The sequence below is a fragment of the Zosterops lateralis genome (assembly GCF_965231275.1).
Source record: "Zosterops lateralis genome assembly, chromosome: 8".
Classification (NCBI taxonomy): domain Eukaryota; kingdom Metazoa; phylum Chordata; class Aves; order Passeriformes; family Zosteropidae; genus Zosterops; species Zosterops lateralis.
Genome location: NC_139768.1, coordinates 4,188,225 through 4,249,172, shown reverse-complemented (window position 1 = coordinate 4,249,172; position 60,948 = coordinate 4,188,225). Strand labels below are relative to the sequence as shown.

The following is a 60,948-nucleotide window of genomic DNA, read 5'->3' as shown; positions in this document are numbered from 1 at the left end:
TGGGTCAGACATGAAATGGGGAGTGGGTTCACTTGCCTGATGGAAAACGAGGGTGATTTTTTTTTTTTTTTCTCAATTGACGGTGTTGTCTGAAGTGGCTAGAGGTTTTGCAGGTCTAAGTGCAGAGTGTTTGCTCTCAGTTTTGTGCCCTGTCTGGGAGGGAAAGGAAGCTAAGCCGTGTTAGCAAGGGCTGTGTGCTGAGTCTGAGCGGCCTCCCCACCCTAAGTGATCTTTCACAGCTGTTTGCAGTTTTCCTGCACATGTTTGGTTATGGGCAGCCTGACATTAACCTGCATGCACAGATTTTCACCAGTATGTCAGCACTGAAGAGCTCTCTGGGTTCAGACTGTGCTGGGTTAATTCTGCCAGGAGGCTTAGCACTGTGGTGTTGTTTTGTGGCCTTACTGCACTGAGGTTTGTTTCTATTCTGGTCATAATTCACTTATTTTAACTTAAGGAATCTTAGATAATGGATTTATTTATAGCTTTTAGTTGAGAAAGCATTCACACAAGAGGGGTACAAGCATGGGAAATGCAGCCTTGGTGGTAGCAGGGGACATCTCACTGGGTGTATTTGCATTTTAGGTGTGTTCCTGATAAAGAACACTAGTGGTTTTTTCCTGGATACTCAATATATAGTGCTTTCATTTTAAAATTACCACAACCTTTTAAAAGGCAATATTTCTCTGATTTTCTTTTGTGTAACTAGTTTGCAAATTGTATTTTTTATTTTTATTTTTATTTTTTTAATTGTTATTGTCTATTTGCCAAATTAAGTTCTTTTACCTTCATGAAATTGTAGAATTGCACTCAGAGGAAAAATGTGTTTCATCTTTGCATTGCACATTGAGCCTATTTTTAGAATTCTCAAGATCCACAGATGTCCAGAAGGCCACAGTAATCATGGAAAGGTTCTTCATGTCTGCCTCTGGAGAGCTGCCATGGTTGTGTGTTAAAGCAGTATTAGGCCTAGGATGCTGAAAACTTAACATGAAATCTTTTTTGTTTGTTTGTTTTTAAAATGTGGCTCTGGAATATTTTTAAGTATGCTTTGATTGTAATAAATTTGTTATTAACTCAAGTATTTTTATAGAACACAAAGAGAAACAATGCAAATAAAACTTAATCACAGACCATTCTTTTATTAATAAAATTGATGTCCCTGAACAAACTGTCTATGGAGGTGTGTACAATAAGAAATTAGTCCTGACTTTTGTCAGTAATTTTTAGCTGTGGCTGTAGCTTTTCTGCCTTGACTTAAAGGATTGGAACGTTACAGAAGAGCTGCATGGCTTCAGACAAGGCACTTGGAACACAAGTTGTATTTGAGACTGAAGGACAAAGAGATGATTGTATTTATGATTGTACATACAACTCTTTCTTTCAGTAAATTTTGGGGAAAAAGTGCATTAAGAATTATTTGTTTACATATATCCTCTCCCTCATAATACCTTTTTAATGAGAAACTTATTCAACACATAGGAGGTACTTCCACAGTGATGGTATTGTAGCCTCCCCTGGACTTTGCATGCCAGCATCTCTTCTGTCACAGGAGGAGGTGATGCTGAGGAAGAGCTGGGGCAGGAACCAAATCTGTTCAGTAGTTGAACTGTAAAATGCTCCTGTTTATAAAAGAAGGGAGGATTTTGCATGTTAAATATTGAAAAAATGTATTCTACATAACTTGTCAAAGAGCTAGTGAGAACACAAATTCACCAGTGTCACTTATATTTAGCTTGGGCCTATTTCTCCGTGGGGTGTCTCGAGCTCCTCATTACAAATCACGTTCCTTTCGTCACATCCACCTCCTCCAGCAGCAGGACTCGTGTGCAGGTCCAGGTGGAAATCACCTCTCTGGGAGGCAGGACGGGCCAGCATCACAGATGGAGCAGTTCACGGCCCGGACACCTCCCTGGCCGCCCTGCCCCTCACTGGCTCAGGCCATAAATCACCCCAGACAAGAGGCCTCTTTAACCTTCATTAAGCAGGGTCTGCACCCACACCGCACCTCAGGGGGACTGACCTTGAGGCGTGGGCACAGAGCTGAGATAAAACAATGACCCACTTCACACCTGGGCTCCCCTGCCCTCTGCAGGCCTGGTCATGTCCCTGTGGGCGCGGAGCTTCATTCCTGCAAAACGCCCCCACCTAGGCTGGACTAGCGACAGGGGAAGAGAACATAGTGTTAAAATGCACCAGGGGAGGTTCAGGTTGGAAATTAGGAAGAATTTATTCACAGAAAACGTGATTAGACGCTGGGATGGGCTGCCGAGGCACTCAGCGCCAAGGCCGGGCTGTCACGGCTTGGGCTGGATAACCCCGGGGGAATTGAGCTGAAATCCCCCTTGTTTCTATGATTCTGTCCGAGTTCACTGCACTGACAAGCTCTTCATAGGTTTTTACCCTCTGACTCGTTCGTCCTCCCACTTGGCAAGCATTTATTTTTTATCTTTCTCACAGTGATAGCTGTGGCCTCATCTGTCAGTTCGTACCGGGCCTGCCCCGAGCCCGAGGTCCCCACGCCTCCTCCGCTCCGGGCGCTGTGGGGACTTCCCCTTCAGGCAGCTACCGCGGGCTCTCACAGAGCTCGCAGGAGAGTAATTTATCCCTAAACACGCTCAGAGGCGCCGGATCCCGGTTCCCGTTGCCGGTTCGGGCTGCGCGGAGCCACCGCCATCCTCCCGCTGAGGGACACCGTGTGCTCCGGCAATAGCGCTCCGCCGCGCTCGGAACTCCGCGAGCGGCCGCTGTTTCCGGGAGGGCGGCTCGGGAACGGACCGGTCTGTACGGGCACACGTGGGGCGGGCCGGGGGGACAGTGCCCGATTTGAGGGGAAAGCGCGGGGCCAGGGGGACAGTGCCTGACCCGGGGGGACAGCGAGGGGCCGAGGGGACAGTCCCCGACCCAGGGGGACAGCGCCCGACCCGGGGACACGGCGCAGGGCCAGAGGGACGGCAGGACCGGCAGGACCGAGGCCCACGGCACGGCACAGGTGTGTGGTGGGGAACGGCCCCGTGGCAGGACCCCTCGGTGAGCTGAGGGCCCGCGGTGTGCCCGGCAGCTCCCCGCTGCTCGGCTGCACCACCGGGACAATGCCGGGCCTGCCCTGGTGCCCTGGGCCGGGAGTGCAGGGCCCGGGGCCTGCCGTGCACCGGGCAGGGCGTGAATGAGCTCCGTGAGTTGTCTCTGGTGGTGCTCACACGGTGTTCTGCTGTTGTGATGGGTATACGTGCCCTGTGCTAACTGTGCTCTCTTCCCGTGGCAGCTGCGCCCCGTGTCACACGGAGGGACTGGGAATCTGACTGGTTGTAAACTGTTGAACGAGTAAGATGGAGGAAAAAGAGAAGAAAAAGCATCGTGCGAAGCATAGCGGGCCAAAGGCAGAGAAGAAAAGGAAACGTTATCTGAATGAGCTGGGAATAGGAGATGAGGAGAATGCACGGAAGAGAAACCCCAAAGCCTTCACAGTGCAGTCCGCCGTGCGGATGGCCAGGACTTTCCATCGGTGAGAAGTGGGAAATGGCTCTAGAGCCTGCAGAGGCCGCTGGAGGGGTGGGAGTTGCCTGGGCTTTTTTTGTTACTTTGTGTAGAAATACAGGGACTGTGATTTTCACTGGTGTGTCTGCCTAGAGTTCATCATTCATCCAGTCACTTTCTCATTGATGTGTGTAAGAAGTGGGGGGCTCTGTACATCTCTGTTACATTGTACACTGTGTTAATCAATAAGAAAACCGAACAGCTGCTCAGACTCAGTTGGAGTTCCTGCTATCTGTGCTTGTGCTCAACCTTTGTGTTCAAGCTTTTGCACATAGTTAAGACTTTCAAATAGTAAATGCCACTATCCATGATGTTCCTGTATTTATTTATTTATTACAAATTTCTCTTCAGAACTCAGGATCTGAAGACTAAAAAGCATCACATTCCCGTGGTTGACCGGACTCCTTTGGAGCCTCCTCCCGTGGTGGTGGTTGTGATGGGCCCTCCCAAGGTTGGGAAGAGCACTGTCATCAAGTGTCTCATTAAGAACTTCACCAGGCAAAAGCTGGTTGAAATCCGGGGTCCTGTTACAATTGTTTCAGGTGAGAACTAAGAAAGTTCTTTGTTTTTGAGAGCTGGGATGTGTTCATGTTCTCCTAATCTCTGGTCATTTTGAAGGAATCATTTGGATGTGTGATCTGGCATATGTACAGTAAACGAAAATCTGATAACTTTAAATTAAAAAATTACATTTAGCAGAATTATAAACAGGTAAAACCAGACACTTCTACACTGATGCATGTTGGGTGATTTACATGCTAGACCAGAATCTGGGTCCCAGATACCCTGGAGGAACTTCAGGGATGTGACCTGAAACAAAAACTGTACAAATTGGTTTGCTCCCTCTGTTTCAGTTTTTGATGCCCAATTCTGTTTTCAGGTAAAAAACGCCGGCTGACCATTATTGAATGTGGGTGTGACATTAACACAATGATTGACCTGGCTAAAGTGGCTGATTTGGTAAGTTAACAATGGAATGTGATTTCTACTATAATGTATATTGAAAATACTGCTTTTGATTGGACTCCACCAGTGTCTGATTTCTCTACACATTTTTTGCTATCGAAGGCAAAACTGTCTTTGGTTTCAAAGAGAACAAGACTTGAGCTCTTTGACAAACCTGATGTTCTGGAACAACCCTGGGACTTCCCTCATCTTGAGGATGGGGAAAAATAAAGTGTGTGTATGTGGTGGTGGGGAAGGTGTGAGAGAAGGGAAATGCTGCTGCATTCATTGCTAATGCAACTGGTAAACTTATAACAAGGCAAGGTGACACAGTGACTTCTCATTAAGGGGTTTGGTTAAATCCAAAAACTATATAAAATGTGAAAATTATTTTTGGTGAAGAAATTTTCAACTAATGTTCAAAATAGAAATATGTATTAGTTTATTGTTTTATTTTTTTAATGGACTCTGAAGTCTCCATCTGTGAAGAACATAATATAGTAATAGAACTTATTTCAGTGGAATGTGGTCACTGTTGTAATTTACCAGCAGCTTTTGGATCAAGAGATTACATTGACTGATCCTGGGGATCCAGCGCACGATCCCCATTTGTTTAGAATTTTACTTTACACGTGGATTTGGAGTATATTATTCACAGCTGACTAGGTATTGGGGTCCTTGTCAAGTATTAACTGTATAAATATCTAAATACTTGTGTACGCTGATCTAGATATTCTCCTACTTTTATGTTTTCTGCTGAATAAGGGAGATGTACCAAACAGTACAAATACATCTGCTAATATATTTGGTGGATGTTTCAGATTTTGTGTGCACATGGTGGTGCTGAGAATCTGTTTGGATTTATTGTTAGGGGGCTGAGACGATGTCAGCGCTTGAAGATCTGTTATTTCCTGTGTGCTTTGAGTTCTTTATCATTAAGACCCTAAACCAGCTTTGGTTCCATTTTCATGTGACTGTTGGCTGCTGTTTCCCTGGCTCAGTGCATTTTAGTGATGTGTAACAGCAACTGCAACAAGGGAAAAAAAAGTTGGTTTCATTTTACCAAAAGATTTGGCCTTAGTGGCATTAGTGTATCCAAGACACAGATATGCATTTTATTAATTTTCTAAGATGATCCTGAAAATCTTGGAAGATAATCAATTTTGCGTGTTTTAAATTCACCAGGTAAACACTTGTTCAAATCTTTTTATAATACTGAATGTTATTGTATTCCTAGAGCATCCAGAACATCTTTAGCAGCAAGTTCTGTACTCAAAAAGCCAAAGTTGGTTTTCAGGGTATATGAAAATACAGAATGTTCTGCAAAATTTGGGTTTATGAGAAGGTTAAGAGTTTAAAAGTGTGGTCTTTGAAGTTAGCTCTTGTGGGCACTGTGGTATTGCTGTAGTGAAATGTGAATATTGTGTTTACAGGTTCTAATGCTCATTGATGCCAGCTTTGGATTTGAGATGGAGACGTTTGAGTTCCTGAACATTTGCCAGGTACATGGCTTTCCCAAAATTATGGGAGTTCTAACCCACTTGGACACATTCAAAAACAACAAGCAATTAAAGAAGACTAAAAAGAAGTTAAAACACAGATTCTGGACTGAAGTGTATCCGGTATGACATTTAACTTTTTTTTTTTTTTCATATATTTTGCTTTGTGGGAGCTAAATTAAAAGTGGGTCAATACTTAAGTGTTTATTATGTTCTTACATCTTTTAAATAGATAAGTGAACAATGTTGATACTGTGTCAGATTGTTTTATCTTTCTTCTATTTGCTAAAATACTTGTGTGATAATTCTCTATCCCTGTGTGATAAGCTGCTAAATTTGCTACTGGGTCTGTTATGCAGGTGCTGCTTGTAGGTCTGTATGAGGTCTTGAGGATGTGAATCGTTTTGCATTGAGATTTAGGGGACAATTTTCATGTTGAAGTAAACTGGTTAGTTTGATCTTTCAGAACCAATTGTAATGGGAAAATTTCAATTAAAATTTACTAAGTAGAATTGCATAACTGTATATATATAAGTTTTATGGCTATTAAATTTATGTTTTTATGTCTTTTTAATGTTTTTAGGGTGCTAAGTTGTTCTATTTGTCTGGGATGGTTCACGGAGAATATCAAAAGCAGGAAATTCACAATTTGGGGCGTTTTATCTCGGTTATGAAATTCCGGCCTCTCACTTGGCAAACGTCTCACCCATATGTCCTTGCAGACAGGTGTGTGTTTTTCTCTCTTCTCTTCATTCTCAGCCCAGGTATCACCACGTTGTTTTTAGAAGCTGTGCTCTTAGCCCTCACCTCTGTGTGTGGTGGGTGTTTGGTGTTCCCCGAGTGGCTTTGGGAAAGGAAGGCACCTCGGCAGGTTTTTGTGCCATTCAGTTTTCACTCGTGTCAGATCACACCTCTGGTATATTGTAAACACTTTTGAAACACAGGATAGCTAAAAATAATCCTGCCTGTTGGTGATTATAGTGATTTTATGTGGGAAAGAAAAAAGTGATTAAACAACAGCTGGTGAATCAGTCCCGAGTTCCCTGGAATATCCCTTCTGCTCTGTCTCCTTGTATAGCATTTGATTCACAGTCTCCTTGGAACATGAAAGTAATTTTGATGGCAACTGTGCCTGCTTGAGAAATTACCTCAGCTTTCATATTTTATTGCCAGAGTGCTTACAGTTATGACTAAACTCCCACAACAATCCAAGGTGCCCTGAATGAGCCTCTTCTTTAGCTCTAATTCTTCAGGAAAAGCTGTCAGAGAGATGGATAAACAATGTGCAAAGTCCTGCAAAATACACCAAGCCAAGAGAGGGAAAATGCAAACCCCACATTCCATAGTTTTTCAGTAATATTGTTTTAGGTTGCTGTAAGTGTTGCAGTTTCATGCTTGTTGGGGGAGCTTTAAGCTGATCTGCAGTTGGGTTGTGTCTCATCCTTGCCTCCCCTGTGCAGTGTAGAAAGGAGTTTTCCCCTCCTCTGCCTGCAAACAGCCACTCGTTTTTTTCTGTGGTAGCTTTTGTGTTGCTCACCACCATTGATAGTGAAAAGAAGGTGTTGTGTGGCTGCAGGGAATGTGGCATTCAGCTGTTTGCCCTCTAATGGTGAAATAGATTAGAGGAGGGTTGTGTGTGCAAAGCCGATAAAATGTGCTAAGAAAGCAATACCTGGTCAGTGAAGTGTCAGTAAACCTTCTGGAAATTTGTTGAACATAATTATACAACTTCTAAAATATAATTCTAAAATACTTTTAGGAGGTCTTTTTTTCCATGATTTTTTTTCTTTACTATGATAATTCAGTTTTGATTATTAGAGTCTATAGATCATGCAGCGGCAGCAGTGATGTTCGCTTTTCTTAAATCATCTTTTCTCAAAAGTTACCATTGGGACTCTGGATATTTTAACTGTCATTTTAAATGTTGAGTAGAATGGAAGAGCTGACAAACCCAGAGGATGTTCGAGTCAATCCCAAATGTGACAGGAAGATATCACTGTATGGATACCTGAGAGGAGCACACCTGAAAAACAAAAGTCAAATTCATATGCCAGGTAATTTATCAGGGTGTTAGAACTCTTTCTGTACTGATCTGTGATAAACAACACAGCTGAAATTATTTGTATTCTTTAAGTATATTATACAACAGATTTTTCACCTTTATAATCTGTTATGTTTTTTGAAATTTTTTTCATAATGCACATTTTTCTGAAAATAAATCTTGCAATTAGCTTTGCTTTTAATTGTGCAGTTTTGTTGCACTGATAAACACATTATTCACACTATTTAAAGTTTTTCAAAGGCATATCACTTTAAAAGGTGCTTAAAATGTAAAACACAGCAGCCCTAATAATGAAAAGTAAATTTGAATTATGTAAATTAATAGATTATGATATATATTTCTTATGGTCAGAATTGAATAATATTTTAAGTGAATGATTAAAAAGTTTAAGAAATACTGTAATAATGAATTGACAAACCTACTCAAAACAGTGAATTGCTGTTTTTGTCATTTGAAAACAAGCAAAGAAACAGACGAAGCTTTGCAGGATTCTGGTGAATTTATGAATGCTTCTATAAGTTAGTGGTAAGGCAGAGGAATCAAATGTTTGGTGCAGAGCTGTTGATGAATCTTTGAATGTCTCAATATTTGGGTTTGGTTAACTTTGCTTCCTTTTATGTGTGCCCTCAGGTGTGGGAGACTTCACTGTAAGTGATGTGAGTTTCCTGCCAGACCCCTGTGCTCTCCCTGAGCAGCAGAAGAAGCGTTCCTTAAACGAGAAGGAGAAACTTGTCTATGCCCCTATGTCAGGAGTTGGGGGTATTGTGTATGATAAAGATGCTGTTTACATTGACCTTGGTGGAAGCCATGCTCATGAAAAAGAGGAGGTAAAAGAATGCTGGTGGTGGTGATTCAATTTCTCTTGGAAAATGTAGTTTTTATCCTTAAAGCCAAAAATAAGCTTCTTTAAAATAATCAATCCTTATCTATCCATAGTGGGTAATTAGTTCTTCTCTCCTTCAGGGATTTCAGAGAAGGGATGTTTCTATTATCTGTTATTGTACAAAACACATATTAAGTACCTAAAGTTTGTGTAGTAACTTCCCAAATATTGACCTGAGATTTATGAAATTTCCTGGTGCTGGACTATTACCACTTATTTTTCAGAGCATGGTGATTGCTGGGAGAAGACTTAGGATTCGACTGGTCAAAGGGAGAAAAAAGGATTTGCCTGCCAACAAATTGAATTCAGTTTTTCCCCTGAATTGTGCTAAATATTAAATACCTTTAGGTCTATGATAATGTATTTGCTGGTTGCTTGCATATTGAGATGGAGTCCCTCTTTAATTTTTCTTGGATTGGTATTATAGATATTCTTGAAATGGGAAGAGGGGAAGGGAGACCTTGCTGTTCTATTCTGAGAAAATGTTTCTTTAAAATGCTCTGTAATTTTTTTCTTGCATATGCATATTTCTTCTGGTTTTGACTGATAGCTGTCATTAGATATTTCTTTATTCAACTGAACTGAAAAGTTAAAAATCCTGTCTTTCCAGGAGGAAGTGAGGCCAAATCATGAGCTTGTTCAGAGCCTCATCTCCACACACTCAGCCATTGATGTTAAGATGGCATCAAGCAAGGTCTCTCTCTTCATGGACTCTGCACCCTTGGGTTCAGAAGATGTAGGACAAGAGTAAGTTTTGAATGCTAGGCAGTGTTAGAGCATGAATGAATCTCTAATTTCAGGCTTTAATTTAGGAAAAATTCTCAATAGAGCACAGCTAGTAAAATGACATGTTGTCTGATTCTTCCTCTTCTGAGATGACTCATATGCCACGCTCTATTTTGGGAGAGAAATAATTGGTACTAGAAGGTTTTGCAAGCAGTGTAGTCCTGCCTTCCAGGAATTTCTTGCTGATACAAGTAACATTTCTGTTTTAATTAATTCCATAGAAAATGAAGAAATTTCTTGGAATTATTTTTGGCTATAACATTGAATATTCTTGAATAAAGAGACATTAAAGAACGCCAGTGCCTTTCTCATATTCTACATAACTTAACTTTGTTTGAAAGAGAATTCATAGTGTTTCAAATGTTCCAACAGTTTTTCAAACTGTTTAAAAATATTAACACGATGCTTCAGTCTTTCATTAAAATTTTCTTGTGTTTATCATCTTACTCCAAATGTGTGTTGGGGAAAACAGGTTTGTGATGCCAAAAGAAGAGAGGCAAGTGGATTCCAAGACTGGAAGAGTTCGTCGGAAGGCTGTGTTTGAAGACGACGAGAAGGAAAATGATGATGTAGCAAGTGATGAGGAAGATGACCAAGAGGAAGAAGAAGATGATGAGGAAGAAGCAGTGTCTGAAGATGGAAGTGATGATGAAAATGATGCTGAGGAAGAGAATGAGAGAGTGCTCTTACGGGAAGGGGTGGCAGTGAGGAGAGCCAAGCGCCTGAGAACAGAGGCGGCTCAGGAAGAAGCTGTGAATGAGCTACCAGCGTTTGCAGACAGTGATGATGATCTGGAGATGAGCTCTGGAGAAGAAGGAGAAACTGCCCCTGAGGACAGTGAGATGGAGGAAGATGAGGAGGAGGCAGAGGAGGAGGGGGACATCAAAAGGACCAGTGAAGATGAAAGCTCAGATAGTGAATTTGAGACTGAAAATAAAAGAGCTGAATCTAAACAAAATGATGTGAATAATGAACAGAAATCACAGATCTCAGAGCACAGTCCCAAAAGAAAAGCAGTGCTCACTACAGATTCAGGAAACTGCACTGCAGAAGAGGCATCAGAATCTGAGGATGACAACTCTTCCCTTGAAGAGGGTGATGATGAAGGAGGATCACATGAGGAATTAGGAGCTGAAGAGTCAGATAGGAATGGATTTCAGCAGAGTCAAGCAAAGAAAACTGAGAGTGCTAGGCAGACTAAAGTTAAAACTGTAGATATTGAAGATGATGATGTGGAGAATCTGCTGAGAGAGGAAGAGGAGTATGAAGAAAAAATTGATCTTTCTGCTGACACAACAGGTAGACTATAACTGTTTAATTTTTACTGTCTACTTTAACTGTATTAATTGTTAAACAATATAATTAGTAAATACTCCATAATGTTGCCTGTCATATATATATATATATATATGTATTTATATATAATTCTTAAGTAGCAAAACTTCATGTTAGGAGAGTTTGAAATACTTGCTGTTAAGCCTTTCATTTACATTGTAGTATGCCATGTCAGGTTTCCTTCTTCTAAAACTGAGGTGATCTGTTATATAAACAAAACTTCATTGGTTTTGCATATGCTCCTTTAATCTTTATAGCTATGTGTGTAAGACAAATTATGGTGCTTAGAAAGAGTAAAACGTCTTTGGAGGAATGTTACTAAAACATACTGACTGCTCACTGAGCACTGGAAGAGGTGTCTCCATCTTTGGAGATGTCCAGAAGCCATCCTGACATGGTGCTGAGCAACCTGCCTTAGGTGAGGTCTCTTGAGCAGTGGGGCAGGACATGGAGACCTCCAGAAATCCCTCCCAACCTCAACCTTTCTGTGAGTCTGTGGGGAAGATATGTATCATCGTGAACATGATCGAATCTGTTACTGTGGTTGTAAGTTTTTAGAATTCTGTCCTAAAAAAAAAAATCAATGGTGTGATTTGTTATCCACAGTTTGTTTCTGTGTATATATGGAGTATGAGGAAAAGAAACTGTGGGTTGTGAAACTTCTTAAGCCTCTTGTCATGTCCTTACTTAAATTATTTTTATAATTTCTGATCCTTGCTCTTTTTTGGAGACAGCATGCAATTTTTTTTCCTTTTTCAGGTGCACTGAAATGGAAGGAGGACCTGACACAGAAGGCAGCTGAGGCCTTTCTGAGGCAGCAGCGATCAACCCCCAATCTCCGTAAACTTGTGTATGGAACAGGTACAGATCTCTTTGGAAACTTGTCTCAATACATGGTGGCTTTTAGCTGTTACCAAGTTTTCAAGTTCCAATATTTGAGCATTGTCTTTTGGTGGGAGGCTTGAGGAGAGTTAATTGAATTTTTAATTGCTGATGCTCATTTTCGCTAATAATTGCGATAAGAAGACAGCTTTTACTTTTCCCATAAAAAGCATTTTGAGTTCATTTTCCAGACTACTCAGTTGTTACTCATGTTTTCTGGTACAGTTATTTCTTCCAAACGTTTAAGGTTTGGTCATTTGTGTAATCATCTGCTAGATATTATGAAAACCCATTGTGTAATTGTTTTTCATAAAGGGATGTTGTCTGTCGGCTGGTTTCAGGAATTTCTGTCTCACAGTGACTGTGGAAGAGTCTCTTAGACATCACTTAGTGGCAGGTGTTTGTCAAGGAAAAAATAGCTGGTTTAAAAGGAAGAGAAAATTGCTATTTATGTAATTTGTCTGTTTAATTCACAACTTTTCCAGTGATTGTCTGACTGTACAAATCTCATTGTGCAGAACTTTTGTAGAACATGGTGAGAATTTGGCTTTTGTAAACCTTCCACGGTGCAGGTGTGAGAAGACTTTGTGACAGATTATCCAGTCTGATATTCTTGATTTACAGGCAAGCTTAATGTCCTTCCTGTTCACAGATCATTTTGGTATTGTTCTAATTTGCCATATTGAACAAACACCCTCTGTTTACTTTTTGGGCAGTATTTTTTTTAGATAATTCCAGTTATGAAAACAACTGGATCAGTTGTTACCTTTTTCTTCAGGCTTTTACATTTAGAATTATTCCAGCTTGGTTCTTTTATTTCCTCAAACTGCTGCAGTTGTTGGGAAACATAAGGAGAGAGGTGGTTAATGAATTTCATGCATGTTCTGTGGAGGAAAAAAAATCATCACAGCCTCTGTGTTTGGTTTTAGTTGTCGAGGATGAGGACCAGGAGAGCGAGGATGCGGATGATGAACTTGGAGGTTTGTTCCGTGTCAGCCGTCCAGACAAAGCATCCAAACAGAAGGCCAATGCTCTTGACTGCTCCAAATTTTTGGTAGAAAAGCCACAAGATTGGGATTTAGAAGAGGTGATGCCATTGGATAATTGCTTTTGCGTGTCCTGCCTGTGTCTCATAAAGTATGGCTGAGTTGTCACTGGAACAGACCTGTGGGAGCTATGGCCACAGTGTCTTAGACTCTGCCACTTGCTCTCACTCCTAGTAACAGATTCCAGGGTTTGTTCTTACAGGAGTGGCAAGTTACTGTAAATCAATTTAATGCTTGGGTCACTTGAATATTTGGTGGATAATAGTTTGTTCTTTATTTACCAAAAAGTAAAAAGCAGGCAAAACCCAAGGAAAAATACAATGTGGGATAGAGATTTTGGTAGTGCAAAGACCTTTGGGCAAGAATTAAACTGGGCTCACAATCCTGCTTTTGGGGAGGCATTGTGCAGTTTTGGAAATGGTGTCTTGATGTGGAGCTGAGGTGGGGGAGTGGGGAATGTCTTGGGGAACATTTCTGCTGATGATCAGCTGCAGCTGAGCAAGGCAATGACACTTATTTTGCAGGTTATGAGCAGTATTCGAGACTGCTTTGTTACTGGGAAGTGGGAGGATGATAAAGATGCAGCAAAGCTGTTGGAGGAAGATGGTATGTGTAACACCTCTAAAAATGATTCATATATAAGAAAAGTATGACTTTTTAGTTATATATATAGAATATTTTGCCTTTGTGCTATACTTGCATGTTTTTTTCAACTAGAGTATGCAATTTAAATTACAAAATGGAGTCCTTAGTCTCAACACTTGGACATGCCAGCTTTGAATTATGTATCTGAGTTCATCTATTCATCATATATGGTTTATTCTTCTGGATAGTCATGGTAGAAATAAACACAAACTATTCTTTATTGGAAGACAAAGCTGCCATTCATATTTGGCTGAAAAGTGAGATCTATCTTTGGATGTTTTGGAAGTGTTGGGTTTTTTTTGTTTGTTGGTTTGGTTTTTTTTTTAATTAGGAAATACTTAAAAAAAAAAAAATAATGTTGCTGTATCTTACATGCATCATGACTGTGCTTCTATAAGCATAACAGGCTTCTATAAGCATATGTTTTTAACCTAAAAACTGTCAGCTATATTTAATTTCATTTTTTCTGAAATTAAACATAGGAGCTCAGTTGCTCTGCTGGTGTCTTATGTCATTAGAGTGCAAATTAATGTATTGGGAGTCTGTTAGGATGATCGAAACTTTATTTACATTTTTTAAATCATAAGGGTGTTGAAAGGATGAAGGAGGAGCCACTTTGATTGTGGCTGGGAATTTTTAGCTGAAGCTGTAGAGAGGGCAGACCAAATGTATAAAACTTGATGAGAATCAAAAATATTTGGAGTGAAACTAATCTCCACAGCAGTACTGAGAGATGCACAGTACTGAACACATGAGGAGTGATGTGCAGAATGATTAACTAACATGTCCTGTGTGCTCATTGTTGCAGAAGAGCTGTATGGAGATTTTGAAGATCTGGAAACTGGGGTTGTGCACAAAGGAAAGGATGCTGCTGGAGAAGAGCAGGTCTGATCTGCATTTTTATGTTCTTTAGCAACATAAGTGTGAGTTTCTTGTCAGGTGATAGGCATCCTATGTAATAAATTCAGTGTTCATAGAACCAATAGGAGAGAAATCAGTGGGAACAAGAAAGAAGAGGTATGTGTATTACTGACTTCATCTAGAGTGGCATATTTTTAGCTTGAGCCTGAATTTTTGTTTATAGTTAATTATGTAGAAGTCACCTCACTTTATTTAACAGTAGGTGTCAGGCTTAATCAAGAGCTGGAGGATCTGGAGGCATGACAGAAGTATTTTAAAACCAAATGTAATCGTAACAGTTTGTACTATGTCATCTCATCTGATGCAGAAGATTATAGCACTCTGTTTAAACACAACAAATTGTGGAAACTTGACACAGTTTCCTAGTTCATTCCTCTTATCTGCATAAAGGAGGTTGGTGGAAGCAATTTTATGCTGTGGCTTGGGTATCTTCCAGTAACAGAGCTGTAGTTGTCTGTGACAGTACAAACTGAAAAATCAATTTCTTTTAGACTGAACAATTTGATGGCTTTGCATTTCGTTATAAAATTGAGGGTAATGGCATAATTTTGGCAGTTTTCAGATGGTCTGTGAACAAACTTCCTCCTCTCAGGTCTCTATAGAGTGCTGCCTTTCAGCACAGTATTGCTCAATGCTATCAGCAATTACTTATTTGTCCTCCTGTGCTATATATGCTTATATTAGCTGTGGAATAACAGGTAGGTCAGTTCTAGGGTCTGTTCCCTTATGTTAAAATGAAGTTGAGTCAAAAAAGCTTTGTCAGTGAAAAGGAATATGATTAGATCATGAGATCTTTTGGTCCTTGCTGAAGTTGTCTCTTTGTATGAATACCTTACTAATCTCTGTCTCAAATTGAAATGTTTTTCAAGTGTCTAGTAATTGGCATAATGAAAAAGTATTGTTTAATCATATCTATGGAATTTTTGTTTAATAATATCTATCAAACTGTCGATTAGAATGAGTTGTTTTCAGTGGATCATTTTACATGTTTGGCATTGTTGATTAGTCTGGAAGTGAAGAAGAGGAGGAGGAAGATGAAAAAATGTCCAAACCAGAGCCTGAAGAGGAGGAAAAGAAAAAGGAGCGCATGGACAAGAAAAGAAAACTTAAAGAAATGTTTGATGCCGAATATGATGAAGGGGACGCCACATACTTTGATGATCTTAAAGAGGAAATGCATAAACAAGCACAGGTACAATCTTCTAATTTGACAATTTATCTGGCTGTATGTCTTGAAAAATACTCCAGAGGGTTTGTCCCCAAAAGGTTTTTTCCTAGAGATACAGGTGATGCTCAGGAGGTATTTCAGAAAGTACACACAAAGAAATACAAGCTTGTGGTTTTTTATGTTCGAACTTTTTGATTCTATTGTCTGGAAAGGAAGACAAGCCAAAATGAGTGCAGTATTAATCCATACTTTGAATCACTGAATAAGCTGGGATGTATCATCTAAACTTTAATTACTTAAAAAGTTTCTAAATAAAAAAGTCATCCTTTCATGTATAGGAAGGTGAAAATCTTCCTCATATTAATTTCTGCCATATATTTTCCCTGGTATTATTTTAAGTGTGATTTTTTTGCCATGTTATTAATGGATAAGTCAATTCCCTGTGACAGTCTTTTCCATCCAACTGTGAAGTTATTTGGAGGAAAAAGTAATTAATGACCATTGCTCTGTGCATGTGTTAGAAGTCCTCAGTATCCAGAATGTGAAGTGTTGATTTTGTTCCAAGCCTTTGTTTTTTAGACAAAACCTTGTAAGTTTAAAAGTAGCTTCCTATTTTGACTGACTTGGGAGAACACTGCCTTAGATCGTTAGTAATTTCAGTGTCTTCTGACAAAATTTTGCCCTAAATAGTTGTTAAATTGATCCTTACCTGCTTGTATTAGCCTCTGTCACAAAGGATAATAAGAGCTCTGGTACGCTGATGTACTGAGAGCACTTAAAGGGTAAAGAAGGACATTCCAGAACTAGAACTAGCTAGAACAGGAGGGTGAGGCTTCTATTATTCACAAGGATATCTTCTTAAATATTTTCTTAAGTATTTTTATCATATGGTACAGAAGAGCTTTTGATGATGTACAGTGTGAGGATGCACAAAAATATTTTTAGGCTGCTGAGTAAGATCAGAATGCAGCATCCTCATAAAGTGACATCTTAAAGATCAGCACATTAGCTTTAAAAAGTATTTGAGCTCCTAAATAAAAAAATGTACTTTTGAAAGTTGTATCTTTAAAATCCAAAGTCACCATAGTGAAAGGTGTATCAGAAGTCACTCAGTCGTTTGCTTCCCTTGGGTCCTGTCTTTCAAGTAGACTAACAGCCCCACTTGGGATCTCATATTGGAAGGGCTTTGTGGTGGTAGAGATCTTGCTCTGGATAAAAAGTCACACAACCTATTAGATCTTTCCCAAAAAAGTTTATATAAATGTTAGCATGTTTTAAATAGAACTGGCCCTTTGTGACCGTGTTGTTAATACTTGAACTCTGTGAAACTCACATTGGCTTTCTCTTTGTCACACAGCTCAATCGAGCGGAATTTGAAGATCAAGATGATGAGACCAGAGTGCAGTATGAGGGATTCAGGCCTGGGATGTATGTTCGAATAGAGATTGAGAATGTGCCCTGTGAATTTGTCCTCAATTTTGATCCCCATTATCCTGTCATCCTGGGTGGTCTAGGCAACAGCGAAGGAAATGTCGGCTATGTACAGGTATGTAGCCAAAGGGCTGAGTGCATTTTATCTCAGCCCAGGTGTGCTTCAGGGTGTCTGGGGTTACTGAAAATACAGTAAACACAGAGAGAAACGTCCATCCTTGTCTCCTGCAAAGGGGATTTCCTTTTGACACAAAGTGTAATTCTACAGTAGCAGATCCTGGATCTTTAGAGGCTTAATTGGATAACCAGAAAAGGTTACTGTTGTTTAATGTTCAGCTGCAGAGGTGTCTCAGGACTGAGGTCTGATACCGTGATTGCTAAATTGCAAACATTAATTGTACTCTGACCTTCATGATCTATATACAAGTGACTACAGAAAAGCTACTAAGCACATATAAAAATATATTTCAATATATCAAATTAATTATTCATTAATAATATTAATTATTACTATAAAATTTAATTTATATAAAATTTATTATATTATATTAAAATATATAAAACATATATTATATTAAGATATATAAATTATTTATCATATTAAAATATAAATATATTTTAGTATAATGCTTGCTTGTATGCACACACCCATGACTTCAGAGTGAGTGAAATATTGATTGATCTTCCCAGTCAACTTAATGTTAGTGAGAGTGTTTGAAGATAAAGATAAAACTTAGTGTATGAAAAATTCTAGTGTAGACAGAAGTTACTTTCAGCCATTCCTGAAAACAAAGAATTTCAGAATCAGCATTGCCAGCTTGTACAGTAATATGATTCACCTTCTCTCCTGCTCAGCTGCGCCTGAAGAAGCACCGATGGTACAAGAAGATCCTGAAGACGCGCGACCCCCTGATCCTGTCCTTGGGCTGGCGGCGCTTCCAGACCATCCCCATGTTCTACATCGAGGACCACAACGGGCGGCACCGCCTGCTCAAGTACACCCCGCAGCACATGCACTGTGGGGCTGCCTTCTGGGGTGAGTGCAGCCATTTCGGGCACACAAAGAGCAAGACAGGAAAGCTCTGTTTTAATTTTCTTACTCTATCTTATATACACTTTGATCAGGTAAAAGATTGGCTACACAGTTTGCCACCTCTTTGATCTTGTTGGTGAACATTACTGTCAATCATATTTCTCCTCCCAGAGTGTTGAGGAAGATGAATCAGGGAAACCTTATAAATATGATTCTTTAACAAAAGATTCTGAAAATATGAAACCTGTAATGGAAAGAGAAATGAAAGCTTACTTTGAGTTGTAGGACTATATAACCTGAAAACAATAGCCTAGCCAGCTAGGTCCTACACCAGAGAAGAAATATGTAAACAAAATAGATAAGTTCTAAATGTATACATAGTTTACATGAAGCTGAGTGAGCATCTCCACTGCAGAGATTCAAACACACAAAAGCAAGAAAACTTTTTTTTTTCAGGTGAGCATAGCCAGGGCTGCTCTCCTGGGCTCTCACCACTGCTAAAGCCTCAAGTTTTGCAGGATGTCTCAGGAAATGCAGCTTCTGGAATGGGATGTCTTTTGAAATTGCCCCATGGAGAAAAAAAAAAAAAAAAAAAAAAAAATAGTATGGGAAATATGGGCCCAGCCCTTGCATGAGCAACTTCTTGTTAACCATTCCTTTATGGGACTTTGAATGTGAGCAATAGTTTGAATGCTTTAAACTTCTGGTTTTCTTCACTGAGTGTATTTGTCATGTATTTTTAAGCTTTTGGAATTTAAATAGGGGATAGATATTGTGTAATAAAACTTTCTGAGAGTTTTAAAATTTAATTTTCTTTTAGGGCCTATCACTCCTCAGGGGACAGGATTTTTGGCAGTTCAGTCTGTCAGTGGCACAACGGTAGGTTTGTTACCACAGAATGTTGATTAATGCTTTCTATGGATATTTGGGCAAAATATACATATTTTGGAAAGCAGATTTACATTATGATAAAGCAGTGTAGTGTAGGAACTAAGAAAGTGGCTGGATTCAAGCTTTTCAAAGGTGTATTATGTTGAGGTAGGAAACTGTATGGAGAGGATTTTTTTTTGTTTAACAAATTTCAGGAAGAAATTGTTTACTGTGAGGTTGGTGAGGCTCTGGCACAGGTTGCCCAGAGAAGCTGTGGATGCCCCATCCTGGGAAGGATTCAAGGCCAGGTTGCACGAGGCTGTGAGCAGCCTGATCTAGTGGAAGGTGCCCATGGCAGAGGTGTTGGAATGAGGTGATCTTTGAGGTCCATTCAAAACAAACCATTCCATAATTCCAATTTAAATAGTGTCAAAAGCAGTATTTATCAGATGTGATCTTTATTAGATGTATTTTAATCAAAGGTAGGTTCATGCTTGCAGACAGTTGGTAACAAAAGCTTTGCATGGCATTGTAATGAGCTTAACAGTAATCAGAGCGTGATTATTATCCCCTTCCTAAAATGTGCCTTCAAGTGCTGTTGCACAGTTGTCTTTTGACATGTTTCAGAAGGCTGTTTTCATCATCTGTCCCTCACATAATGTAGTATCTTAGAGCAGTGCACAAAGCACTTCTCCTTTGAGACTTCCTGTCTGAATAAGATTCGTTTCATAAAGAAAACATAGTGAGGAAGATCACAAGGACTTTTAGATTGTTTCCAAGGTAATTAGAATGGCAGTTTTGGAAATCTCATTAGTGAATGGGAGGAATGTTATGTCAGCAGCAGCTCAACTAGTGTCTGTACTAGTCAATCTGCATTTTCCATGCTACGGTACTTCTGTCAAAGTTAGAAATTCTGAATCTTAAAAGTGAAATGTGGAGTGCAGGTGCCCCACAACACCCTTCTCTCTAAGTTGGAAAGATATTAATTCAGTGGGTGGACTGTTTAGTGGATGAGGAGTTGGTTGAATGGCCACGTCTGGCGGGTAGAGGTCAACAGCTCAGTGTCCTGATGTGTAGTGATCACAAGTGGTGTGTGTCCCTCAGGGGTCTGTACTGGGACCAGCCCTGCTTGATCAGCACTGACCATCAGTGACACAGGCAGTTTGCAAAGCTGAGTGCTGTGGTAGACATGTCTGAGGAATGGGATGCTGTCCAGGGGAGCCTTGTGGTCCTGGGGGACCCCATAAGGTTCAACGAGGCCAAGTGCAAGGTCCTGCACCAGACCTGGGGCAACCCCCAGTGTCAATACAGATTGTGCAATGCAGGGGTTGAGAGCAGCCCCTGCTGAGGAGGACATGGGGATTCTGGTGGAGGAGAGGCTGGACATGCTGTGGTCATGTGAACCTGTAGCCCAGAGAGCAAATCACATACTGGGCTGCAGCAAGAGCAGTGCCAGCAGCAGAGCGTGGGATGGAGTACCACATCCATCCTTGAGGCCCTCAGCACAGCAAAGACAGGGACCTGTTGCAGCAGGTCCAGAGAACAGTCACAAAGATGATTGGAAGGATGGAGCACTTCTCCCAGGAGGAAAGGCTGAGAGAGTTGGGTTGGTTCATCAAGGAGGAGAGAAAATTCTGGGCAGACCTCATTGCAGCCTTTCAGTACGTAAAAGGGGCTTAAGAGAAATATGGAGATAAACTTAGCAGGGCCTGCTGTGATAGGACAAGGGGGAATGGTTTAAAATTAAAAGGGTTGTTTTAGACTAGATATGAGGAAGAAGTTTTTTACAACAAGGATTGTAAAACACGACCAGATTGAGAGGTTCTGGATGTCTCATCCCTGGAAATATTCTGAATCAGACTGGATGGGGCTCTGAGCAACCTGATATATTGAAAGATGTCCCTGCTCACTTCAGGGGGGTGGGACAGATGACCTTTAGAAGTCATCTAGATGACCTTCCAATCCAAACTATTTTATGAGTCTGTGATTCTAAATGTTGTCTTCACTGTTTGATAAATACACATTCTTCATCTTTCCTCTCTGATGTTTCAGCCTGACTTCCGGATTGCCGCGACAGGAGTTGTGCTCGACTTAGATAAATCCATAACTATTGTAAAGAAATTAAAGCTAACTGGTTTTCTATTCAAAATTTTTAAGAACACTTGCTTTATTAAGGTAAGTTCATAGGTATGTATGCTGTAAAACCAGATGTGCTGATGTTAGGAAGGAATGCAACCTGAGATTGTCTTTCCTGAGGCAGAAGTTTTCAGTTATTGTTGAATGCTGTTCCGGATCTCAGGAGCTGCTTGTGGTTTTTTTGAGCTCCTTTCCATGTCATCTCTAAAGGTATTGATTACTAGCCAAAGAATATGAGTTATTGTTAACCACACAAAAATTCTGGAACAGTCTCCTGGTTCACATTCAGTGTGATTTTTTTTTTTCTTTCTCACCCACTGCTTCCTTCCTAAAACCCACTGATTAGCAGTGGCAGACACCTTTGGAGGATGTAAATCTGTGCCTGGTGGGTATCAGTCTGATCCCACTAAGTTTCAGCTCTGGAGTCAAAGGAGACTTGTAGCACTGCTTAAGACTTCTCAGTTACAGTTAGAAAAGTGTTTGGGGTAGGAAGTGTTGTAGAAGTGAATGTTCACTGACCTTCCTGCTGGGCTTAGCTGGATGTTCAGGCTCAGGGAGAGCTTAGGTTATTCTGCATTTGAGGCAGCAAGCAGCTAAGCAGTGATCCCAGCAATGAAGCACTCGAGTATTTGCACTAAGCATAGACAGATTTTTTTCCTTGCTTATGATCTATAAAAGAAGCACAAACCTTCAAGAACTGTATTGTATTAGAATCTCAGAACTAGCAACTTCAGGCAGCTTTCTTGCTTTTAAGGTATCCTGTGTTCCAGCAAATTACTTTAAAGGAGAACTGTAAAGCTTCTGTAGATATGCTCTGTTTTGAAATTTTAAATATATGTATTTAATGCTTAGAAACCTTGTGATATATGACTGAGTAAAGTGCTTTCAGTAGCTCACCTAAAGTCAGCTCAGTGGGTTTTTGGTATGATCAGCATTCTTAGTCTGAAGACAATGCTTTGCTTCTCCTGTTTTCTTTATAAGATCTGCTTGTGGGAATTCTGTTTTCGTGGCCTTCACAGGTCACAGAGAGAGACTTGGCATCTTGAGTGATGGTGGGCAATTCACATTTTCAGGGAATGTTTAACTCCCAGCTTGAAGTGGCTAAGTTTGAAGGTGCGGCGATCCGCAGTGTGAGTGGTATCCGAGGGCAGATCAAAAAGGCCCTCCGGGCTCCTGTGGGTGCTTTCAGAGCAACATTTGAAGACAAGCTGCTGATGAGTGGTAAGTTGCACGTTGCATGTAAGTTATCACACAACTTTCATCCTCCTTCACAGATTGCAAAGTTGTGTCTCAGAATTCTGGGGTCTGATAATTGAGATGTGAATTAGTAGAGTAAGAAATACCTTGTGAGATACAGAGTGAGATTTAGAAGAACTATATTTTATGTTGGATTTCTTCCGCTTAGAAATCATGTAGTATGCAGATGAAAAGGCTTGAGTTGAAGACATCTATCTTCAGGTATTTTAATGCTTTACACAGTATGGTTTTAGTGTTTTACACAGCTTTTCTCCTTGAACATAATTAATTGAATTTAGTGGTACAGGTGCTAGAAGGACACTTTTCTGAGAAATCCAAGGATTGGCATTGTAACTCCAGTTAACTTTTTTCTGTAGCCTTTGGGGGAAATTTTGCAGAGGATCTCCTGTGTTTGCTGAGTGTCACTGTGATATTGAGAATATGAGTTTATACTTCCTTGGGTTTATATGACCTGTTTTCCTCAACACACCAAAATCACGGATAGTGCAAAATAAAAGCAAGTTAGTTCTTTTATAAAAATAGGCAAAGGAAAAGAAAATGGGTTTTGTTGGTAATTATACAGGCACATCTACATATATTAATTCTGTTGCTTGTTCTTGACTATGAATGTTGAACAGGATGGTATTTAGCTGCCTGCTCTTCAGGAATGTGTGCTGTTCATGCCTCTATGGGGCTTTGCATTGCTTTTACCATCAAAGTTGAAGCCATTTGGTCTATATACCAAACATAAAGCTAGCATGTGGTGTAGTATCTGTTCTGTTCAGGCAATCTTTGCTTAGAGTGTGGATGTGATGAACTCTTTACATTTCATATTTTTAGAGGCAAGTAACATTCCCTTTCCTTTCAGATATTGTTTTCGTGAGGACTTGGTATCCCGTTTCCATCCCAGCCTTTTATAACCCCGTAACATCCTTGCTGAAACCAGCAGGTGAGAAAGATACTTGGAGTGGGATGAAGACAACAGGCCAGCTGAGGTATGAGCGAGGCATCAAGCTGAAACAAAACAAGGATTCTCTCTATAAGGTATATTTCAGTTTTGTTCTGTTTTGTTTTTTGAAACCAGTCAGAATTGCAGTGTGTCTCAGACCTCTGCAAACCAAGAGCAGTATAAATTCATGTTCATACACATGCATGTGTGACTTCAGATTTTTGTCCACTAGGCACAGTCTCAGCATGATGGAAATAAAACAATTGAGAGCAGATTGTTGTGGGTCAGTTAAAATTTATGAAGTAATCTGCAGGGTAGAAGGCTTCTCCAGAAGCTTACAGAGACTTCTGCTGTAGTAATTGGGGTGAACATACCATTTGCAGTTCAGTCCAAGGATGTCAGAGGATGTTGGTTTTTTAGTTTTGGTTTGGTTTTTTTTGTGGTTGGTTTGGGGTGTTTTTTGAGGGGTGTGTATTTCTTTTTTTGGTTTGTGGTGTTTTGTGGGGTTTTTTTCCCACTGAAAGATGAAAGACTAGATAAAAGCTTTTTAATATCATGAGTCTTATCTATGTTCTATATTCATTCTTTTAGCCTATTGTGAGGGAGAAGAGGCATTTCAATAAGCTCCACATTCCTAAAGCACTGCAGAAGGCACTGCCTTTTAAGAACAAACCTAAGAATCTTGAGAAGAAGGGCAAGACTCCAAAAGACCAGTGGAGACCAGCTGTTATCAGGGAGCCTCATGAAAAGAAGGTAATTATCACTTACTCTGAAACAAGGACTTCTGAAGGGTAAATGTGTTGTTTAAAGCTTTTCTAACTATTGTTTTGGCACTTGAATCTACTGCTAATGCTAAGGATATATATATGTTCCTAGTGAAAAATGAGCACCTGTGATTAGTTTTGTTCCTGTTTGGCAGATAGTATGTATATGGAACTGTCACTGAGTGGATGGTGTCTATTTTTTAGACTAGTAGGTCACCTGGAGCCTAAATAGGACTTTTGTCCTTGTCACGGCACTTGCAAGGTATTTCACTTGGATTTAGTGCTCTCATATTATGGGTGACTTAAATTGGCAGCTGCCGCTTTTTATTTGACTTGTCATTGCCATGCATTATTAACACAGACAGGATTCAAAGCAAATACTCTGCTTCCAAAATTGAGAATTAGAGTGCTTGCAGAGGCAAGAAGATCCAAACTGCAGTTTAAGCGTTCTATAGTAGCAATTAGGCATAGCCTTTTAAGAGCTATGTAACCAAAATCAGAGTTCACAAAAATTAAAGCTTTGATTAACTTCCTAGCAGGATAAATAATTAAACCATTTTAGAAATTGGGTAACAGGTGCAGAGATAATTAGGAACTTGCCTTGACTCTGTTATTCATTATGTGTGTCTCTGCTGAGGTTACACTGTTTCTCACCAAAACTGAGCTGCCTGTTTATTGATTGTCTATTTTCTGTTCTAGATATCAGCTCTACTCAATGCTTTGAGTACAGTGAATAATTACAAGATAAAGAAAGCCAAAGTAAAGCATCGGGAGCAGCTTAAAGAATATCTCAAAGTTAAGCAGAAGGAGGATGAACAGAAATTCAAGAGGCAAAAGGAGGCTAAGAAAAAAGTCTATCGCATACTGGGACAAAGAGAGAAAAAGAGGCAGAAGTCAAGCTTGAAAGGATCTAGTAAGGGAGACAAGAGTATGTAAACTTCCATCAGATTTCAGGCCAAATGAGGAAATAGGGTAGCTGTGCAATTTTCTCTTGAAGAAACAAAAAGGCCTTGGACTACACCAGATGTGCTTTCAAGAGATGAAAGAAATGCAAATATGACCTTACTCACACTCTTGAACACATTTGGTAATGTATATAAATAAGATGTTGAAGTGGTTTTTATACAGGAGTATTCTGGAGGACTTTGTATTTCGGTATATTTCTATGCATACTGCATAGTCTGTCTAGCCAATAAAATATTTTAATGTCAATTACAGAATATTCTTTCTTTGTGTTTTGTCTTAGTGGACTTCAGTGGAAGAAAACTCCCCTGAATGTCTCCAAATATGTTCCTTACTTTGAGCTGTTACCTAAATTTAGTGCTTGCAAATCTTTAATTAAAAAGTGTGAAGATCAACTGTTACTGGGAAGGAGTTTTGGAAGTTCTTTATCTTTGATCAGAGTAGCTCACTCTTGTGCTTAGATCATTTGCCACTGCATGAAAACATCTCAGTTTTTTCCACTTCTCACTAGGTTATTAAACAGATCTTCAAAATAGTGTTGCATCCAGATCTTGTGTTACTTGGCCAGATTTGGCAGCCTGAGGCTGTCAGTAGATCCCTCTGTGACTGCAGCTTTCTGGGCAAAGAGCATCACACCTTTCCAGATGTGTGCAGCTACTCTGGGATTCTCTGTGGGGTGAGCACTGACAGGATAACTTGCTTCCTTTGGAAAAATCTTCCTCTGTCCAGCCAGCTTGTTTTCATGGTACATTGTTAGGCTTTAGATGAACAGAAAGAAAAGGTGGTAGATGGTTTCAATCCTGTTAAATTAACTGGCAGTTGAAGTATTTCTCTGCATGACACAAGGCTGTGAACAAACATTTTGTTGGAAGAGCAGCAGAATGGTTTTTTTATGCCATGTTATGGCATCAAGTAGTTACTATGATATACCTGTTTTTAATACTTCATCCTCAAACAGGCAGTGGGGGAGATAATATCAGCAATTTCTTAGTCTCCTTCCTGCATAAGTTTACTTTTTTTCATCAAGCTGCAATTCATTATTATTACACTGTAGTAATATTTGCTATCTCATGTGAGATCCCATGTGGGAGTCAGACTGCTTCACACAAAAGCCTTTGGTTGAATGGTTCTGTAGATTTTTAAAAAAAAAAACATTTAGTATTTGGGGATTTTCTTAATTAATCTCATAATGTTCTGTTTACTGATACTGAAATTCTAATGCATCCATCTTTGTCTATATGATACTAGGCTGACGCCTGACTCAAATTAATTTGTCAGTAATTTTTTTTTCCCTTGTGAGATTCAGATGAGGTCACATGAATAGGAAAACATGATTTATGTTTGAATAATTGAGGAGTCTCTGCTGAATAGACAACTGCTGCCTTCAGAGATTTACAAGGAAGTTGTTGGCATTTTGCCCCACAGAGTAGTACAGGATGGTTGGCCATGACTTTGTTTCTGCAGAGTTCTTTCTGCTTCTGTCCAGCTGTGCTGGGCTAGGTTTAATCTAAGCCATCAAGGAAGTGTTTCCTATTAACCCTATTAAAATTAATTTTTTATGCTGTGAGCAAACTTCCATCTGAGGTGCTGTTGTTTGCATCTTCCACATGTTCACACGTGACGAGCATTTGGTTTTCTGTGTGCCTAGGAAGTTACCACTGCAACATTTGACTTTAGGTTTTCACATTTGCTGTTTGCATGTAATGAAAAATAACTCAGATGTGGTTTACCCATAATAGCTCTGCCAGAGACAAAAAGGGTGGACTTCAGTCTTCATTGTGGAAAGAAGCACTGGGAGAGCCAACTGAGCATGAAGATGATACAGCTGGGAAGATGGAACAAGATACTGGTTTTGGGTTATACTTTTTGTTTTCTTTAGGTAGCCTTCTTCAATAGGAGAGAAAATGTTGTGTAAATTTAAGAGACTTGTTTTAAATGAAGACAAGCTTAATAAGCAGTGGGTAGGAGATGGGAACTGGTGTGTTGTGAGCCCTGCCCCTTCATCTGCCGGCTGCTCCTGCTTCCCTGGATTTACAGGTACAGGGAAGGCTCCAGCACCAGGGAGCCCTGCTCCATGAAGAAGCTGGAATTTTTGTCAGCCTGAAAGTAGCTACAGCCCCTGCATGGCTGGGAGAGATGTTATGTGGTGGTGCTTAAATTCAATTCCAATTGGGTTTTCACTGCTCCAGTTTGGTTTTATAAGTTGTGTTTTATAATTTTGTAATTATTACTATTGTTTAAGATGGCCTCTCCTTCCCTCTCCTTCTCTCCTTCCCTCGGACTTTCCCGCCAAAACCTTGGTTGTCCTGGTAACCCTATCCCATAATAGTTGTTTACCACTTTTCTGTTAAGTGTCAATCTTTAAGTTATATAACTTCCCCACCCCCTCATCATGTATTCCTCCTCTTCAAGTTACTTATTATTGGTTCAAAAATTGTGCATTCCCTCATTATACGTTGGCAAAAGGTTGTGATTGGTCCCACGCAATCCCACCCCTGTAACCCACTCAATAAAGAGCCGTGGCATCCCGAGGGTCAGCGTCTCTCTCGGAGCGCTGCCTTGGGGACCACGCACCCCTTGGTTGCACACCCTGAGAGTCCCGCCTTTCTATTCTGCGCACTATCCGCACCGTGGTCGGGTTTGCCCACGCCTCAGGCAAAGTGGCCCCCTGGATGTAGTGGCGGCAGGGCTGGCCGGAACTGCACCCTTGGAAAAGCCGAACCACTGCAATGTTAGTGTTGCTTTTGAGGAGAACCATACACGCCAGCTAACGAAGGTACTTGGGTTTTGTCCCCAAACACTAAATAAATCTTGGTTTCAGTGGTAACAGCAATCTCTCACAGTGCTTTTGGCCTGGTTTTAACGTGGAATGTTTCAGCTGTGTCCCATCCCTCACCACAGCCTCCAAGTAATACTGCCCTAGGAAAACAAACAATATTTACTGCTCCTCTTCAGCTGCTGAAAGAGCCTGGGTTATCAGAGGGAATCGCTGGCAGCAGTCCTGGGCTGGCAGGTGGTGGAAGAGGGGCTGGACTGTTCTTACCCTGGATAAGCCAGTCAGCACTGCTGGAGGTGCAAATAATTAGCAGTTGTGTTCGTGATTAAGCCTTGAGGCAAATGTGAAAAATTGTAACAAAAGCAAAGTCGTTTGTACAAACGATTTCCGTGCTAAAAAGAGTAATATGGTGGTAGGAGGTGCCATCCAGGTCATCCAGGCAGGGTGATACAAGATGAACTGTGTGCCAAGTATTTCACAGGGAAGTGTATACTGACTAAATTGCCTGTGAGCAGGGGGATTTCAGCAGCAACAGTTAACCCTGTGAGGCTGCAGAAATCTGTAACTTGGAAGAGAAACTGAAATCTCAAGGAAACAAGATTTGGAATTAAAAACAAATAGAGGTGTGAGGGGTCGATTGGCAGCCAGGAGGGCAGTTGTGTTGCTGATGTTACCCATGCAGCTATTTGTGGAGTGTTTAGCAAAGGCTAATGCTAGGTGAAAAGCAGCTGGGAAATAAAACTTTTAAATAAAACCTTTCCCAGGAAGCCAATCTTCCATTTTGGGCTATCTACCCAGATTAACTTTACCAGTGAATTACCCCTTTTCATTTCTCATTCATGTTGTTTCAGTGTGATTTCAGGTTGGAATTGCTGATACACTTGCTGGAGCAGAGGTGATCTCCTGCCCTGTCCTAGAGGTTGGGTTGTGGCGTGGGTATCTGGCAAATACCTGCTCCAGCAGTCTGCAATGTGTCTGTCAGGCATCCCCCTCCCCTGGCTCCAGCTGCTCAGTGTGTTTCAGGTGTTCACCCTCCACATTATCAGGTCACCTTGTTCTTCAGTGTGGCAGAAACCCCCTCTGACTCAGGTAAGAAGTGACAGAAAATGCACCTGAAGGTAACTATAGCTATTGGCAGAGGTAGAAATCATACCAGGGCTAACCAGCTTTGAGAGAATTATTTTATACTGCTTGGCGTTTTTAAATGGAATTACATCTTTGTAATGATTTGCAAATAAAAACTCTATTCACATGGTATTTCAAACTAAGTTAATGTGATATTGTGGCATAGCTATTGGATCCAATTGATGTAACTAAAATAAATATGCTAGACTGCCAAAATACTTCTGTGCTGTATATAATGCTCAACACTGCTTGCATATACAAACCTCAGAGCAGAGTCCATCACTCAAACCTGTGTCTGTGCTGGGTGATGCAGCAGTCCTGTTGATTCCACCACCACTGTGGACCCACGGCTCTAAGTGAATTCATTGACATCTCCACACGTGTGCATTGCTGCTTCACATCAGAACTCTAATTTATTCCTGGCCATCAGAAGACTCTCAGGATGTTTAGCATTGGCACAAACTAATGCAATTACACATATCAGATACTGGTTTCTCTGCAACCATTTCTAAGCAGCGTCCTTGCAGTAACTTTAAAGGTCACTGTTGATGGGGTCTCACATTCGCAAACACCAAGCTTAATTTGTTGTCTATTTTAATGTATTGTCCTGAAGTTATTGGGTTTTGAGAACATAGAATCTATTAAGAAGCTTAATAGAGCAGCTCATTCCAATTATAAGAAATGTATTGGTGGAGAAAATGGAAATGCAACAAAGATCAATGTATTAAGTAGTTGCCTGAATGGAGGAAATAAAGGAAATAGATGAAAATTAACTCTCTTGAGTACAAAAAAGGTGTGTGCTTCTATACAGTACTGAAAATTTCTTATATTGGGTTTGTTGTATTGTAGGTGATGATAAAGCATTTCTATGCTGACTGTATAAAATCAGATAAAGAGCTATCCACAACTTCTTCCTTCATTCATTTCTTTTTCCCAAGATGTTGCTGGGTAGAGTTGAATTTGTTTTGGCTTCACTTTTTTTTTTTTTTTTTTTTTTTTTTTTTTTTTTTTTTTTCCTTCTGGGTTATTTTTCCCTCTTTGGAGGTTCTTAAATTCCTGTGCTGGAAGACTGTTGTGTTGAAAAGTTATTTGGCACCAAGAAAACTTAGCAGTGAACCCAAGATGGGTCATCTGTGACAATGCAGTCTGGAGCAACTGGCTCTTTGGCTTTGAATTTCTGTTGCTAAATGCCAGGTTTCCTGAGTGAAAAATCAGGGTTTCAGATTATGGCCTAAGGATGTGGGCATTTGGATAGTGATCCTACGTGAATGTTGCCAATTTCCTTTACCAGTGGTGTCTAAAGAAAGAAAACAGGAAAGGTACTTTTGGCTCAGATCCATCCTCTTCTCCACTTTGCCATGTAGCACAGTTTGGTGTGTCATCTGCTTGGGCAAAAACTCCTGGGGACACAGAGAAGAGGGAAAAGTCTTGAGCCAGTGTTTGCTTTTCCTACCTTTTCTCCTGTAGCCCCTCTTGCACTGGCAGTCACGACTGAAACATGCATGAAACATGTTTGAAAAATGCTATTGTAATTATTTTTCATTTACTCTTCAGGGCAGGTTTCACAGGAGCTATGAAACAAACCTGTGATCCATAGAAATTCAATATTAAAAGCTAGTTGAATTTTTACAGTATCATCCATTTACTAATTTCACCTTTTGTGGTATAAACAGGTTGCCATTTAAGCCTCATTTTAAATTATCTGTGGCTAATATCTGTGAAGGAGTTCTCAAGTTTGAAGTAGTGGCCTGTAGCCTGAATATAAGCAAAACTAGGTAAAGACTGGCTTACTCAAAAGTTCACTCAAACACAAATTGTATATTTGCAGTAAGTTTTTACTTTGAATTGCCTGAACAAATATTTATGGTGTTTTCCCATGAGAGGAGCAGTCAGGAGGACCTGGAGACAGAAGTCCCACCACTATGTTGTGGGAAAGAGATTAAGAATGATCAGGAACCCTTTACTCTGCATCCCTTTACTGTTTTACTCCTTTCCCCTCTTTAGGAATGGGGAAAGGAGTGAAACCCCTGTGCTGAAGATGAAGCTGGCTAGGAAAGGGGTTCATCATAGTTGGAACTGAAATGAAAAATGCTTATATCTTCCCTCTGGGATTTGCACCACCTGACATTTCAGTGCCTGAGAAAGAACAAGAGTTTTGGAGCACAACAGGGTTAAATGATACAAGCAAAGATAGGTTAAAATAACATCAGCTGTAACTGAAAATCACTTCAGTCTCATGAGTCCTGCTGAGATTGTCTCAGGTCTCTTTCTCAGTTTTGGCTTAAGATCATAAGTTCCTTGTTTTGGTTCTGCTTTTTTGTGTTTGTTGGTTTCTTTGAGTAATATGCATCTGATGCTAAAGAAAAACACCACCAAGTTATAGGAAATTCTCTTTTATGCTCAAATTTTCAGCATGTGTTTGTAGTGTTTTATGCCCTTTCAAAAATTATCTGGAGAGGCTGCAAATCTTACAAGACTGCATCCTGTTAAAGATTCAGAGGTCTTGGGATAATGTGAGAGTTTCTAGGGCACATTGTTCATTACAGACAGTAACAACACAAGGAACAAGATGGATTATTGAGGATCTTGATAGATGGTTCTGTGATCTGAGACTGGTCAGAGCTTGAAAGGAAAGATAAAGATCTTTATTCCTGGAAATAATAAACTCCTGAATTTTGATGGGATTTCTCGTATGATTTAAATGAGAAACTCTTTTTTGGAAGAGGTTTCATTTCCAGCTTACTGACAGGTGGGCATTTTAAAATTATTTTATCTTATTTTTCCTACTTCTTCTTCTGTTTCCAAGATTCATTTTAAAAAAATCTAATTGTCAATAAGTTGTTTATCCCAGTGCTATATAAAGCAATTTAATTCACTTGGATTTACAAAAAGTCTTTTTACAAAGGCTCTTCAGGAAACAAACAGACCATGAGTTCAGTCCTCCTCCCCCCATGATGCTCCATCTGTCTGGACTGGATCTATTCTAGACACATAATAACCTTTGCTCACATCCAGGAAGGAACAGACTTTCAAAAATTATTCCCAGAGTTGAACTGCATATGTTTTTGGCAGGTTTTCCCTTCTGTAAGGTGTCCTTTCTGGCAAAAGCGAGGTGAAAGCATACGTAAATGTGTCAGGAATGTTCCAATAAAATTTTTGCTTTGCAGAATTCCATTTACAAATGTTGGACACGGTGTAACTATTGACCTTACTTGTGTTGTAGTTTTTGGTTAATGGGGCCTGGTCCCTCAGAACAGGGTATCTCATCTGAGACCAGTAACATCTGCAAGGGCTGTTCTGCCTCTTGAGAGGTGGTCTCTGCAAACCCCACAGAACTCAGAGCTTGGTTTAAAGGTATCCTTCAGATGACCTTTCCAGAATACAAAACTGTTTTCTACAGCTCCAGCACCAGTGTTAATGAAGGAACAGCAAACACCTGGGAATTTCACCTCTGAGTGTGCCTTGCCTTGATTGGGAGAGCATCAACTATTTCCACCTGTGGCTGTTTGGTTGGAGATGAGAGTCCTCCTCCCACCTGTGCTGCAGAGGTAGGAACAAGATTTAGTGGGGCCAGAACTGTCCTATCACCCTGCACAGCCTCATCCCTTCATCCCTGCTTTGGCTGTGCCCTCCTGTCTTGCACTTGGACAGTTTTTGGCTCAGTGGTAACCTGAGGGTTGTAAAGCAGCTGCTGCAATAGTCCTGAGTGTGCCAGAGACTTCACCACACACAGCCAGCATTCAGGCTGTCAGTCTGATACTGCTGGGACTCAGACAAGGAAAAGTACAGGATAGACTTGTGGAGGTGGGTTGAATTTTTTTGGTTTTTTTTAATCCTTTTGGTGGAGAACTTGCTGTTTATACTATCAGTGTAACTTTTCAATTCTAACTATCCCCAAAACATGGGAAAACGCTTTGTGAAGAGTTCAACAGCAAGTTAACTGCTTTCCTACCCAGAGAAGCTGAAGTCTGCAGCTGCCTGTCTCTGACCATCATTCCTGATTCTTGTTATTAATTCTGCCTGAGATACTAATGAGTCCTGTAGGGTTTTTATACTGCACAAGGGAATACCATCTCTTGTGGGGGGGAGAAAAAGAGGGAATGGCTGATGGCCAGACCTCAGAGAATCATTGCTGTTTTGGAAAAGAAAACCAAAGTACCTACTTTTCTCTCAGGCTTTAATTCTGTCATTGGCATCTTTGCTGGGGGTTGAGCATTCCTTTCTGTAAGCATGATGTGGGTGGGTGTCTAAACCTGCACTGTCACAGCTCTGCTTTGCCTCACTTGCCCTCCCAACATGGGGCTGCAGGGCAGGAGGTGCTGCTCAGCCCTGCCACTGCAGGCAGAGGGGAATGAGGACAAGGCACAGGGATGCACTGTGCTACCTGCCTGCTCCCACATCTCTTGGGAAGCTTTATGCATTGTTGCAAACTGCTGCAGGAGCTGTGGGTGAGAGCTGGTCACTGTTGGAGGGGCAGAATGAAGGCCATCAATGACCTACAGGTGGCATTGCCAAACTGTAACAGCAGGTGTGGAAAAACATAAATCTTTCTGCAGTGCAGGCAAGCCTTGTCATAAGCTGGAGCAATTCTAAATTCAGATGTTTGGAAGGTCCCATGGTACTTTATAAATCCTGTAGAGCACTCTCCAAAATCTGGAAGCTCTGTCTCCTCTTGCTTTGAAGCCAAGAACACTTAGAGCTAATTCTCTCTTCTTTGCCCTTGCCATTGACCTCATTTGTGGAGATGAAAGAAGGAAAAAAACAATTAGCTCACTGGGAAATTCTATTATATGGAAGGGAGGTGGATGTTTGATCAATACTCTTGGGTTATGGTCTCAGCTGGAAGGGCAGATTTTTGTCTCCCAGATGGAGTGATGCCTGTTAGTCCCTGAGGCTTGCAAGGGGGAAAGATAGTGATCCAGCCTTGCACTTCTGGAAAACTAAAATATGCCACTTTCATCTTCTCAAGAAATGAGCTGTAGTATATATTGGACAGAATTCATCCTGTTGTTGTTGGGGTAAAAGGGCTCAGTAGGGAATGTGCCTTTCACTCAACTGGACCTAATGGTGTAAAGCAGAACCCACCCCAGTCTCTTTCTGTCCCAGCCTGGGAGAGAGAGATTTCTCTTTGGCTTTCACAGTGACTTAGTGCATTCCAGCCTGTAAGACATTCTCTGAGGTCCTCCCTTGCTCTCTCACTTTGCTGACAGGAATGGGGATGCACCTGTGCTGGGGGCTGGGGTGTGCGCACACAGTGTCCCCTTGAGGGCAGCCTGTGCCAGGGGCTTTCAGCTGTCACCCCAAAGCAGCCTCTGCTACACTGGGCAGGTGAAGCAGACCTGCCTGCTCTTAAATGTTAATGTCCTCACTGAAACAAATTAGCATGTATTAGGGGAGGAAAGGATAAAGTGCACTTTTGCCTTTGAGGCTACTCTTGCACAATTTGAATCAGGGTTTTTTTTTTTTTTTTTTTTTTTTTTTTTTTTTTTTTTTTTTTTTTTTTTTTTTTTTTTTTCCTAAGCGCTGCAGAAAAGTATTAATTTATCTCATTTAAGGTTTGTTATTATGAAAAGACAGAGATATCAATATTTGTGAGCTCAAGGTTTAATTTTTACTGAGAGAGCTGTTGAGAAGCTTTTGTAATGTATGGCTAATTTGTTGTAAAGTTAAAAACAGAAACTAGCACTGTTAATGGTAGGGAAATCTTCCCCCTCTGCTGATGTCCTCTAACATATACATCTTATTTTCTTGCCACTGGTTGCCTTTTGGAATGGATAATTTGTCATAATGAGTAAAGCAATTAATCTGCTGAGCCTCCTATTTTCCTCCCAGCTATAGCTAATATGGAGAGTTATATAGTAGATGTATTTTGCATTTTTATTCTACATCCACTCTTAATAGTCTCAGCGGTTTTTACCCATGTAAGTGTAAGAAGCCTCTAAGCTACCCTGATAACAGAGAGATCATAAATTATCTGCTTTTGCCAAGATGGGAAACAGAGCAATGGCATGGCAATGTCCTTTAGTGTTCCTGGTGCTGGATTTAGAACATTGTAGCTGTGAGTCACAAAGCAGCAGTTCCATATATCTTTATCCTGGAAGTGAAAATGTGGGATATTTTAAAAAAGTAATAATGATTTAACTTCATTTTGGCAGGTGTCATTCTAGGTCATGTATCTTTTTTTTCCCCTCAATATGCAACCAGATCTTCCACCAATCTTTTATAGGCTCAATATTTAGAACATGATGCTGACAGTGCCAAGGTCATGGTCATCTCTGTGTGGGCTATTCACTTAAGAAAATTGGACTGGGTGGTCTTTGAGGGTCCCTTCCAACTCTGAATATTCTGTGAAATCACTCCCTATCTCTCCTGTATTTGTTTTGCCCCGGGAGCTCAGCTGTAGCCCCAGCACTGCACCTCCCTCAGGCAGGCTCTGTGTGTCTCCAGCAATTCCTTGGCTCCCCTAGATACATCCCAGAAGGTTTGCTAGGGTTCTGTGACCTGGCAGATAAGACACAGGCTTTTCTGATTAAGGTGAGTGATGACTGATCTGCTACACCTGGTGTTTCAGCATCAAACCTTCAGTGCCAGGTGGATGAAGTTAGTCCATGTAAAGGTGGAACACAGTCCTGAAAGCTGCTGTGCTTGGAAGAAGGTGGTGGAGCCAGGTAAGAAGGAAGGGTTTGCTGCATTCCTGATTCCTTGGCATTGCTGGAAATCTCCTTAGAAGCTGCTGACTAATGTAAGAAAATGTCTTTCTGAGTCAAGTATGCTGTTGTTTTTATGAGTTTTCTATCAATCCTTTTACTTGCTACATGTAGTGCAAGGGGCTGGCTGGGCTGATGTTTTGTAGGTTGTGCTGCTTTCTGAACATTGTGTTCTGGCCTGGGCTCCAGCTGCTGTGTCCCTGGGGGTGGCAAGGGCTGGAGCACCAGGTACTGCGTCCTTGTGAGCACTCCTAGAGAGGCCCTGGCCAAGGCTTGCAGTCTCTGCCAATTTTTCTTCAGGTCTCACCCCTGGAGTTTTTTGTTGTTAGTTTTAAAGAAGATAAATAGCAATGCAGAGCTGCCTGTGTGCAACAGTATTAGTGCTAGAAGTGAGGTTTTAGTGGGGAATTTGCTCTATGACTTCTCTCTGCTCAGCAATGTAGATTAGGTATGTGACCTCTCCTGCTCTACAGTTGATTAATCTCATTATTGTTTGGACTTACAAAATTAATCTGTTGCTAAATATAGCAACAGATCCTTCCCCATATAGTTTCTGGAATAGGGAATTTGTCTACTTATATTTAGGAAGTTCTGCTTCCTGGTCAGATGGTGCAGCATGAGATGTCCCCTACCCAGGAACAGCAGGGCTTTCTTAGGAGTGCTCTGGGCACACCTGGACATGCCTCACTTCATGGTCTGGCCCCAGCTGTGACCAGGAGATGGGCACAAGCTGTTATCAAACTGGAGAGAAAAAGAGCTGGTCCATGAAGTTCTGGCAGCAAGGAGAAGCTGCTTTGGGCAGAAGCACACACACACCCTTTTGGAGTGGGGGTGCTCACTGTGGGTTACAGGAGGAGTACAGCTGCCTTCAGTGAGCAAAATGGACAGGAGGAAATAGTCCTGGTCATGAGGAGGAGTGCAGTGACAGGATCACTGGTCAGTCAGCAGGCTGAAGTGTTGTGTATGGCTCTTACAGTGCTGAGATGCAAATAAAGGTCTGAGGGAGCTGAGCAGCCTTTCCTCAAGGCTGTCTCTAGGAAGTGTGGGTGACCTTGGAAACAGAAGGGCCCTCCCTCCAAGAGGGCTGCTCAGAAAGCCTTGCAGTACTGCAGAAGAGGCATTTTGCAATGCACCAGGTGGTGGGGACCAGCACAGGCTGGGATCAGTGCAATCTGGAATACCAGGTGGCAAGCTGAAGCCTGGTGCCAGCACAGGCTTGCTGTCGTTCTCGTCATAGAATTCATTGGTGATCTTGCTAATTTGAAATCCGATCTGTGTTTTGTGTTGACTTAAATATCTTCTGCCAAATGAGTGGTAGTGTGAAAATCTAGCATTAATTGTTTGTCAAGACACAGCTGAAGAAACAGTCAAAGTGAGTATGACTCATTTGAAAGAAGTGGTTTTTACCTCTATTTCCCCTCTTCTTTCCACCACATTCAACCCTATTCCCTTGTCTTTGCAGAGTGATGCTTTCTTTAGGGAAAAAACACTGGAGCTTTGGCACTGAGAACTCTGCAAAGGTACTGCTCAGGCTGCTGGAGCTACTGAAATACTCTGAGCAGCAGATGACAGGTTTTCTGTCACTGCTGCATTTCTGGTGCTCTGGATCTTTTTCTGGATGTCTTCAGTGGCATTTCACAGCAGAGTGAGATTCAGTGACCTTTTGCCTGGCCATCAGCATGGGGTTTATTCTCGCTTTTCTCTCAGTTGTGAAGCAAATGCTGCTGGCACAGTTGGCAGGTAAGACTGCACTGCAGATGAATCTGATGTGATGGGACTGCTGCAGTCTGGAGGGATGAATTTATGGCAATCTCTAAAGCCAGGTAACTTCTCAGGTTTTGCTTGTGATATGGCAAAAGGAGGTGAAAAATTTTTGACTTCTTAGTTTAAATAGGTGGAGTTTGTGCCTTCTACTTGCTCTACTGCGTTTTGTATCTGTTTCAAGGGAAAACAAATAGCTCTAAGAATGTGGGTCTGTCTTATGGCAGAAGTAGCACTGAATTGAAACAGTGTGAAGAAAACAGTCCTGTTTGCAAGCTGTCGGGGAAACTTGCCTCTGATTGATCTTCCAGGTTAGCAGAATGTGACAACCTATAGCAACAAAAGTGAACAAGCCTGGGATAAAATACAAGGTCTGCTGAAAAATTTATTAAGTTGAACTCCAAAACCTCAGAAGGTTATTTGTGTTGGGATTTTTCTTTTTTCTTAGCAGTGTTTCTAAACAATCTGGAGTGAATTAGACCCCTACAATTGGAAATTTAATTTGGGGTCATCTTTAAATGAACTCTAAAAGCATTAGACTCTGCTTTGGCCAGGATCTCTGCTTTGGGCCTAAGCCCAGCATGTCATCTCCAAATCAATTCCAAGGTCCCTTTCCAGCCTGAGCTACTATTGATTCTTTCTCTTCCCTTTTAACAAAAAGTCATCTCTGCGGTGATCACATTATATATCTTGGTCAGTAAATCAGTGAAGGCAGTTTCAGGATGGAAGAAGCTGCTGCCTGAGGAAGAAGCACTCTGGCTCATCCCTGGCAGCAGTGCACAGCTGGTGTGTGTGCCTGGGCACAGCCACATCTCAGCCCCACAGGGCTGCAGCTGCTCAGGGGTCATGCAAAAAGGGATATGTGTGCAGGGTTTAGGTTTATTGCCCTTCCCATCCTGTCTCAGAGACAGTTTTACCTTTTGGAAGTGGAGTATAACCCTGGAGAGAGGGAGGGGCCATTGGGACTGGTGTGTGTCAGAGGTGTTGGGGTGTGTGTTGTGTCACCTCTGTAGTGACAGGCTGCAGCACCTGCCAGGAGGGCTCACTCTTGCCCCAGCTGTGCTCTATTTTTGCAGAGGATAGGGAATACAGAATAGTACTATGATAAGATTGTGGGACTGTTTGTGTTTGTGTAGTGTGACTTTTTATAGGCTTAATTCAGACTTTTTAAGCAACAGCTTTGTTTTGGCTTTTTTTCAGGTGAAAATACTCTTTTTGTAGTAGAAACTGTCATAGAAATGAATCCCATGGAAAATAACTGTATAAAAGAGACTGATGTGTGTGCAATTTGTGTCAAGGCATATGAAATGAGAATAAATCTCTTAAAATAAAGGCCAGGTGGCAATACAAGCCAGAGCAATGATGCCCTGTGTGCTACTAACTTTGTTAGTGCAGTTCCCAATAATTACCACATCCCTAAATGACCATATTGTACTCAGTAGTGTCAGTAAGGTCAATTCACAGTCATAGGATGAAAGGGGACACTCCAATAGCTCTTAATGTGCATCAAAATGAGAAGATTGATATTGACAAGGTGACCTCAGCTCCGAAGGGGCAGTTTATTTTGAATGGCTGTAGTTTTCCTTTGCTTATGATTGACAACCTCAGTGATATGACTATTTCCTTTCTTTCTGTGTTTTTTTTTTTTCTTTGTCTTGAAGAAGCACCCCAGTTCCTGTTAGCTATTTCATATAACACAGCTACAGCACAAGTAAGTAAAGACCAGTAAGATTTTCTGCAGCAAGTTGCTGCACCCCAGTGCCCAATGTCCCCCAAGTGCCCTTTGGTGGTTCTCTGGATGACCCCAGCTCTGTGTTAATGTCTGGCATTCAGTTCCGCAATTAAAATGTGTGGCCTGACATCAGTTCCGAATTTGTCTTTCCTTCAATTTTTCATGTCCACCCAATTCATTCTTTTGTCCTCTTAACCTTCTCTGTGTCAGATGACTGTGTGTTTTATCCTCCAGTTGCCATTAGTGGAGAGTTTGCGGTAATTTATTTACGATTTCTTGTATTTTTCTCTTTTTACATTGAGTTTTTTACTGAAAATGAGTTTAATTGTTATCCTGTAAAATTTGGAGCCATCAACACTTTATTTACTCCATAACTTTTTTTTTTTTTTTTCCCCCCCAAATAAAATTATTAAAAAGTTATGCTGTACACTTTTGGGAGGAAGGACTGCATATTCTTCTTCATTGCCTGCAGAACACCTGGGTGCATGCAAATTTGTAAACATAGTTAGCTAAATGTGGGCCTTGAAGACTCTTCTCTGGTTGTATTGGGCAGTTAAAACTTCAGGCTTAGTGAGCACTGCTGCTATCAGTGGAATGAGAAAACATTTTTAATAAACACAGTGAATATCTCCAGGATTCGACTGTTTGACAGTATTGGCTATGGAGGGAGGTCATGCTGTTATTGCTTGAGTGATCAATGCAACTGTTCTGGGACATGTGGTTGTGAAAAAAAGAGTTTATGAAGTGTAGGCAAACTTGTGAGAAAACACAACTTTCAGTAGAGGGCTCTTTAACCTCAGCTTCCTTGGAGGTTAAGAATTCTTCTGTTGCATTTCTTCCTGCAAAATGTGGTGCTGCAGCTGTAGAAAATGCTGTGCACTGAATAAATAAATAATATAAACAGAAGGATGCACATCTCCACCTCTCGAAACCTCTTGGTTTGGTATAATACAGTGTAAGATATTTGTAAAACAGATGAAAAAAGAAATACTTATCCTTGACATTTACAATGTATGGTCTGGAGCAATTTTCAGTAGCTCTGAAGCAGTTTCTGGTACACAATTTGCTGCATTTGTCTTAGGTAAATGGATGGCAAAGGACAAAAATCTGGAATAATGGGGCCAGGAGCAGTAACTGTCCTCAGAGATGTGAAATGTGAGGAGGTGATTTGGCAGTCCTGGAGATGTGAGGGCAGACAGACCTCGGATATCTGGGGCTTTCTGCTCTCTTCTTTATCTGACTCAAGTCCCTTTTCCCCCACTAAAACTCTGGTGATGCCTGAGCAGCAGCATGGCATGGCCGTTCCTTCCTGCCTGGGTGTTGAGGCAGGAATGGTGCCTGGTGTGGTATGTAAAGTATAAAGGAAAAGCCATGGCTTAGTTTGTTCTTCCATCAGTATCCATACTGCAATTTCAACTCTGCATCCAAATCCATGAATATTTGAAGTGAATATTGTTACTAATAAATAGCAGGCAAATGTAACTCTTTTGTATTGATATAAAATAGTACTGTTAATTTTTTTTCAGTATCCGGGGGATATTTTGCTTTTAAGACAGGAAGAAGGAGGTACTTTTTAAACTAACTTTAACTGTTTTCTCTGACTTCCTGTCGATCAAATAATGGGGGCAGTAAAAAGGAGCAAAACTCAACGAAGAAAGCCACGATATTTTGACTAACTTTTAAAAATAACTTCATAAACTGCGCATTTGTAATAAGTTTACATTGATTGTTTTTCCTTAGATATTAAGATTTAATTCTCCCTAGAGTGCAATAAATCTGAGGTGGAAACAGGCCAGTGTACACTCATTTGTTGTCTCTTGGGAAATGGTGTTTGCAGAGCAATGGCTGGCCTGGAGACTCAGCCCCTGAGTGGGTTAAAAAGTGTGACAGCAGAGCTGAGTCAGGGACTCCAGAGTGAGCCAGCTGCCCAGGAGGGCAGAAGAGAGGTCTTTTTGTCAAATACTTGGAGAAATAGCTCTGACTTCAGTCAGACTAAAGACTTTTGGCTGAGTAGGTTCACACTGCTGAGCCCAGTCATGCTATGTGCTATCTCTGTTTAAGGAATTATTTGTATTTAGATGAGCAGTAAAGGTTTGCTAAAATATATATTTTTAACTGATGACTGTTATAAACTTTTTTTTTTTTAAATTTTTTTTTTTATTATTTTTTATTTTTTAACCTCAACACCCTTCATTGTCTCTGTCTCTGTTGTGGCTTTTTTTCCCCCACGCAGCTGCATGGAAGCAGTTTGCCTCCATGTGTTCCCATTTCAGTGATCTCCTGTTCTGTTCTCTGGCTTTGGAGCAAAGCTCTGGTTAAGCCTCTGGACTTGCCTGGGGAGTCTTTTTCTCTCTGTAGTAGACTGAAAGCCTCAACTGGTTTTACACATTGCCTAGGAAAATCTTGAGAGCTGGATTACAGCTGGGTTATTATGGATTGTCATTTTGTTAGATTTACATGCAAACTGTTTTAAATCCTCTCTCTGTCTTCCTAAATTATCTCCATTACAAGTTAGCACAAATACATGTGATAGAGCTAAAATCCATGGCTTGTTACAGGATACAATATTAGGCTTTTTTTAAAAATTATATTCAGTCATGCTGGTGATAAGAGATAATTTCTGTTAAAAGGAATTTACCCTCAGCAGTATTTAATTAATGGAAAGAAATGAAGATGTCAGATGTTCCTTCTCTTCTAGGAAGTCTTCTGCTGGAAGAGCAAGCACAGGGCCCCTGGAGGCAAAGGGCCTGTATTTTTCAGAGCAGTTCAGTAATTGTTACAGCCTTACTGTAATCCCAGACTGTGTTCTTGATCTGAGGACAGAGAGGAGGAGTGCTATGACAAGGCAAATGTGCCTTTTCTCCCTTCTGTGTTAAAAAGGGGGGGAAATCTTGTTCATACATTTCAAATTTTTTTTTCCTTTGAATTTGCAGCTGAAAATGCAAGTTTTCCCCTGTTACCCTGCAACTGAGAGCAGTTACTATCTGGTTACTAGACACACGTACAGTAATTAGGCAAGCAGCATTGGTTTGCTTATTACTGCACTGAACCTCTAACTTCCTGTCAGGATGCTGTTGACAGCAACAAGAACCCTTTAGAGGTCATTTAGAAAACACTGATTTAAGCTCCTACACAGAAAAAAATTTAAACTAATTGCCCTTGTGTTGAACAAACTGCTCTTTGCCAAGAAACATAATAAAGCAGTGCCTTATCGAAGGGAGGAAAGGACAGGACATCAGGAAGGAAATTGGGTTTGTACACACTTAAGCAGACTATTTCTCCTCCCAGATAGTTCTGTTATGAGAACTTTCCTTTTCTTCTGTCCAAGGAGACACTGTGAAGTTGCAGCCCAGGGTGCCCAGAGGCTCCTCACTGCTGCTGCATGTAGGGTACAGCCTGGAGAAGTGACTTCTGCTGCTCAGTCCTCAGCTCTTGCCTGCTCCAGACAGACTGCTATAGGTCTTTCTGTGCCTGCTTTTCCTTGTCCTGTGAACCAGACTTCCTCAAAGGAACAAGAGAAGTTAGGCTGGCTTCTTTCTGTAGAAAGTGCCTTGTTGCCTGCTGGGCACTGGGAAGTAGATCTAGAAATACTCTTTGCAGAGATTCTATACTAGTAATTTATATTTTGACTAATAATTGACCCAGGTGCTTTTATTCTATGATGTATGACTGAACATTGTTTTATTACTTCACAAGCAGGCAAAACAAAGGGCAGCAATAATAAGCTCAGAATATCTACCTGCTGAAGTGGGTGCATGGTCTGTGGGATTAAAGTAGAAAAGGGGCCAACAGAGATTATCTTTTTATTCTGTGCTCTGGGAAGGAATTTTATGGTATGGGATGCATGTGGTGGGTGTGGAGAATGGTCAGAGGCAGGAAGGGAGCTGAGCCTGGCTTTTGCCATAGGAAAACCCTTTTTGTGTGGGGCTCTCCTGGCTGTGCCTGGCCTCCACCTGGTGGTGTTTGCTCTCTCTGCCTTTGGTCACTGTACCAGGCTGCTGTGTTTTACTGCTTCTGGTTCATTTTACCATGGTACTGGAGAAGTGGGAGAGGTTGGCATAATTCTTGCAAATATTACTGGAGTAATATGGGATTGGAGAGTTTCCATTGTCTGAAACTTGCTGGTGTTATACTCAAGGTAGTAGAAAGCACACGTGATCTGTCAGTTCTAGCATTTTCTTAATGTGTTTATTCTCATATTGGGATAGGAGTTTAACCTTTCTGACTTGTTAGAAAAGACAAGACTGGTTTCTTTCAACAAAGTCCATGCAATTATAGGCAGGAAATATAGGAAAAGTACAAAACACTTTATACTCATTCCTACAAAATAATAATTGAAGTATTTCAGTCTTTAGAGACTCCATTATAATGCTATTTGATTTCAGAAATAAAATGTATCTCTTCTAAACATACTCTTTGTTCTCACAGTTTTTCAATAATTTTGTATGGTGTGTGGTTGTGTGTTGGTGATAAATACTACAAAAAGAATGGAAAAAAGATGTGCTTATACTGGCAACCAAATAGGAGATTTCTGCAAATTCATAGTTTGAGTACATTACAATTGTAATTGTTCCTGAATGGTAAAAATAAAATCCAGCTTTTAATTTAGCTGAGCGATGCGATTTTACTGGGCTGGAACTGAAAAGCCTTTTATAAAGGTGTTCTCCTCATGCTGCTGGATTTAAGCTAATATTTTGTAGGTGTTGAAGCTGATGATGTGTTTCTGGAGAAGAGGGCTTTGGTCCATGAGGCTTTTGCCTTTGATCCTGGGCTGCACAGAGCCAACCTGTTCTGAGTTTGTGTCACAGTGCTCACACACCCAGCTTTGAGTTGTGCTTGCCAAGTCACAGCCCATCATGTCTGAGGCCATTTCTGCTCTCTGAGGAGGAGCTATACGGCTCTGTTACCCCACAGCAGGACATTTCACCTTCTTCTGCATAGCAAAGAGAGTTGAAAAATGCCGTGTGGCCTTTTTGTTTTGCATTTTTATTTTCACTATGGCAAAGTGGACACGGGAGCCCTGCAGTAAACACCTGTTAATGCAGCTGGAGAGCAGCTACACCAGGGGATGCTGCCTTTGGCTGGTTCTTCTGATGAAGAATTTATGCTGTAACAAACTTTTAGGTTACTGAGCTCTACAGACACACAAATTTATGTAGAATGGGGAAGGAAAGCACAAATATGTATTTTAATATTTAGAGGGGCTTTCTGAACAATAACAGATAAAATATATTTTTATTTGTAAGTATAGGTTGATAAAAAACTACAGTCATTGTCTAAAGTTCACAGCTGGGATATTTTCCTTCCATTTTCAAAAGACACCTGAGGTTTCCTTTTTGAGCTTATGTTTCAAAACTGATAAAACTCAGAGGGCTTTTTTTCTTGCTGCAGTATTAATTTCATTTATGAAGAAAGCCAGGAGATCAAATATTGACCTGACCCAGGGAAAATATTGACAGTATAACAAGAAACTTTACTGTTTAAGGTGCAGATTGAGAACAGAAATCTCATACCCAGGGTGCACTGAAAGTTTAGAGGCAGCTTGAAGCTAATGTGAAGAGACAGGTTGTCTGGGTTAATATCAATTGGGAAAAGACTGCAAGACCAGAAGGGAAGAGGAGGCATGATGCCTTTCTAAATTGCATTATGCCTTGGGATATGGTCTTTGTTTTATAATACATAGCAAAGTGATTTATAGTATTGTAATGAGAGTGTTTAGAGGATTAATAATACTCCCACCCTTGCAAACTTTAAGCCATCCATGTTGCTTTCAGAAGCCAAGACATGACCAATTGTACAATTTGTTCCATTTCACTGGTTTCCTTAAATATGCTTGACATTGTGACCAGCAAAGCCTTAGACAATCCTGTGACTTTATCAGTCTTGTGTGTTAAAATGCTTGTGATTTTGAGGTTGTTTTTTAATTTATTTTTAAAATATGTAAATCTTTTTTTTTTTTTTTTTTTTTTTTTTTTCTGTAATACTGATAATTTTTTTCAAAAAAAGACCGAGTTGGAGGGGATAGTGGTTGCTGCCTGGATGTTACTCCTTGCTTGGCCAGTAGGTCTAGGGCAATTGTACTTCTTGGATGTCTTTCTCACTTGTCTACCCTTTCTGTCTTTGCTCCACACTGTACATGTATATGTACATGTTTGCACTCAGCAAACCAGGTCCTGGTTTGGTCCTCTCACTTCATCCCTTCAGAAGGGCTGAGGCACCTCCTGCCTCGTTTGCTACTAAACATAAAATGGGTAACAGTACTGTGTGAGTATTGCATTACAGGATTTTTTTGGCTGCCAATGGCTTGTAGTGCAGTAATTATTAAGTAAAACTGATCTGCCTGAGGTCACAAAGCCAGGAATAGAGCACACATATCTCCTGACTCCTGATCCGGTGACGCAGCTGTTAATTCACACAATTTCTACTTGAGTTCATTAAAAACCTTCTCCCACAGCTCTGCCTCCCTCAGCAGCCAAAATTTCTCCTTTTAATAGAAGAAATGAGCTTCCTTTGGGACTGTGATTCCCCCCACAGTGAAAAACTTATCCAGCTGAGAGTATGTGCTGTCTTTTGAAGTACTGTTAGCCCTTCCTGACCTGAGAAACAAGGGGGAGACTAAACTCTTATATCTAGGCTTGGAAAACACATCTGATGCAGTCAGGGCATGTGTGCTAGACAGTTTTCATGTCTGAATGCTGAAGATAATGCACTTTAAAAGTTCTAGGAGATGAAAACTCAATTTATTACAACAAAGATGATGTTCACTCCCCCACCTAAGCCAACTAAACTCTTCCATGGAACTACAGAATGGGAAAATGAGTCAGGTGTGGGGAGTGTGTGTGGTTTTGGTGACATGTTTGTGTGTCTTGTTTTTATGGGGTGGTGGGGTTTTTTGGGATCTTTCTGTTGTTTATTTTTAATTTTGAGGAGTAGTTTTTGAGGCAGAAGGGATCATCATGGTCCCTCATAGAGAACTCCATCCTGTGTTTTCTTCATTGAGCATATCAGATGTGGCTGAATGTATATTTTTAGGTAGATAACCATTCTTGATCTACTTAAATTAGTGCCATATGAGGGCTAACCTTTTCACATGCCAAGTTGCTCCAACTCTTAAATACTAATTTTAGTCCTAATGGCTAAGAAAGGGAGGTGTATGTACTCTCAGAAGAGAGCAAACATATCTCACTACAACAAGGATGCTCAGAACGTGAGCTAGATGCCATTTGGCAAAAAGCTAGATTATCCTTATATCTCTCTTCAGATAATGCTCTAGTTTAGAACTATTTAATTTAGAGTTTCATTATATTAATTTACTTCCATCCTTCCAATTCTTCAACAAATAATTCTGGAGAGAGTTGAGAGGTTGTTTCAGCATACATTGTTATTCACAAAAGATGAATCCTGCATGTTTTTGGATTAAGTCCTATCTATGTTTTTAAAGCACTATTTTTCAAGCTTAAAAAGAAATCTTTTCCCAGTGTAACGTATTAGTTATGCAAATACAGAAAAGACTCTTAGCATTCTCAATTACATATAACAAAACTTTCAATGGAAATCTGTGTTAGATATATTCAGCTTGACTACTGGGACTTTGATTTTATGTTCTGTAGCCTTCTCCAAAGCTTTAATTTCAACACTGAAAACAAGTCACACATAATAAAACATTATGTGAATGCTTTTCCTGACTCCTTGGGATCAAAAAATGTTTCATTTGTTTCTAAGAGTTCTCAGTATAATTCTTTGAAAAACTGTTACAGAAGCTTAGTGTTATGAACTAAATAAAATTAAAGTGGGACTCTGTGCTGTGAGATTTAAATCAGTGTTGTGTTATGGAGTCCACAAGGCATTGCAAGAGTTTGTAGAGCAAGTGTCCAAGAAGGTGGGAGAAAGGAAAGGGGAAAGATGAATAAATTCCCTCATTTCTGCAGATGTTTGAGCTGTGGGATACAACAGCATTTTAACACACTGTTATTCTCCTTTGTTCCAGGAGCAATGCTAGTGTTTACAGGAAAAGGAAACTTGGCAGTCTGAGTTGTCTCTGTATTAGTATGCTCTGTCTCCTAACCTTTGTCTCTCCTACCTCAGAGGGCACCAGAATGGGGATGTTCATCAGAAATTCAGGAGTCTGGGTGCTCTAGAAACTCGATTGAGTTGGGACCATGTGCATGTGTGTTTTGCTGCTGCCCCTCTTTAAGGCATTCTGTGTTATATGTTGTAAAATATCAATGGTTAGTGATGTGTAAGATTAAAGGTAACTATCAAAACTTAATCCCTGTCTTCATGTACTCTGCCAAGTGTTGGTGCCATGTTTTGCTGCAGTGTGATTTTTATAAACCCATATAGGTACCTATAGATATGTATATAGCTATATAAAATCAAACAATACCTACATAATTGCTCACAGAGAAAGAGAATGAAGTTTATATAGCAATTTATCACAGATTTTGTCAGTGAAAAGGAAAAAGAGCGATGATCCTGCCTCCAGCCATGGCTCTAATCTTTTCATGAAGGGAGCTGTCAGATGGGCTTTGATTCTTCCTATCTAATTGTGTCAAAGAGTTTGTATCCTGTTCCTGGCAAAGAAAAAATGAAAAGCAGTTTTTCTATAAATATATATGCATGAAAAAAGAAACAACCTAACTTATGAGGATTATTTTCTGCTTTTCTTCCTATTCTTCCTTGAAATGTTCAGAGATCCCTATCAGTGTTCTGAGATGTGAAATATTGCACATCAGCAAGTGTAGAACAGTAAGCCTCAAAATTGCTCAAAAATAATAAAAAAAACATGGACAATGTAACTATCCTCATTTTACAGATCAGAAAGGTCTATCTTAAGGATTATGGATTTTACCTAAGGCTGTAGGGAATCCTGGCTGAGCCTGCAATCAAATGCAGTGTGTCTTGTTCTAATATCTTATCTATGAAATGCTGCTCACTTTTAACTCGGGGTTCACCTATGGGTACAGTACATTGCAGTTAAATGAGATAATTCTTGTGTGTGGATGTGATTTTTTAACAGTCTGGTAGTAGGTTGGAAAGGCACATCAGAAAATGTGTGTAGGGGGGGAAGAAGAGAGACACATCCGTCTGTTGTGATGATACAGCATCTACAATGATGCACATTACTTGGAAAAAGAGCCCATTAAGAACAGCAAGCTTGAAAGCCAAAACAAATGACAGGATATGTGAAGGATTAGTTGGATAGAGCATCTGTTATTAATACTGAACAGTACTTTTTGAAAACAAATGTGAAGATTTAGCACAGTGGTGAGAATTAATTTTAATGCCCTTCCATGGAACAAAGTATGAATTAGAGTCATGCTCTTCTTTATTTAGAAGTAATATTTTCAGTTCTTGCTTAATGTGAAGCCTGAACACAAATTCAATCATAAGTGGTAAGTGATGCCTGAAAGGATGGCTCTTTCTGATCCTCTAGAGGACAGTGTGTCTGGTATGGCACAGCAGATCCCTTCTTTTGGGGGCAGTTAATGACATGCTTGATCAAGGAGATGCAGGCTGGGTAATGCTCCTCTATTGAGTAGTGAGCAATGGAAAATTAGCAAGAAACTGCATATGTTTGGAGAGATTTATTGATCCAATTTCCCTGCAGAACTGATTTCTCCATGAAAGCAATATACCTGTTCTCAGCACCCAAAGCATATACACTCAAAGTGTAATTGAATCTGGCAGTTTTGATAAACTCAGATTGTTCTCAGAAGTCACTCTCAGGTGGCCCCAAAGCATGAGCACACCATGTTGTGATTACTGCATGTCTGTAGCAGACTGGGCTTTGATGGGTTTCTAGAGCACTTTTCTTCAAAATCTGCAACAATGATCCATTCCTTCTTGGAATTTATTTGTCAGTCAACAGTGACAGTTATGACTGTGACTGTACTGGGCTCTGTGCAGTTTTCCCTTGACTACAAACACAATTTTACCAACTTCTAATCATGGAACTTGATCAGCTTGAGATGATGCACAGAAAGGTTCAATCTCAGCTATACAATAGAGATGTTCATTGCCACAGCCTGTCCTCAGGTGACCCTTTATTTAACTTTGTAGTAGCAGCATTGGTGGAAGCATCACAGACCACAATGAATAAGCATATTTTATAGATGTACTTGAGCATATTTATTATTTATAAATACAAGCTGTACTATATATTGAATGCACTGCAATACCTCCAGCCCTTTTATCTGCTGTGGACACTCAGTGAGGGTGAAAGGAAACATCTCAGCAGGAACACCAGAGACTGGCTCTCATTTTTTACTGCATCAAGAAACTTCGTTGCCTCCCTTCCTCTGTTGACTGAAAGCAGGCACTGAGGAGGAAAGGCGCCTTTCTGTGTGCTGATACTGAGGAAGGAGAGACAGAGATTTATGTCATTTACAGCATAAGACTTCTCTGACAAAAAAAAAGACTTAAACCCCCCCCCCATCTTTCTGCTTGACTTTGTGCCTTGCATCACTGAAATGCATTTGTAGATGGCATATTTGCTCCAATCTCTGGCTGTCCTTCTGTGAAGTGAGCAGCAATTCTAACTTGTTAACTTGCAAGTGGAAAGGTCACTTCTCTGTTTCTGATTAGATGGCAGGTAAATGGGCAAGATGGATTGTTGGTGTGTGACAGGAAAGACCAAGTAGCATTTCTTGGCTGCTCACAAGCAGGCAGATGTATGTGCAGAGCCACTGACTGTATTGCCTGAATTCAGGGTATAGAGCTTGTGGTTTTTACAACATGGCAAACTCCTAGTTGCATTGAAGTCCCTGGCTAGAAGAACCCAAATGGATTTGAGATTTTACTTAACAAAATTAATTCAAATAGTTTAAAGTCATATTTGTATGAACATCTAAACAGGAAATATAATGTTCTTTTCTTCATGATCTGAAAAATCTCATCTGAATACAGAAAATGCTTTAAAGACTAAAGTATCATAAACACCTTCTGAGATTCTGTCTTTGCAACTAGAGCCTTGCCATGGTTCTGACAGTTGAAGCGCCAGTGGACAAATTATTTTGCAAAATTCTATTACCATGCATATAGATATTTTCACTTCCTAAAACAGCAAGAATAGAAGCACTGTGGGCTTTGTAGTTTTGAATCAGTTAATTGGTATGGCTTGATATAGGATGAAAACTTGCTTACTTGTGCTGTCGTCTTCTGTTGATACCAAACTGTCAGACTGTGACATAGCACTACTTGGCCAGAGTACAAGAATAAGCAACATTTTCTAATAAACTAAAGCTGAAATGGGATGAGCTGCAGATTCTTCTCTTCTGTAATTGCCAAGCTTTAATATCAGCCATGTAAGAAGTACTACATCCCCCCAAAGAAATGTGTCTTAGCTTCAATTATAAAATAGCACATGAATAGCTGCAATGATTTTTATCTTAAAGCTACAGAATCCTCATCCATGAGGTGGGAAAGGCTGGGCTTTCCTCTCTTGGGTATGGAAGGTAAAGAGCTGAGTGGCAAGAATGTGTCCTAATTATTGGTTGCCTTGTGAGGAGATACAGTGCTCGGGTTACCCTGGTGCTCAATGTCCTGGCTAAGGCTTTTGATGAAGGACAAGGATGTCTAACATGGTCTTGTAACATTTACAAGTCCTAACGTGGCCACATTGATTGGATGGTGAGGAAAAATTGTCCATGAATTGTTTGTTTCTTATGTGAGTAATCTGGGTGTACCACTTGCTAGACTCCACCTGGAGATATGTCTGAATCCTCTGTTAGTTAACACTCATCAGCTCAAGCCCAGAAATGCACCTGTGAATGGATTTTCTTAAGCAAAAGCACTAATGTTTGCTGCTGTTCTCTAGACCAGGGGAACAGGCAGTAAAGGAAAGTTAGTCTGTTTTTTAGCACAATCCTGTTCCTTTTTGAAGGTAAGACTGTAGAACTGATTTTTTTCAAGTGAGAGTCATCACTAATATTTCCCACTTGTGTGTCTGTCCCCTTGGGGGTGTTTTGTTTTGTTGTGTTTTTGGTTATTTTTTGTTTTACCCTGTTATAGGGCTTGTTCCCGTAAATCTTCCTGTTTCCACTGCCTTCACTAGGGTGCTTTGTATGGGAACGTTGCAGAACTGCGCCCTTTATATCTTTTAAATTATAAATGAAGCAAATTGTAAATAGCATTCTTGCTTTTAAGCATTTCTCACACACTAATTTTTCCTTTTGGCTACTTCTTGTGGTTAATTCTGCCACCAATTAAGAAATAAATGCAGGCAGCTACTGTCACTTGTACAAAGAGGGATGTAAAAGCTGACTACTTCAGGATACATTTAAAAAATCAGCTAGTATACTGGTGTTGCTTTTTACTGCAATTACTAGAATAAAGTTATTACAAAGTTATGTAAAGGAAAGACTTATTTCCTCTCTAAGAACTTTGTGTAAGAGGAGTGTGTGCTACTTTCCTCACTTCTCCATGTTGTTCTCTTGTCCACTGTTTATCATCTTGAAATCTCCAGACATGTTTCCCTGTGAATTTTCCTCTTTGTGAGTATGTTTGAATAAACTTGATTTATCTGCACCTCAGTTTTTGATACATGGACTTTACAGCCCACATAGCCCTGACAAGATTTTTTTTTTCACTGTGTGAATTGTGACTGAATGTTGAAGGAGTAGAGTAAGGATTTTTTTACTTGTTATGTGAGTAAGTATATTGAATCAGCAGGACAAAGTACATTTTAATTAATTTTTAATTAATCTCCCATTCCCTAACATAACCTTTCAAGCAAAATCCTAAAAGCTGCTTTTTAAGTAACACATGGAGAGAGCAGTTAAGTGTGTGCATGAAAGATTTTTGTGAGGCAAAACCACTACTTTCCCAGCTGGGATCTGCTTTCAAAATATAAATATATCAGAGACACACAAAAAAAGCATTTCTTGTATGACAGCAGTAGCAAGCAGGGGGTCTCAGACCATTTGCTGGTGAACAAGATTACATATCATAAAGCTGTCATGAGTTGGCACTAATTTGACAGTTTGTTGGCTCAAGAGACTCCAGCACTGTGAATGCAGGGGATAGAAATGTTTCTGTGATGCCACGAGGTTCATGTGGAGGGCATTGATGAATGGCAGACAAATTGGATTCTTAAGTAAAGTTGTCTTGTGCTGGGGGTGGAAGGGAGCATGTTAAACCTTACAAATTTTGGGTTGCAAAATGTGCACTGGAAGACAATGGGAGAATGAAGATGTCTTAGGAGTTGAAATATCTGGATTTTTGCTATCCTGTATCTCTTTGGTGGGCCAATTTGAAGTATTTTAACCTTGAAATAGCCTGCATACTCTGCTACTTTATAGAACTTGAAGTTTTTTTATACCAGTCAAGAGTTATCAGCTATAACTGACAAGTTTGGCCAATATGCAAGATATTCTTTGTGTCTCAGAACAAACGGAGGGAGAGAGAGAGTGTGAGTGTGTCTGGGAAAGAAAGTGCAGGAATAGATATCAAGGGGACTCTTCTGGGGAAAAAGTGATGAATAAGACAACAAGAGAGATAAATGAGGGGATAAAGAAATGTTCATGGGCAAACCTGTGAAAAACAAGCCTTCTTTTGTCAGGACTGTGTTTTCAAGGAATATCAGTAGAATATTTCAAAAGCCATTTTGCCATTCTTTCCTGACCATTAGTGAAATGATCACTGGAATATTTGCTAATGTATTTGTTGTACTTTCCCGCAAAGTGCTTTATTCATGTTCCTCTTGGGCTTATTCTCAGCCTTGCTTAATCCATATGGAATACTGGGAACATTCAGTGTGAATTGTTCAATTTTTTTTAAAAGATGCATACAGAAATGCAGCTTATTTCTGGAAACAAAATCACAAACAACCTTAAAAAATAATTCTATCACTTTTGCACACCTTAACTAAAGTAATTCAGGTGATATTCTCACAGATAATATTTACTTTGAGATCCTCACACTTGAAGTTGTATGTAATGTAAGCTTAGCATGGCTGCAGACATTTTTAGCAAGCACTGGAGATAGTGCTTCACAGTTTGGTCATTTTTCTTTGCATGCATTGATTTTTAAATTTTTTCATTTAGCTCTTCAGTCAGATAAGCAAGAGATGAAACTATGTGTTTTTTAAAGATATGATTTTTTTTTTCTTCACTGTCTTCGTGTTGTCCTATTTTGTACATAATTTGCCTACAACCATTGGGCAAAGAAATCAGTGTGCTCTGTATTGTCTCCTCTAAATTAAATATTGACTGGATGTGCTGGTTTAACAGCATAAACTTGCACCAGAACAAGACAATCTCATTTGCACACTGAAACTCACTCTCACACAGTTTAAGGAACATATAAAAACATATATGGACTCATTATAGGCACAAGTATTCCATGTACACCCTAAACAGCTTTGTCAGGCAATGTAGTCCTAGACCAAGACATAGGCTTAGGTGTATGGGTTATTATAGTGACCATGTCTTGGTAGAATATTTATTTCACCTCTTAGAGAATCAGCTGAAATTATTGCTGAGGTATTTCAAGGTCAGTGACTGTACTCACTTTCAAACACAGTGTGAGCAGCTGAATTCCTATAGTAAATCTATATGTTGTTTCAAGAGTGGTTCCATAACTGAAGCAAATGGAAAAGTTACTGAGTGACTGGAGAGGTCTAGTGCAGATGCAAGGAAAGTTCATCGCCAACTGAATCTGCTGGATTGTCTTTCATAGTGGCCTGAAACTGCATAAAAATCCAGACTGAAGTTTATAATCCAGAAAAGATGAAGGAAACTCAATAAAATCTATTTAATCAGCTTTAGGAGAAATTTTGCCCAGTTCTTTCAGTTCATATCTATACATAATAAAATGTGACTACCTAGGCTAGTCTTAGAAAACCAAGCCTGGGGCATGGTCATTACAACCTCTATTGTTAGTCTCTGGTAGGAAGATTGCATTTCAAAGTGTTGGGGAGTTACAGATCTCTGCACAGGCAAGGGTCTCAGCCTGACATTTGGACCAGAAGGAAACCTCTAGCTCATGCACATGGAGTTGTTATTGATTTTCTATTGCTTTCAGTGTCTGATGTGCTGAGGTGAGGAACACAAAAAGGGCAATTGTTTGTGCCTGTTCAGTGCCCAAGAAAACCCGTGTCTACACTGAATCACTACCAAGGCTAAGAAATAATGGAAGTTAAAAATCAATATTTTCCTTAATTTCTATTCCCCGAGTTTCCTCCAAATCACTGATGTGAATGAAGGGACTGTTCTCCCATCAGGAGTGGTTGCTCACTTTAACTTTTCCTATCAGTCTGTACTGGCTGTTTGCTTTTGATAACCATGAAGTGAAGTTAGCAGTTACAGCACACTTGTTTAGTAATGTCATGGGCTTTATTTTATGACTTGATGTATGTGAATAAATATTAGAAAAAGGCTAAAATGTAATCTGTATTTTGAGGCACTTAGGCTCCTTCCAGAGTAAAAGAACAAAGAATAATAAGAGCTGGTTCTGTATCTCTTCTCACAGAACAGATCTGACAGACAAAGTACATAATCTTAATCTTGGTTCAAGTGTCTCCACCTTTAAACTTGAACAAGAAAACCTCAAGCCTGTAATAATAAACCAGTTTAGGAATAAGGGTTGCAAGAGAAAAGAAAAAAGTTACATATTGTTTTCCAAGAGAGTCTTAAAAAAAATAGGTGTGATTTTTAGCCACACCACAGGGTGCCTTGGGCCAAAATTATTCCACTAACAAAAATCACCACTTATGGGAAGCGAAACAATAGGTGCAAATTACTGAGGGCAGGCTGCTGCTTATTTGCCCACATGGCTACACCTCATTGTTTGTCTGTGTTGCAATAAAAGTTGAGCTTCAAATGGAAAAGCACAGTAGTACCTAGGCAACAGCTTAAGTAAACAGGGCTGCAGGCTGACAATTGGTCACTTGGTGGTAATAGGATATGAATGACACCCTGTGGAAAATGCCCTGTTATTAGTTAGCTAAATGTTGTGAGCTATAAAAAAAGAAAAGGCAGAACAATCTATTGCAGACAATGCATGGGAAGTGACCTTCCTTTGAAAACAATTAGAGATAAAAATGCTTTTTATTCCTGAAATGCACAGAGCTGGGATCAGGGGTGTTTGCCACCTTCACAAGGCTGGGTTTGGGCACTACCTTCTGCAATATTGCAGATCTGCAACCAGGCACAGAAACTGCTTCCAGGTGGAGGCAGTTGTTTTAACAGCATTTCTTTGCTGAAGTATCTGGACCTGAAGTAAAACCGTGACAGGTACAGTGAACTAATTCTCAGCCTGCTGAGAGACTCTCGCTTGGGATATGATACACTTACCTGGGACAAAGTGTATAGGAATCCACCAGGGGAGGAGCACAACAATATTACTCTGAGGAATGCCTGAAAATCAATATACAGGCTTGAATATCCAGTTTTGAAAGCTGTCCCTGTCTTGGATGTGAGTGCACAGGTCACAGTCCCAGTGAGAGGAGATAAACAAGTTACTGAGTACAGGTAAGAGGCAAGGATTAAACAAGACATTGTTTTGGCCCTTCTTTTCCTACCAGGAAAATTGAGAGTCCAAGCTTTCCACGCAAAATTCCAGAAGAGATTTTGGTTTCTCAGCAAGACACAAAATTCAACAGATGGAGGTGGTTGCCTACTGAGCTACTCTATGAAGGGAGTTAGTAGCCAAATGAGCTGCACACCTACACACTGAAACTTATTTCTATCCCACATGCCCAAAATGTAAATTCTTCTTTTTAACTGGGAATCTTGCCGTGATTTAAATAATAATAATGGAAAAACAACTAAATTAAAAAACAAAAACAACAAAACAAACAACCAGCCCCAAAATGCAACCAACCAACCAACCACCCAAGAAATCCTAACAAAACCTGTACACCACTATAGCAAAATACTGAGTTATTTAACAGTTTTCCTTTGTGAAACAGGATTGTTTAGTGATGTGCAAAATATGCAGGTTGCTAATGTTGTCCTCCTTGCCTCTGTCTGGCCCCATCCTCACTGGAGGTGTGGTGTGTGTGACTGGAGGCTGTTTTATGTGGAGGGATTATCAATCTCTCCTGCTGAAGCTGGCCTGCTCTCTGAGGATTCAAAAGCGACTCTCAGGATTCAAATAGAGTAAATGGAAAAGGAATGGGGGATGTTTCATAAGCTGTAGGAGGAAATCTGTTCTTGTAGTGATGAGTCTTATAAAATTCACTTCTGAATATATTCAGAACAAGAGCTTTATTCTTTTTTGGGCGAGTGTTCTCATTACTAGGATATCTGAAAAAATGGATGAATGAGGCAATGTCACTGGGGTTGATGATAAACCTTACTTATATTACAGAGTTAAACTTATTCAGTGTACTGCAGGAATGTCTGCTAGGCCAGGCCTTCAGTTGAAATATGTAGAATAGTTAGAAGTACTTTGCCTTATGTGTTTTAACAAGATAAAAATGCAAAGTTCTGGATCCTTCAATTTTCCTCACCTACCTGATGTGCACATGCAGAAGCCAAGCCCAAGGCAGGTGGGCAATTGGGGATGCTGAAAACAAACTTACTGGAGGAGTTTAGGCAGTAATGAAACCTATGATTACAATAATCATGAGCCTATGATTAAAATTTTGGCTTAGGTTCCTACATTGTAGTAATTCTGACTTTCAAAACAAAAATCCCTCTTGGATCTCTGACTTGGTTTGTTTTGTACCCCACTTTTCTGTGCATGAAGTGGACGTGAATGATGCAGATTTCATAGCAAGAAGGAAGCCCTGATAAGTGTGAACATTTTGGCTGGTGAATTTTAAATGAAAGAAAAGAATGGATTTTAAGTGTTATCTATAATGGTATATCTTTGCAAAGCCTTGGATACAATTGGGAAATGTTTTGCTCACCTACCACAAACCAAAAATGAAGTTACAGAACAACAGCAGCAGCAGCAAAAATTCATTAAAACAAACTTTGGACCAACTGGTGATGTGCACAAAAACTTTAAATTATGTTTATTGTCTGGTTCCTTTGTGGATGAGTAAAACCTTCACTGGCTCTGAGATGCAGTTAGTGCTTAGAATGGACCAGGGAATTATGCCATAATTAGAAAAAAAAAATAAATTGCATGGGTGGGGTATTGGGAAGAAGCAATTTTGCTTAATTTACTGCTTATATTCTCATCCTCTTTTCAGTAAGCAACCATGCAGATCACACTCCCCTCTCCCCCCACTGTTCTTAGTCAGCTCTGCTTACATCTGTGCTTGGTGTTAAGCATCTATTCTGGCTGTTATCTCCTCTTAGGCTGCATGGGATCAAACCTTGAAAGTTCAAGGCATTCCATCTGCCTTCTGTTAATTACCACTTTTATTCCTTATGATTCTGCTTCTTTCTAGGGGAGGTTTTTTTAATATTGCTTGTAAAGGACAATTTTCTCTAGTAAGATAAGTAAGCACAAGGCATGTATTGATCTTTTCATGACCTTTTCTAGTAATAACATGCGAGATGTACTGCTACCTTCAAAGAACAGAGTGCATTTTCTCAATATCATGGAAGATTAAATATTGCACTGTGAAATGTATAGTTGATTTAAAGGCATGTAAAGACTTTTTATGGCACTTAAGAACTTTAGACAAAGATGTGGTGGTAGAAAACAAGGGAAACAGCATAAATTTGAAAAAAAACCAACAAACCCAGCCATGCTAAGCCAACAAAACAATCCAACCAAAAATCCAACCCCCCCATCATTTATAGCACAGTTTTGAGTGTGTTTGCACATAAAATTCAACAGTAATGATAGTAAGTTTAGTATGTTTACAAATACTGTGCTACCAAAAAATACATGTATATTTTTACTTATTAGGCACATATTCCTTGTGAGAAAACCAGGCATTGGCAAGGGAAGTGGCAGGCTAATATCAGTCATGAATTCTGCTTGGGGTGCTCTCCCTAATTGTTTTATTTCCATTACTGCTGACTTCCTTATGGTCATGAACAGCAGTGGATGCCAGATCACAAGGCAGCTGAGGGACATGTCTGTACTTAGGCTTTGTCATGTTTTGTTGGTGCTCCAGAACTAGATTAAAGCTGCTGAGTTGTTGCAGGAGCTCTGCATTCATCCTAGAAACCTGGTCTGAATAGCTGAGCACTTTGCTCAGCCACTATGATCAGAATTTCCTTGTTTAGCAATGATGCAGTTTGTCTTTCTGCTTGGATTTGTTGGCTCCAGTCTCACAAGTGTTGTAGATGCAGCCAGGCATGGGTGAAGTATAGAGTGAAGTATTGTAATTCTCCTACATGTCTGTCCTTCCTTGCTTTTTCTCTTTACTCCTGATTTTTTTTATTTTTTTTTCTTCCACCAACCAAATGGATGAATTCAAAACTTGATGCAGTGAGCCAGCAGGAAGTTATAGTTCCTTGGAGGCAGGTCTGGAAACCTTTATCTGAGAGTTCTCTGTGAAAACTCATTTTCTCCATGTGTGCAGGAAAAGAGGACAGTGCTTTTTAGAAAAGAAATCTCTGGAAACAACTTGTATTCTACTGCACTACTTCTAATCACACCATACAATGTGTTAAGACCTCAGAAAGCCAAGTATCATCTTACTCTGATTTGCATCTGGTTTTTCTTCAGGCGATTGACCAGAAAAATGCTGAAAAATATTCAGCTGATGAAATACTTCTTTCTCAGCTTCAGCATTTAGAGCTTCCTCTGAAAACAAACCAGGGAGAGCTGTCTTGGTGAGCAGACCACGGCACAATAGTCACTGCTAAAGATATAGATCTAATTAGGATGTAGTCCTAATTATCATGCATTGAAAAAGTTGACCATATGGTGATAAAGATGGATAAATTGTGAAACCTTCTTGCCTAGTGTAGAAAAATACACTTTTTTTTTCTTTTTTTTTTTTCTTTTTTTTTTTTTTTTTTTAACAATCTTTAGGGATTTATGGCTGCCAAAGATATTTTTTTGATTAAAAACACAAGAATGTACCACATTTAAAAGCTGAGGACATGTAGTACTTGGGAACACAGTGGCTGGTGCCTGACCCAAAGTAGATGTGCTCTGTTACAAAGCAAAGCTGAGGAAGTTGTAGAAACCTTTATTTTTGTTTTGTTTCTAAGAGTTGCTGTAACTTGTCTGAACTTAACACAGAACCTGGTACCAGTTCAGGCAGAATCATCACAAGGCCACTCCCACTTTTCCCATGCACAAGTATTTTAAACAAAAATATTTTAAAGGTACCATCATTTTGGAATTCTTATTTTCAATTTGTTTGCACCTGCCATCCCTCTTCATCTTCCAATATGAATTGTCTGCTTTGCAAAGTCACAGCTTGTGAGTGAGTATATTCATGTTCACAATTATTTGCTCTTCTTAAGGCAGAATTGGCAGTGCAGTATGAAACCTTGAGTAATGTCAAGGTTAACGTCCAGGGTTTCCTAGAATTTGTTATTTCTTTTTCCTGATTTCTGTTACCTGATGAGCCCTATTTCTTCTTGGAACACAGCTGTAACTAGTCCAATAAAAAATAATAGCCAGAAACATACAGGGAGGAATGATAGTATTTCACATTTGCCACTGGAGAGCTGGAAGGAGCTTCAGACAGGCCAATTTTGTCCTTGCAGCTGCCTGCTGGCTGTTAGCTTTGAAAATACCCTTGTTATAGAAAATGGGGGTAACTGTCCTGAGGCCAAGTTCATTTACTGCACTCTGAAACCACAGTAGAAAATGCACTGTAGAGGCTGTTAGAGGGAAAAGCATCACCAAGAAGGGCTATGTCAGACCTTCTGCTTGGTTCTCCTGATCTCAAAGGATGGAAAGGAGCAATGAAGTAAAACCCAGTGTTTGGGTTTTGTATCAGTCTTACCATCTTTGAGATAGAGACATAATTTTTCTGGTTGAAAAGATGTTGCTGCGTCAGGTCAAGCTTTAGATGGTTAAAGTTGGTCTCTCAGTCTGTGTGTGAAATAATGGTACTTTAACCAGAGTATTTTTCTTGACAAGTAAAACAAAGGGCTGAAGTTTGTTGATGTGCCCCATCAGCACACCCAGGATCCTCACAGAATGGCTGTGATAGAAATAAAATTGATTGCTGAAGAGTTGAAAGTAAGAACCCAGGCACTTGCAGGTGTCTGGTATATTTGCTTGTCTTCTCCCTGCCACCCTCCATTCTTTCAGAACAGTAACTTTTATTAGGTATTTGATGCAACTACCGAAATCAATCATTTCCAATGATTCTTTGTAAATTTGGGGATATTTTAGACAAATATCCAATATTTTTTGAAGATAAATATACCAATAACCTTTATAAAATTATTTTTAGCTGTTTTTCTGCATTACTAATAACATTTTAAAAAGTGAAGTATCAGTTAAATAATTTGCTCTTCTTCTAGACTTGCTGGACTAGAATTGTCCTGTTCCTTCACTTTGATTCTCCCAGATTAGTACATCTATCTTGCTTTTCCTTCCCCTTAATGACACACTTAATCAAAATGAAAATACACCCTAAGCATTTGTATTGTGACAAATCATTCTCCTCATTTACTTTCTTCTAAAACATTCATAAACACGTCTGAAGTGAGTTTCCTTCTGTAATAAATGAAGAAAAATATCTGGCAAAGACTGAACCCCAATTCATCTTTTCATAGCTCACTCACTTCACTGACATTATTTCAGGGATGACAGTGATGTCCCTACAAATCTACTTGACAGTTAGGTTGTGAATTTTTTGCTAATATATTCTCTACCTGTATTAGTTTTGTTTCAAATATATGTATTAATAAAATTGTATTAAGTGTAGAATAG

General features: G+C 40.1%; 1 protein-coding gene across 2 annotated transcripts; it reads left to right on the top strand.

Annotated features, from left to right (window-relative positions):
* The first annotated feature begins 2,745 nt into the window (after positions 1-2,745).
* BMS1 (BMS1 ribosome biogenesis factor) lies at positions 2,746-25,340 on the top strand. 2 transcript variants are annotated; one of them, XM_083867036.1, is made up of 23 exons: positions 2,746-2,780; positions 3,266-3,505; positions 3,889-4,079; positions 4,418-4,497; positions 5,916-6,104; positions 6,565-6,707; positions 7,914-8,035; positions 8,674-8,870; positions 9,537-9,673; positions 10,185-11,011; positions 11,807-11,908; positions 12,859-13,016; positions 13,500-13,581; positions 14,429-14,505; positions 15,548-15,733; positions 17,067-17,255; positions 17,996-18,176; positions 18,994-19,052; positions 21,096-21,218; positions 22,253-22,400; positions 23,284-23,459; positions 23,956-24,117; positions 24,828-25,340. In XM_083867036.1, the coding sequence occupies exons 2-23, from the start codon at positions 3,330-3,332 to the stop codon at positions 25,062-25,064; spliced, it is 3,942 nt and encodes a 1,313-aa protein (XP_083723162.1). In that variant the 5' UTR covers positions 2,746-2,780; positions 3,266-3,329; the 3' UTR covers positions 25,065-25,340. The 2 variants fall into 2 exon arrangements, with proteins under 2 accessions (XP_083723162.1, XP_083723163.1); XM_083867037.1 differs by lacking the exon at positions 2,746-2,780 and adding an exon at positions 2,877-2,992.
* The last annotated feature ends 35,608 nt before the right edge of the window (positions 25,341-60,948 follow it).

What these genes read in the sequence shown, in the direction of transcription:
- BMS1 (XM_083867036.1), top strand. Translation starts at nt 3,330, where the DNA reads ATGGAGGAAAAAGAGAAGAAAAAGCATCGTGCGAAGCATAGCGGGCCA. An exon ending in AAAGCTGTTGGAGGAAGATG is followed by an intron (nt 13,582 to 14,428) that starts GTATGTGTAACA and finishes TCATTGTTGCAG; the next exon opens with AAGAGCTGTATGGAGATTTT. An exon ending in ATGCTGCTGGAGAAGAGCAG is followed by an intron (nt 14,506 to 15,547) that starts GTCTGATCTGCA and finishes ATTGTTGATTAG; the next exon opens with TCTGGAAGTGAAGAAGAGGA.